A 72089-nucleotide genomic window follows, 5' to 3' on the forward strand; every position below is an offset into this window, starting at 1 on the left:
CTGATCTTCCACCAGCCAACAAGAAACCTCCACTCCGCACACCTCGCCTTTGCCCAGACCAGACAGCATGTATCCGCTGCTTCGGAGGATGCTCCTTCTCCCACCTCGCCATCAGACCCTGGAACATCCTCCCCCTCCACCTTCGTACTGCACCCTCACTAACCCACTTCAGGAAGGGACTCAAGACTTGGCTCTTCCACTGAGACCTGCAGCACAGCGCCTGGATACCCCCAGGGTGATTAGCCTTGCTATACAAATACTACTTGATTGATTTGATGTCTGTATCAGATGAGTAGGTGTATGTGTGCTGTGTTAGAATGTTAGGTGTGCTTGTCTATGTGCTTGATCACATTAACAACCATTTGTGCACCTTGCAATACAAACGTATTTTCTTCATGGAATAAGTGTTTGGTCCTACTCAGCAGAACCCATTTTATCACCCTTAGCCTAACAAAAGACTATGTTGAAACTTGCAAGGGTTCAAACTTTCGCCAGGTAGTTACTTGCAATCAGTGGGTGCATAACTCACTGTGCTATTATACCGGATTGTAGCTTTTAACCTGTAGGTTCCACAAGGGTTTCTGCAGCAAGCGTTTTAACCCACACAGCTATCTTACATAAAATAAAAAATAGGAACCTTCAAGTTTCATACAGTGCTCTGCAATAGACCCTCTACCGTACTTTGGGATGAATCAAACCTATGACCAGAAGTTACAAACCCAGGTCTTCAGCAAGTTGTCTTACCAGTAGTATACCCTGAAGGTTGCCTATGCATAGGTCGTTGCACCATGTACCTTCGCCACTATGGTTTCTTAAAATGCAGCTGGTTCATGACTAATTAATCATGACCAGCTTCACTGTCACGTTTCCATACTGCCAGTTTCTTTGGCGGTAGAGTTAATAAAACATCTTTTGTAGATGGTCACGGGCTCCGCCCCACTTAAATCCTTCTATTTCCGCTGCCACACAACTATTGCTAATTTGTGGGTTCACTAAGTATTTTGTTTTCATTTCTAGCACTGTCTATGGGAATATGCTGAGAGCTCATAAGAGGTGTGTGTCCCACCATGTCATATATAACTCTTTTAGCCAGTCACAATTTGTTATCCATCACCACTTTCCATTACAAGATGTTGAACAAGACACTTAATCAAACTACATGTCCTGGAAAACAAAATGTTGCTGACTCAAATGCCTGATCTAGATTAATTTGTCCGGCGTGCAGTGATTACTTGACAAAGGGAAAGCAGAGATGAAAAAGAACCTGCTAAAGTAAGATGAAGAAGTAGGGAGTGTCTGGTGGTGGTTGAAAGATGCATGAGGTGGAATCAAGACCAGCTCTGGACTAGAGAATGATAAGGAGCCCTGGCAAAAATGCTGAAACCAGTCCATCTCCCACAAGGCCGTCTCTAGGGCGGTGCGATTGGTGTCACTGCATCGAGCGCTGACTTAAGGAGGGCGCATGTTTTCGAGTACAATATGGTTTTTAAAGCACCTGCTGTTGCGTTCTTTGCCTCCAGCAATTTTCAGGCAACCATAAAAATTTCAAGATAACTCTGGTGATTGATGGACCTGCTGCAGAGATTGGAGTTTTGTCTAGTGGAAGTTTTGACTCATTATAAAGCATTGCTGGAGGTTAAAATGCCTCCTGCAAAGCATGTTTACTATGCAGATCACAAAATGCATACAATGTAAATAGGTCAGTGCGTTGCTGCTTCTGTCAGAGAGCCCCTTTTGTTACTTGTATTTTTAAGTTTAAATCCCAATATAGAACAGTGAGCTATTAACTATCATCGGAGAGCTGCACGCAAACTACAAGGTATATATTAGAGAATTATGATTTTTCCCCCAGTCTTTCATTATCCTAATGTTGCAAAAAAGTGTTCACTTGGGTAGAAATCATTTCGTATTAGTAAAACCAACCCCCAACCATGGTGTTACGTTTTAAATTCTGAATTTGTGCTTCTCCAGACCAAGCTCAAACTATACTGTCTACCAAGTAGGTATACTTTATTTAGATATAAAATATCTTTAAAAGATCACCTCAAAATTAAACAGCAAAACATTTTAAAAACAGAATCTTGACATAAAAACAGTAGTTAATGGAAACTTCAACGTACAATAAAAAAAACTTTACCAATCTATCAATGGAAAAGAACTTAGTGTGCAAGGTGCAATGACCAGTTTAACATTTAAAGTGCATTTAGATTCCGGTCTTTGACAAGGACCATAAATACAGACCATGGACCGTAAAGTAACAGCCAATTGTGCAAAGCAAAAGTTCAATAAAAAGATATAAGCAGCAGTTGAGAAATCACAAGATAAAATGGAATAGCTCTTAAAAAAGCATAAAAGCGAACCAGCCCGTAACTAATTCAGAGAGCGGTAAGCATTTCGTAAGAAAATTGTAAAAGCGATGTTTAAATCTGTGTTTTCTGGCATTAATGCTGCAATGATTGCTTGTCTGCAAGATCGGATTCCCAGCCTGTTCCACTCAGTTTTCAGTTTACGTCTACGTTGTGACAAAAAAGATGGACAGAGACAAACTATATGCTCCATGGTTTCGGGAGACATGCCGCACCCCCTGCAAATTACGTCCTCTGTCAGACGGCGCCAGACGGGAAGATCTTTTAGAAATTGCCATTCACCCAGTCTAGCGGCCATAAATCTGATTTTTAGATGCAAGGAGTAAGTGCAGGATAAGTAAGAGGCGGGGGCTAACCGACCATATGAAGACATTGTTGCCCAGGCGTGTCTGCGTTTGGCAAATTGGGCTTTATCAATGATCAAGGACCTCATTCGAATACAGTTCTTAATGTTATTTTTAAATGCAGCTTTACTAGGGTTGAGGTCCCATAATGCACCGGCAGACATTTCTCGGATCGAATCCTTAAAAAGGTGGCTGTATGAGCCGCGTGGATTTGTCTGGGAAATATCCAACCAAGTTAAGGACTCCAATGATCCTGGCTTTGTCTGTCTCAGTTTGTGGCACAGGTTTAGATACAGACCAGTGACTGAAGTTTCATAGTTTAATAGACCGAATTCTAGTCTGATCTGAGCAGCAGAAGCTGATTTGGGCAAGTGGAGGATTTTTTTGTAAAGTTTCGTCACGTGTTGGTTAAAAGAGGAATTTAGTTTCCCCCTAAAAATCTCAGCACCATAAGTCAAAGTGGGCCCAATTTTTGCTCTCATGACTTCCAGTAATGGGGACAAGCTTGGGCCAGACAAATTTCTTGAGAGCTTACAGAAGCTTACCTGTAGGTTCATGGCTTTTACTGAGATAACCTTACGCTGTTGGTTAAAATTGCCCCTGGAGTCAAAAGTGACCCCAAGATATTTGTAAGTATTTCCTGTTCTAAGGCTAGAGTTGTTAAACTGCCAACCACCCCTGTCTACCAGTATGGACGACATTTGACTCCTACACCTTGTAGTCCTCTGTCTGATGTAACATTTCCTATACACTGAATTACACACTTATGATTCATTGTCCTTGTGTAATGTGTATGTGATGTAAACTGCTCTGACATTATACAGTGAAATAGTGATGCTGTAAAACAAAATAAATGCATGCAAAGTGAGTGGTTATGGAGACTTGAGGGGCGCTGTTAAAGGGTGGTAGTGATGGAATCTGTGAAAAAGAGTTCATTGGGGGGCGCAAACAAACATTGTCGCATGGGTGCCACCAGCACCAAGGCTGGCCCTGATCTCCCTCCTCACCTCTTTACCCAATATTTTTCTTTCCCTCCATCCATCCTTTCTCTTCTCTCCCTCTCTGGTCGTTCTGTATCTTTCTGCCTTCCCTCTACCTCCCTCTCTGTCACTTAAAACCATGCCTGTTGCAATAACAGGAAATGGGGTGGGGGGAGGGGGTGGAGCCTGGTAGAATAAAAAGGCCTATCCGGCCTTGACCAAGACAATGCAGCCTTACTATTCGGCACCCTTAGTATTCAGTAGCAGGCTATTAAATAAAACCTTGGAGCGGGCACTTATTATTTTACAAATTAAGCAACACACACGTTTCTGTCCACGGGGCTCCCACGTGGTAGCGTGCTACCCTGCCCATCCTCAAACCGCATCACAGCTTCGATGCGGGTAAGAAGCGAATTACAATACAATATATACATTCAACTACCCGTATTCTGAGGTGACTGCCCCAACCTGAGTTAGACGCCCTTGCACTTGTATAATTAGTCCGCAGTTCCCTGCTGGTTGGTCAGGCACGTGCTACTGAGCTCGTGCAGCCGGGCCCAATGCTTAGTTGAAGCGCGCATGCATGCTATAATGCTAGCCGATAAAGTAGTGGACACCCGCACGTTTGCACCTGTTCCCTGGAGGGGCGGGGGCTCTCTGAAGCTGGGCAGCGGAGACCGCGCCCAATGCACTTGTTCGCCTCCCACTGATTGGTCCGCTGGCGGCTTCATGCAAATGAGCTTTATTTGCACCTGATCCGCGGGGAATGTCCAGCTGTAGTAGCGCGAGCCGGAGGCAGAGCGTGGCACGCGCCGCTCACTGCAGCGTGGGGGGTACTCCTGACCCGGAGGAGAGGACCACCCCTAGAACTTGAGATACGAAAAAGCAGGCAGAGAGATAACCTCCAATCCAATGGGCAGAGCGACAGTCGGAGAACGTGACACCCAGGAGACTTGAGAAGTAGAGGTCCTGGGGGAAAATCAGCACCCGGAAGACCCTAGAAAACATAATTGCCGGGGCAACTCCATCCGCTAGGGCACATGAACAAACGCATCATCCGGGAGGCCAGTGAAATCTCAGCACCTGGGCAATCACTGCCAGATAGGGGAAAAAAGCAACTAGGGGGGCTGTCCGTGCCCATGAGAGGGAAGAATAAAGCAACCACTCAAGAGAGAAGTACCTAAGAGGACCCAGTGGAAACCTATCGGGCACTAGTGCCATAGCAAGGTAGAGCACGGCCGCACCTAGAGAAAGGAGGGGCAGAGGCTTTCTTGAAAGCAGCAGCACCCCATGGAGCTATAACACGCACATACATCCAAGGGGCAAAAGGGCACCGCATCCCTGGCGCTTCACGGGGCAGCAGCACTTAAGTCCTTCCAGCCCAGGGCGCCAAGACCCAACTGTGGGCCCAGCAGTAGTGGCAATATTAGCAGCAGCCCCTCTGGCAGCGGCAGCAAGAGAGCACGAAATAGGAAAGCAGCAGCATACAGGGAGCACCTACTATAAACTGGAAGATATAACCTGGCGTAATCACACTATTGCAATTCACAACCCCAGGAGAGAGGCTGGAAGTCTGTCCCCTCAGCACGGGGCTTCACCAAAGCCACTCACAACCAAGACCCGGTACCTAAGGAGGCGGAAGCACCCAGAACCCAAGGAACAACCTGGCTCAGCATCGCCAGCAACGGGTAGGCCCACTGGCACCATGCCCAGGTCCTTCCTGGTGAAGAAGGCCTCCAGCCACAAGATCCCCAACTACGGGCAACTGGAGACCCGGAGAGGTAAGGCAGTGTGGATGGGGAGTCTGAATGCATGCCGGGGTAGGCTGCTGTCGTAGGGGTAGAGTTACAGATGTCTCCTGTCATGGGAGTTCCTTGTTTTGGGGTTTTCAGCCCTGGGCTTTCCGATTACAAATCGGTGTTATCTTCTATTTAGTCTCATTGGAGCAAACCAAGACTACAACTCCCAGAATGCACGGTTGTTTGCTGCAACTCTGGAATGACTTTAAGCGTTCTTTGTGCCATGAATCCTCTGGTATCTCCTTCTTGGGTACTTTTCTCTTAGTATGCCATGGTGCCTGGAAAGTTATTTTGCTGCGATGTGTTACTCTGCGGATGAGCCTCGCACCTGTAAATTGCCATGCGTCATCAGTGTGACATTAGTCCATTTATGGCTTTTTTAGGCAACCGCACGGAGGGGCAGATTTATGAGCCCCTTGCGCCACTTTTTGCGTCACTTTTCCCATGTTAAAAGTGACGCAAAAGTGGCGCAAGGGGCTCATAAATCTTCCCCGAGCGTTTTGGGTAGTGGCGTAAAACAAAATGAATTCCCCTTCCCCCACAGAATGTGATGAGGGGCCCTGAGCCTGCCACAACTCAGATATTCATTTTCGTGGGCTGAATTTGGAGCCCTCTGAAGGGTTGGCCCCCCCTGCGTCACAGAGGTTTGCATTACGTTCCTGCTTATGGGGCTTGCAGGGACATGCCTACCGCGGACAAAACTACAGCACTGTCGGTGGTCACCTTCTTTTCACTTGTTCTCATCCTCCTGACAAACCGCACACCTCCACAGATTTCAGTGAGGTCACCTATTTCTCAAAGCTATATCACGCTCCAAAAACAGTTAATTCTCCATTCAATTATGCGGCAAGTAAATGCAAATTATATAGGATAATGCGACATATTCTGTGGTAGAATTAATTCATTCTTTTGTAAACTTCCCAAACTGTCTAGGCGAAGGTTTTACCTCACTAGTACCAGTTTAAACCCACGTTTGGCATAGCAAAGCAGTGCTAAGGGCACACCCCACTCTTAATACACTCCCTCCCTGAACTAACAGATGCGACCATCTATGGCCTTCAAGTGCACAGTAAAGTGTCAAAGACATCTAGTTGTCAGGGAGATGGAAACACAAAATCTAACCCACTGCTTATAAATGCCAGTGCCATAATACCAACTTGGACAAACTCACAACGGAACCAAAGGCCGCTAGTTGGTAAAGTAATGCCGGTCAACAGTGCACACTCCCCTCCCTCATCCACCCTAACAGAACTAGGGTAAAATGTTAGAACATCTGGCAGCCCAAGGCACATGAGACAGCACTCAAAACACATCTGTATCAGAGGAAGGCCTCCTATCTGCACAACCCACCATAACTAGCTGGGCAGCGGCCAGCAGTACACCCTCTAAAAGTCAGCCACGCGGCTATGTCCTTTGGCCATTGACTCTGACACACTTGCCAGTCTCCAGTTTTGGTCACACAGTGGTTTGTTTTCTTTGAAGCCATACTCAAAAACATCACCGAACAGATGCTTCATTGCAAAGACCAGATCCAACCAATCACTGCCACCATTACGGTACTCCATGATAAACCTAGGGACTGTGGGGAAGGGCACCCCAAAACCGCGGAGAGCGGTGTGAGGCCACACAAATGGCAGAACCCCACAATACAAATGCTGATGCCCTCGCATGCCTTTTCTTTCTGCATCATGCACACAACAACCATGATGCACGGTTTGGTCTTTCCATTTTCAGGCCCCTTCTAATATGTCACTTGAAATTAATGTTGTGTATTAGACAAAAGGAAGAAGACCTTCAGTGCATAGTGTACACGTTTCAAGTGATAGAAAGAAATGGGACATTGTGCAGACAGTTTTTTTTTCTTCTTCTTCAAATTGAGTTGGCAGCTCTACAGCAGGCACATTAACCCACCAAGTGTTTTACTAGGTGCATTGTAAATTAATTGTGCCATTCTTGCTTATTTTATTCCCCGTCTTGAAGGCTGCATGTGTCATTGACATTGACACCAGCAAAAGTTGTGATCTGCTGCGAGGCGACAGGGCGTTGTGTTTACAGGACATTTGACTGCTGGCCATCGGAGTGAGGGCACCTTATCTCTGGTCCAGGAAAAACATGGCAGTGACGGAGGAAAAAAAGGCCTCACTGCAAGTTCCCTTGTTGTGGGGGTTAATTGTTACTTGTTTATCAAAAAAAACCTCCCACTTAAGGATGGTGGTTCCTCTGAAAGTACTGAGATCCCTGCTGGGCCGGACATTATGTCAGCACTCTGTCAGCTTGGCAAACCTAATGTCCTCCATCACCGGACTGATGGACAGCCCCCTGCCAAGCTCTTAATTCAGGCACTTAGTATTGTGACATTTACATAGCACTTCATATCTCATTTGGGGGTGCCAAGGCGCTTTTTCAGGTGAGTGGCCCACTATGCCTCGGGAGTGCCTGGCTAGAAGAGTGCTGTATTTTTTGTAATCCTAAATGGGAAGCATTTTGGTGTCCTGCATAAGTGGCTGGAGAGGTGCAGCTGTTTTGGGGTGCTGCACATAGCAGTATGGAGGAGGAGGAAGCGTGAGAGAGGCGCACAAACTCTTTTGTAATGAGCTGGAGGGGTATAGTCCACTCTGCAGCCCAGATGTTGCGTTTCATGGTTTCTATTGTACTAGAGGCAATGATTTACCTGGGTGGTCTGTAGCCTGTCAGTGGCATTGGAAGAGAAAAGTGAATACGCTGGATTTTGACTTGTTGGTTTTAAGTTCTCTTTAGCTGTGTTACTTATCTTGAGTGTGCGGTATGGCAGCACAAGGCCTCTTGGAGAGCTGGGGCTGTTTGGGGCTGAGAGAGGAAAGACATGAATAGAATAATTACAAATAAAGCCTGTCCAGTGGAGACTGCCTGTGAAATAAAATGGTGAGCTGTATTTTATTTACTGGTTGTGTGTAGTCATTTAAGGTATGTTCAGAACGTACATGAAGGCATTGTTAGCTCATGAATTATTTTAAAGTTAGAAGAAGTGCCAATACCCAACACTTTAAAAACAAGTTAGGCTGTTGTCCATTTTACTTTTAACTTTCCATTATTTAGATTCTATCTTTTTTTTCTTCCTTGCTGTGTTTTTTGCCTTATTGGCTATTTAACTTGACCCTTAAGCCACCCCCCCCGTATACCCCGAAATCCATTTGCTCAAAGTATAGTCTTCTGTGCCCTCTGTCTAGGGCTTGACTGTCCCTGGGCTGCAGGGATGGGCCAGCTGTTTGTTTGCTGTGTGGGTGACTCCTGCCTGAAGTGCAGCCTCCCTTGAACATTATCTGTTTGTTCGGTACACTGACCATGAACACATGTTTGAGATCCACTCTACACCATTGTGTGCAATCCTCGGTGCTGATGCTGAAGTGGGTAATGTGTTACTTGGGCTGGGGTCATTTCAGAGGAACACAGAGGTTACTCGACAAGCAGCTGCCCTTGAAAGACCAGTAGGGTGTGGCTGAGAGGTTGTTCATGGGATGTGCATTGGCTGACAGGAAAAATGAGGGACCCCTCCAAAAAGCGGGTTTCTCTGCAAGATCAATGGGCCCATGTTAGTGGCATGACTAGAGGGATACGACTGACTCTATTCTATCCCGCCAGCCTTTTGGATGTCAATCCTTTTCTGGGAAATGCCCCTATTTCTACTGGTCAGCGTTTTACCAATAATTACTATAAGGTAGAAGTGACCCTTTCCCAGACACTAGACACATAGACCCCAGCAAAAACTCTGCAGATGGAGTAAGTGTGTTTTTATTTTGTTATACACTTTACACAGGGGTGTCCAATGCAAATGCTGCTCTGGAAGAGCCAGAGCGATGGCACATTTACTGGATTTGCATTGACCAAATTATTCCACTTAAGTATGGTTAAATGTCGGCTTTGTTCGTGTAGCATCCTGAAAATTTCCATTTAACCTCTGGAAGAGGGTATTTTATTCCTTATAATACAGGGTACCACTATTACCCTGTCCCCCCCCCCCCCCAACCCCCCAAAAAATCAAGAAATTCTTGAATTTCTTGCTCCCTGTGAATGAGTATGTAATACACAATCTGTACTTCACTTCGAGCATACCAATATACAGCTAATAATTTGTTGGAACAAAGTACTATCTTCAGTGTAATGTAAGTCACTTTCAAAGATCAGCATAGTTCATCTAATGTGTTCACCAGGAAAGAGACTTTTCCTTTAATGAAATTAAGTACAGCCATGCAAAAAGAATAATATGCTGCCATATATTTCTCCTTTCTACCAAAGATGGTGCATTTCAGGAAAGCCAGTTCTCTTTTTCACTGAGCAGCTACATCGTTTTCTTATTACAGGTGAGTACTGATGTCACATCTAAACTTGAATAGGAAAGCTTTTTTTTTATACCTGGATTTCAGACTCCCATGTAATCTATTCAAAATAAGTCTGTCCCAAGCCGCAAATTGGTTTCCACCTTTGCAGCCAATCATAAAGAAAGACTTAAGGCTTTGGTATCCTGTTGTGGGCAACTAGATTCCTTTATCCTACTATCTTTTCCCTCCCACACAGTTATTCCACTCGTAAATATTTTGTACAAGCAGGTTAACTGTTGGAAGGATAATCAATCATGACCTAAAGTTGTAATGTTGAACAGCGTCAGAGGAATGCAGATGCTTTTTGGTTCTCACCTGAAACCGTGTGCATGCGCTGTTGTCTGCAGTGATCTTTCAAATTAATTTTAAAAAAACCTCTAAGTAGGCGCTGTTAGCCTGGCATTTTTTTTACCATTGGATGGGTTCATTGTCGCTCTTGTTTTCTTTCACTTCATTGGTGAGCGTGTCGTTGCCCCTGTTGGCTTCACGTCGTCCCTGTGTTTTCATTTTCTTCCTTGGAGCAAGGCTCAAGTACTGATTGATTTCTTGATTAGTGTTCTTCCGCACTGCTTGCCCTTGAATTGTGGCCCTTTTTAAAAAAAACAAAAACATTTTTTGTTCTTTTAGTTGAGTGTGTATTGTTTGTTTGTATGCTCCTTTTCTTCACGCTGCTATGCCACTCTGTCTGTTTTTTTTAGCTGCTTTTATGCCTCTTGGTTTTCACCATTTCGTCTAGGGCCACCGCTCCCTTCGCTCGTTGTTTGCTTTCCAGATTTTTCAAAACTTCTCATTCCAGTAAGCCGCTTTCTCTGGCCAGTCTTGTCCAAGCCATATAACCGACCATGCTTTTTAAATTTGAAAAAAGTTACATGTTGCAGAATTCACTAAGGGTGCGTTTGTTTATGACCTATGACTCATCCTTGTTTTGGTCACATTCTGTGTAACGGTGCCTTCCTTTCCAATTTTGGAAAGCCAACGTAAGTTTAATGATTTGTAAATTGTACCAACCGGTGATATCAGTGCTTGCATAAATGCATCTGTATGCACACTGTTAGCTGGTGATAGGTTTTCATCTCAATAACACACCAAACCATACTCCTACCATGATATACTATACAATAAGACCTTAACATACCGTTCCTTACTATACAATAACAGCTCATAACATACTATATTATACAATAACAAATCATACTATACAATAACATACCATACATTATAATGACAGTCTAAATTATATCATACCATATTATATAATAAAAGGCCATACCATACCCTTCTGTACAACGATAGGCTGTACAGTATCATACTATCCAATCAAGTCACCCTTGTCTCATTTTACATCTGGCCACCTCTGAACCCCCAAGTCACCCTCACTTCCCTTTGTCTGTACCCACCCCTGAGCACAAAAGTCACCCTTGCCTCCCTTTGCCTCTACCCACACCATAACCCTTAAGTCACCCTCCTCTCACTTTGCCTCTACTCACCCTATAACCCTTGTCACCTTCACCTCCCTTTTTAGGTCTCGCCTGGCGAACGCAGCGCGAAGCGCTGCTATCACCAGCGAGATCTATTGTAGCTGACTTGCCTCGGAAGGGGGACAGGAGATGGGCACGCGCAGGCTCTCGGCGGATTTGAGTTGGTGTACGCGCTTACAGCCACGCGGCGTGCACATCTCCTGTCCCCCTTCCCTCGCAAGCCAGCAAGCAGTTTCACTTTCGTCCTCACCAGCCTCATGTAATTTTTTTTTTAAATGCGTCTGGCAGGACCGTAGCAGGTGTATTGTGTGACCTTGTACAGATGTGAATCTGCTGTTTTACTGTGTTTAATGTCCGAAAAAAAACACATTTCACTAGCGGGCAGAACATTTTTCTTAATTCACTCTGACTTCTGAGTTTTCCATTACATTTGGCGTTAGGCTGCCTCTGACACCCTCAGGCAACACACTCACCTCTAGCAGAGAGCCCTCAAAGTAATAACGCGTCTGATTGTTGAGCGGCGACAGCTGCCGCTCTCTCTCTCTGCCCAGCCCTCTCTCGTAACACGATGGGATCTGGGACGCACGACAGATATTGTTCTCGGGCTCTACTAAAATTGTCGATTTACCCTGAGGATTTCCTCTGTTGTCAAAGTCTCACGCGCGTTCCTACTCTTTCATAAATAATGCAGCCAAACGCGAGGTCCGCACAGGTGCATCCTGGGATGAATGCCTTATGCAAATGACGGTCAACAGGGTGGGGTTAGGTCCCTTTTGATTGGACAGATTATAAAAATGGAAATATTCCGGTGAAAGCTCACTGGCCTTTAGTGGATGGAGAGTGGTTCGGAACGGCTTGCAGGGCTGGGGCACAGTGAGTTTCATGGTAGGTGGATGCCTCTGACAGGCTGCAGGCTTATACATCTTGAAGACCAGTAGGGAGCCGTGCTAATGTCATGGGAGCCTGCCTCCTAAAAAGACAATTGGGCTGGGGCAGAGCAAGTCATGCGGCAAACTCTCTAAATGACAGCGTGGCTGGGGTAGAGCTGCTGAAAGGACAGCTGGGCTGGGACAGTGGCCAGTGCCTCTGCAGGGTGGCCAGTCTTTACTTATTTATTTGTTTATTTATTTGAAGAGTTTTATATAGCGCTGGCTAGACCCGTAGGTATCAGAGCGCTTTACGTGAGGATCGTTGCGTTACAAGTTACAAATCATTGCATTACAAGTTACAGGGATCAGGGTGAGCCACGTGCCAGGCTAGTGCCCGATAAAGGCAGGGGGACAGGCAGCCACATGTCAGGTTTACCTGTATGCCAGACTCTTATTGAAAGGACAAGTGTGGGTGGGGTAAAGTCAGTCATATGGCAGGGTCCCCTCGGAAGGGCTTCGGAGGAGCTGACTGGTACCTCTACAAGGCCGATAGGGGTGGATTCGTGCCAGGCACATTTCAGGGGAATGGCTTCCCGCAAAGACAACACGGTGGGCGGGTTGGAGGGGAGACCGGAAAGGCGTCCTTATGAAACCTGTTTCTAAACCCGCACACAGCCTCAGCTGTGGGCGCCACGAAGCAAAGCGCCCCGCCTCTCAGCACAAAACACGCAAGTTGAGTTCACACTAGTAACAGGCATTGCTAATGCATCGGCTTCGCCTATGTGATGAATAACGAGCGGGTCGGAGTCCGAGACGAAGAAAAGAGCTGATTTTGGTGCGTATGGATGAAAGGCTGAGTCAAGCCTGCTCAGACCAAGATGACCGTTGTTAACAGTCCAGTATCTGTAGAGGGCAGATTTACAGACAAGTAGTCCAAACATTGAGCCCATGCATTATTAGTGTGCAACGCTCCGCCCCTCCAAACCTTCAAGTGTCCCGGTCCATGCGTGAGAAAACCGCAAAGAAACAGTTCCCTGTTCAAATAAAACAGCAGCTATAAGAAAGCGTACGGTATGGATGTTCTATAACAAAACGTACGGCATGGGTGTTCTATAACATAGCGCCGTACGGTATGGATGTTCTATAACAAAGCGTACGGTATGGATGTTCTATAACATAGCGTACGGTATGGATGTTCCATAACATAGCGTACGTATGGATGTTCTATACAGTATGGATGTTCCATAACATAGCGTATGGTATGGATGTTCTATAACATAGCGTACTGTATGGATGTTCCATAACATAGCGTGTGGTGTATGGATGTTCCATAACATAGCGTACGCTATGGATGTTCTATAACATAGCGTACAGTATGGATGTTCTAAAACATAGCGTATGGTATGGATGTTCCATAACATAGCGTACGGTATGGATGTTCTATAACATAGCGTACGGTATGGATGTTCCATAACATAGCGTACGGTATGGATGCTCTCTACGGATTGGTGCTTGTTGTAACTGTTAAGAGTCTGTGTTTGGACTCCTGACTCTACTCTGACGCATTGCCTGATCCTGAGCAGATGCACATATCACCCTAGACATAAGGCTTCTGTGGTTGGTTAGGATCATACCACTGCCGCCTGCGTTATGCAGTGATACCAGCTGGGCTGATTAATCTCTCTGTGTTTCAGAAGTGTACATTTTTCCCCATCTGAATAATTGGATTTTTCCTGCACTCTACCCTCAGCCACACCCCGATAAGTGCACCTTCCTCATGAAGGCGCTGCTTCCAGGGATGGTCCAGGAATACACGGCTCCTACAACACCCACCTTCTGGACATTAGATAAACTCATAAACAAGTCACCTTTTTTTGGATTGAAGAAACCGTGTCCCGCCCCACTCTAGGGAGCTCATGAACAGTCCAGCTGTTCTTGAGAAAAATATTTTTGACAAACTTCCAAAAATTGGAAACGATGACCTGCATCAGCCAGCGCGAGTATAGTAACAAACCTGGTCATTTCATAAAGCGTGCGCGACATATTTACTGTCTGTTGGCGCTAGAGGCACTTTATTTATCCACTACGGATGGAAAGCAGAGCTGGGATGGCAGTGACAGCATGTTACACAAGCATTGGCAATGCATTGGTTTTGCCAATCTGATCAGTAAAGACCTGTTTTTATCAATCATCCTCCGGGACGAAAGAAGGAGCTCCATGAAGAGGATGTGGCGCAGTGGCCACAGCTGCTGACTGCGAGCTGGGGATCTGGTTCGAGTCTCTGTGCGCAACATCCTGTGATTCTATGCAAATCACTTAATCTCTCTGGGTGGGAAATTGCGCGAAGCGCTGCTATCGCCAGCGAGATCTATTGTTGCTGACTTGCCTCGGAAGGGGGACAGGAGATGGGCACGCGCAGGCTCTCGGCGGATTTGAGTTGGTGTACGCGCTTACAGCCACGCGGCATGCACATCTCCTGTCCCCCTTCCCTCGCAAGCCAGCAAGCAGTTTCACTTTCGTCCTCACCAGCCTCATGTAATTTTTTTTTAAATGCGCTCCAAGCGCGTTGCGCTTTAAATGTACAACATGCAACACCAGCCTCATGTAGTTTTTTTTAAAAATGCGCTCCAAGCGCATCGCGCTTTAAATGTACAACATGCAACACCAGCCTCATGTAATTTTTTTTTTAAATGCGCTCCAAGCACGTCGCGCTTTAAATGTACAACATGCAATTTTGTTTTTTTTTTAAATGCACACGTGCGCTCCAAGCGCGGCGCGCTTTAAACGTACAGCATGCCCCACTTACCAGCTCTTGTTGCATAAGCTAAGGCTGTATCGGGGTGTGCAGCTCCGGGAAGAGAAGTACCTGACTGAGGAGAACATGTCAGTGCTGTCTCTCGAGGCTCCGAGTAGCAAACACTAATGGGATTCCTCGAGCACTTTGCCAGTGCCCTTAAGAGCTGTGGTGACGTCACGTGCACTACCTCCAGGGGAAGGATACCGGTGTCCCTGGATGTGTGCGGGCGCGCGCTCCGCGAAGGCCGGATCCGTTCAGTGCGTGCACAGAGGGCCGCGCGCGCCCCCGGTGCTTGTTCTTTTCCCACGGAAGGGCTCTCCTTGGTGCAGGGCAGGCTCCGCCCCCACAGCCCATTCCTCCTCCCCCGATGAGGAGCAGCGACGACCAGAGAAACTTGCAATGATGAGCAGGGAATGTGCAGGCTGCTGCGGGTGCAGGAGCGGGCTGAACTTTCCTGGCTCCGGGAGGCACTTCACGGCTGGGGACGTCTAGGGGCAGCCGGAGCCTCGACCCGCAGACAGACCCTACCCGCGGGCACCGCAGCTGCTCTACTCCAAGATCTGGCACCACCCAGGCTGTTCTCCTACCCCTTGAGCCTCCCTCCCTTCCTGGGATCTCCCTCCTTGGGGTCACCCACCTGGAAGCCCCAGGGCTCTCCCCGGCGGCACTGAGGCTGCTCTAGAGAGAGCCGCGGTGTACTGCGGATTGCGCTGCTCGGGCTCCCCGCGTCTGCTGCCCGAGTTGTCTGCTGGAGGATGGCGGTGAAGGGAGAATGTTCGGGCACCGGGATGCTGCTGGTGACGGCCAACGTGGGCACGCTATTCGATGATGTGAGTACTCCGATTCTCACCTTGTTTTTACCCCGCACGAGACCTTGAGCTGAACGGTGCTGTGCCATGACAACTACCGCTCCATTGTGCTGTGCTTACCCCGACGAGTCCGGGGTCAGGTCAGCAGGGTGAGAGCGACAGCTGCACTCGGGCCCTCTCACGCTGGGGGTGGGGGCGGGGGTGACATAGGGTGTGCATGTGGAGGAAGAGAGACAGTAAAAAGAAACTGCAGTTTATATATAGAGGTGTCCGTGTACAGGGAATAAATACACTGCATGTTGAAAGTGTATACCTAGGCTGAGTGTAAATTCAAACAAGCATTTGCAATGCATTAGGTCTCGCATTTACGCGAGTTTGAGCTATTGACATTGCAAATAACAATGCCTATTGGCATTGTCATTTACAATGCCAATAGCTTTAACTCGTGTAACTGCGAGACCTATTGCATTGCAAATGCTTGTTCTCTTTCCGCCTGTGAGCCCTCAAGTCACCCTTATCTCCCTTTACTTCTACCCCACCCTGAGCCCCCAAGTCACCCTCACCTCTGCCTCACCCTGAGCCCTCAAGTCACCCTCTCTTCACCTCACCTCCCTTTACCTTTACCCACCCCTGAACCCTAAAGTCACACTCCCCTGTCTTTACCCTTCTCTGAACCCATAAGCCACTCTCACTTCCTTTTACCTCTACCTATCCCTGAACCCTCAAGTTACCCTCACCTCCCTTTACCCACCACTGAACCCTCAATTCATACTCACCTACCTTTACCTCTATTCACCACTGAACCCTCAAGGTACCTCACCTCCATTTACCTATACCGACCCCTTAGTCCTTAAGTCACCCACATCTCTCTTTACCTCTACCTACCCATGAACCCTCAAGTTGCCATCACCTCCCTTCAATTCCCCCTCAGCTTCCTTTGCCTCTACCCACCCCTAAACCCTAAAATTCACTTTTATTAACTTACACAGTATGTTATTTCAAAAACAAAAAAAACACCTGCATGGTACTTACTTGTTTGGTAAAGGCTGTTCCCACGCCGGCAGGACACAAATGTTTTGGGGGCAGTGTTGGTTGTTTTATATCCTTCAGTTGATTTGACCGATACGTCTCTGCTTTGACAGTTTGTCCCCACCCTCCCACACTTTAGGTCTCACCTGAAACATCACATGCTCTGTCGCTTTCGAAGCATTTTGTTCATTTAAGGGTATTAGAGCCCAACCATTAGTTAGCTTCATCATCACTCTGATTTCCTTGCTTCTCTTCTGTCAGCTAATGCCACCTGTACTTCTTCGTATCTTTGTCCCTACCATGGAGCATGGCTTAAGCACTGCTTCCTTTGTGCAGTGTCCTTGCACTGCTTCCCTTTTTTTTAAAGGTACTTTTTTTAACCTTTTACTTTCATGCCTTCCTACACACATTGTTGCTTGCCCATTCCCCTACCATCCTCCTGCGTTGTTGCTTGTCTGGTCCACACCTACCCCATTGTTGCTTTCTCCCTCCACACACCACCATCTCCCTCTTCGTTGCTGGCCTCCTCCTCTTCTGCCTGGGGAAATAGTACCCAAAAGTAACACCAACAGGTGTCAAGATGCTACAAAGATGCAATCAGCACTCCACTCCCTGTTCTGCATGGCCTTTTTGGTGCTGTCTTCATCCCTGGCGAAAACGGTGAACTTCAGCTCGGACATACGATAATTAAGCACTTTTTTGTGACTCCCATACTAAGAAAACTGCTCACAGCCCCTCACTGTCAGCGCTGGCTGCATTATAGCACTTTTTTCTAACTTTCAGCCATGCTGCCTAGCATCCACGCTGCTGTACAACATGGCTAAAATAAATTGACGAAAAATAATAGCTCTCCAATAGGAGAGATCTATTGACTTTGTCTGTCTGTGCTTATTCAACTATATAAAGAAATGAATCCAGATCAGAGCAACATTCGTTCATTGCTTCACACTCTCCTGCAGGTCAAGCTCATCTGGCTCATGCTTTACTGAGAGATGGAACACATTCTGTGATGGCTACCCTGAGAGCACAGTCTCCCTGTGGGGTTCAGCCTCCCCAGGCAGCGTAAATGAGGACGTGAGACTAGTCTCGTGTTAAGATGTTTTAATGTTAGAACTTGACAAGACTTTGTTTTAACGATTGGGGCAGTCCTTCAGGGAGTCCTGGGTCGCTGGGCTCCTGGCCTTTTCTCCCTGCTCGTCGGTCTGTTAACTCCTCCCCCGCATTGCCTGGTTACGTCACCGGTGTGGGAAGGAGGCTCAGCACATGAAATCAAAAGAAAAGAGAAACCTCTCAGGTTCGTGGAACTATGTCTCAGTCTTGGGGCAGGGCGAGTGAGGGACACCGTAGTTAGGAAAAAGTGTGCTTGTTAAAGACAAATCCTTCCACCAAACAGTAGTGCACAATGCTGATAAGCGTGGATGAACCGTCCACTGTTTACCACGAGGTGTCCCCCGCTTTAGTCCACACCCGCTTCCCTGGTCCCAGGATACGGCTCCGTACCTGTTGGAGCCAGGAACCCCCGGGTCCCTGGCAGGGCGCAGCGCGGTCCTCGCCTCCTGGTGTAGTCACGGCGTCTTCTTCGGCTCTCCGGTCTCGTCTCTCGCTCTCCTTGCCTCGATCTCCGACTTCCTCTTCCGTCTCTTCTCCTTGCTTCTCCGGAACTCCCAGTGCTTCCGCATCCGCGTCCTTTCTCCGGACGTCCAGCCTATCCAGCGCATCGACGTCACAGGGGTCGTGTCCCTCTGCCTCCGGGGAAGCCCATTCCTGAAAGGGCCATCGCTCTACGTTGTCTTCCGGTGATGACAGTGTGGAACCAACGCGGCTCTCCGGGTACTGTGGGGCACAAGAGGGAGGCGAGACAGGTAAGTCCGGGGTCGGGCGGACCAAGGAGGCACTCCCCCCCCCCCCCCCCCCCCATGCATAGTCCCGGTCGGGGACAATTGGAACCCGGTAGAGGAAGTCCGCGTTGGAAGATCCTTTCCGATGGAGAACGTCGAACACAAACGGCTGGAGAGAGAGAAACCACCGCATGACTCGCGGATTGTTGGACTTGTTACGACTCATCCAGACTAGAGGGGCGTGGTTGGTGTACAAAGTAAACCGACGTCCTTCCAAATAATACCGTAACTTCTCCACAGCCCATTTTACAGCGAGGCATTCATTCTCAATAACGGGATAATGACGTTCCCTCGGAAACAGCTTCCTACTGAGAAACAGAATGGGTTTTTCCACGTCACCCTCCGTAATTTGTGAAAGAACGGCCCCTATGCCCGAGTCAGAGGCGTCCGTCTGAAGGATGAAGGGACGCTCAAAGTCCGGAGAGATAAGCACTGGGTGGTTTGTAATGGCCCGTTTCAGCCGGGAGACAGCCTCCAGGACCTGGGGTGTTGGGTGACGCAGATTCCGTTCAGACACTGAGTTCCTTAACAGTTCGGTTAGAGGGGCCGCGATCTCTGAATATTGGGATATGAAGCGTCTGTAGTACCCCAAGAGACCCAAAAAAGCTCTGACACTTTTTTTTGTGGTTGGAACTGGGGTCTCCCTGATGGCCTTAACTTTTTCGGTTTGGGGTTTGATGCAGCCCTTTCCGAGCAGATAACCCAAATATCGTACCTGGTGAAAAGCCGCAAAGGACTTTCCCGCGTTAATGTGTAGTCCCGCTGTCCTTAGTTCCTGAAGTACTTGTCGGCAATGATCTAGATGGGATGGCCATGATGAACTGAAGATCACAAAATCATCTAGGTATGCCGAGGAGTAGTCTGTATGTGATCGGAGAACGATGTTCATTAACCTTTGAAAGGTGGCTGGGGCACCGTGTAAGCCAAAGGGTAAGACTGTGAATTCGAATAAACCGTCAGGGGTGGAAAAAGCGGTTTTTTTCTGATCGGACTCCCTGAGGGGCACTTGCCAATACCCTTTCGTTAAATCCAGGGTGGTTATGTATTTAGCCTTCACCAATCTTTCTATTAACTCGTCCACCCGAGGTAGAGGATAGGCCTCTAGAGAGGAGATGGCGTTGATTTTTCTGAAGTCAATACAGAACCTGATGGTTCCATCGGGTTTAGGGACTAGGACTATGGGAGAGGACCATTCGCTTTGGGAGGGTCGTATCACCCCCATTTGTAACATCTCCTGAATCTCTGAAGACACCGCCAGTCGACGGGCCGCAGGGATACGGTATGGTCTTTGTCTTATGGGTTCTCCCGGTCGAGTGTCTATACGATGTTCCACCAGGCTGGTTTTGCCAGGACTGTCTGAAAAGAGATCATGAAAGGAAGAAAGGAGATCCAGAAGGTCCTGCGTTTCCTGAACAGATAATTCGGGATTCACTGTCAGGGCCTCTAAGGTACAGGGGGAGCGTGGTTCGATTTGTGATAAATGGATGCTTTTGGGAGGGGGACCTAACCATTTTTTAAGTAGGTTGATGTGATAGGTCTGAGTTGTGCGGTCACTCATTTGTAATCTATAGGTGGTGTTTCCGATGGTTTCGATGATCCTATAAGGACCTTTCCAACCCCTTTTCCCTTTGTTCAGGGTTGAGGGGAGCGAAACCAAAACCCAGTCGTTTACTTGAAGGGTACGTAACTTAGTGCCTTTGTCATACTGTTTCTTTTGTTGTACCTGAGCTTTCTCGAGATTCCGGTGTGCTAATTCTCTTAGTTTACCCAAGGTGGATCGTAGATGCCGTGCGTACTCCAGGAGACTCTGGGTATTATCCTCTTCTGCTTCCCATGTTTCTTTTGTCATTTCTAGCAGCGTACGCGGTTGCCTGCCGTAGTGGAGTTCGAACGATGAACAGCCTAGGCTACTTTGTACCTGCCCTCTAATGACAAAGAGCGCCAGAGGCAGTAGGCGTGCCCAGGACTTCCCTTCGCTCTCCAGCATCTTTTTGAGGGTCAACTTTAGAGTGCCGTTGATAGAGATCAGGGTACCTAAAATAAACCCACTTCCACGGATAGAGTAATCTCACAGTTATACGCACATACATTCATCATACGCTAGGGCCCATTTCACTAACATACGCTCAAATACTCTACCAGCAATAAACCTGTGGGAAGAAAACTCCAAACCACCCTGCATCTATATCTAAGACGATAGGACCTGATTATAGTGGTTGTCCTTAAACATACTCTATACAATCTATACAATAATGATCAAAATGTACACAATAATTGACAAGAAAGGAAATTCAACACCATATTTAAAAGTTATATTGCTTTATCTAAAATTAGTCAAAGTAAATCAGAATAAATCATTTCTCATAGTTACCTATTCTAACTAAGTGTCAGAACGGGTCAGGACAAGTCTCTCGGTAAAGTCTCTCAAGACGAAGTCCTTCAACATCGATCCTCAGCAACGCAAGTTCACGCAGCAAAGGTAAAATGGCAAGTGGCAAAGCCCTCCCTAAGCTAACAATTCTTATAGTGAAAATTACAATGGAAACACACATAAAGTTGACAGAATAAATTGTATCACTGAGCAGAGCGAGAAGGAAGGGATGTAACATTGCTACATCTGAAAATCTTCGCTCAGGAAAAGTCACAAGACGTGAACTACGGAACAGGAACCAAGAAACTATTAAAGTATCCAACTTGTTCAACTTCCCTCGGCAGCCGAGCCACAGTTCTTTATCCATTTCTGAAGCTCCTTTGTTTGCCAAGGACGTTCCATTTCTTTGGAGATCCTCCAAACTGCTGATGTCCTCATGGAAAATTACAACGAGGACCATGGTCAGTTGTCTTCGACCTTTTTCCAGCAGGGGTCTCCCTTGCCACATCACAGAATATGCCACAGCCAGGCTTCGAAATATTGTCAGCTCGGTTAAGGCCTTCATAGGCCACAATAGACCATCTTAATTAAAGAGACAAAATAAACGTTACTACAGCATAATGATTAAACAGTGTTAACCCCACTAATACCCTTATGTGTATGTATTTATCTAGCTTTGCGACATAAAAAGCATTAATTCAGACAGCGTTTTGTGCTTAAAATAAATAGCACACAGCAACGTTTAAACATGAAAACTTGCACGTTATTATTAAACAGAAACAGCACAAATAAGCTAACCCTCGTATAACTTTCTCTTGTGTTAGAACAAACGGATTGATTAATAGAATCACACTTGCACAAGACAAATAATTAATTGTTATTTATTAATAAATTAATAAAACGCATAGACATGCCAGAGCTTCAAAAGCCCATGAATTTTCTAAAAGAAAACTCTGCTCCAGCAATCCCCCCCTTTGGTGATTTTATCACCAAATAAACCCAAAAAAAAAAATTAGTGAAAATGTAGTCCCATTTTAGGAGAAATCAGAAATGTCTTTTCCCCTTACACAACATTAAACACCAGTCACTCTTTCATCATCTCTCTTTGTCGCTAAATAAACACTCTCCCTCAATTCTTCTAGTTCAATTTCTTGAGGTTCTCTTTTCAACTTCTTATTTTTCTTTTCCTTATTCAATTTCTTTCTCCCTCCCCTGTTTTTACAACACACACACACCAATCTTATTATTAATAAAGCCACAATTATACAAGACAAGGGAAACAATATTCTACCTATAATAGTACTACCCATTTTCGCAATAAAATCCTTAACAGCTATCATTTTATTAGCTATTTTAGTCCACAAACTCCCAGCTTCAAGTGGTACTAATTCTTCATGCAAATCAGTAATATTTTTGATATAGACCTTCAGGTCTTTACTTTCGTCAGGAATGTAAGTACAACAATGTTGAACTTTCAAAATTCCACAGACTCCACCCTCCTTGGCCAATAAAATATCAAGGGCAAGTCGATTTTGCATTGACATGGCACGTACGGCACTTAATTCCGTATTCACCAAAAGAAACCCTCCTGCGGTATTTGTCGATAAGCGATCAACCACTGTGGACAGTTTCCGAATTCCATAAGCATTTAAAGAAATTCCCACTGCTGGAATCAAAACCCCAAAAATATCACCCACAATTTCAGACCAAGTTTCTCTCTTAAAACGTGTTAATAGGTTAATATCTTCTACATCTCTTATTTTATCTGTATGAAAAATCTTAGGAAAAACCAGGCCCACATAACACGTGCCATACCAATGGTCAGGCAACTTGTAATAAGCCTTGTTCCCACAAACATAGTACACTCCTGGAAAAATCGTATCTTCTCCACCTCTGAAACCCCAACCTGTCGCATTGAAGTATGTATCATGGCACTCACTAGTTCCCACAAAATATGTATCATATTGGGATTTCCTTCTGATAATGCAAAGTTTACCCTTCTGCGGCGCATCTAGAGCTAAAGTTGGACTAGCCCCATTCTTCAACTCTTTTCCCATCTCAATGTCCCAAATTGTTTCACTCTCTTCATATTTTCCCCCTTTCTCATGCATGTTCACTCTCCTTTCTTCTACCATATCCAGGAAAGCTCTCTCCTCTTCTTTCAAACTGCAAGTTAAATTATTCTTAAAAATGTAATCTAATGTTAATCCTTTTTCTTCAATAAAAATCTCACCAAAAGTGTTAGCTTCTTTAGCTGGATTCAGCTCTTTGTTCATTGGCAAGTGCCCAAAAATACTATCTCTGTTAGACATCTTATAATCTATTTTCCCTAACAAATAAAAAACACTACTTAAAATACTACAGGAAATACCATATGTAGCTGGTAAATGGTGATAAGTAACACCCTCTGAAACGGATGCAGGTAACTGAATGCAGACATAGCAATCCCTTACTTTCATTGTCTTCACATATTCATATAACAGTTTAGAAAAAACATTACTAGAAAAATTATTAATCGACCTATCTTTGTGTATGTAATTACTACTTCTAATTGGAACTACTTTTTGTGAATTCTTCTCTACATTTGTCACATTTTCTATATTCATTGCAAACTCTACTCTAAAAGTAACTAATAAAATTAAAACACCCCATAGAAGCATTAATATTCCAGTACAACAGCAGCACATTCTACACCACCTCTTAAAGAAGGCACATCTATTTCTATTATCCTCTATGTTAGCCATTTTAGTTTAGCCTCTACTACTCCACTACTGTTTGAACTTCTTCAATTCTTCAGCAATTCTTCAGCTTTCAGTTTATCCAAATGATCTCTTCGTTCACTTGATCCAAGTGAATCCTTCTTTCACTCAGTTTGGATATTTGTCATTCTTCACTTCAATCTCTTCAACATCAAATTGTATCAGATCTCCAACATCAGAATCCTCAGTACTCGACTCTTCTCCAATGTCAGTCAAGAGTACTTTCAGAATTTCACCAGTATCTTCCTTAACCACTTCTCTCAAGACCACTTCCGGATTATCTCGAGTCACTGTTTCTTCTTTTCCTTCTTCAGACAGTGTCACATAAGACCATTCCGGTGATCTGTACTTTTGGTTGAGTCTTTTAACTCTTTTTATTTCTACTGGTTCTTTTGATCTCTTTGATTCTTCTCCTTCAGCCTTTGAAGTTTGACTTGATATTTCATTTACTTGTTCAGCTTTCGATGAATTTGCTCTTATTACTCTGTATCTCACCCTTTTAACTCGATTGTTAGGCCAACGATCTCCTTTCACAACCTTTTTCGGCCTTAATTCCTTAACACTCTTTCCTCCAATCGAAGTTCTCTTTCTCAGAACTCGACCCTCTGTTTGTTCATTTTCATCATCCGATTCTATTTCAATTGCCTTTTGCTTTCGTTTCTTAGCAGTTTTCTTTTCTTCCACAGATTCTTTCACCACTATTTGAGACTTCCCTACTTCTGTCCCTCCTCGGGTCTCCGACACGCAATCTTCTTGCTGTCTACTTGTCCCTTCACCTAGCTCCTCATCAATGTTCCCTACACCTCCTCTGGGGTCTTCCGCAATCTGTCTCTCTCTATCTTCTTCTTCTGACCCTGTTTCTTCAAGAATAATCTCAAGTGGTTCTTCAATCTCCTCCTCTTCTGATTCAGGAGTAGTCTCTGTGTGATTTCTTTTTTCTTTTCTTTTCTTTTCCCTCCACTGCTACTTGAAACTTCAGGCTCTTTAACAGAATCTGATCTTCTCTCTGATACTCGCAGTGATTCTCTTGAAGCTCTCTCTGCTTCTTTTCTCACTGATTCCGTATCTTCAGGATCTTCACCATCACTGGAATCTGACTCTTCAAAATACTCTTTACCAGTTCCTTCTTTTGGGTTTGGAACTCTCAGAGTATGACTTGCATGTACCCAGTGCTTCACTCCAGCACACTTTACTGCAGTCGTTGTAGTCAGAATAACTTGTCTTGGCCTTCCCCACCTTGGAATCAAGCAATTTCTTCTTCTGTGCACCTTAATCCTCACCCAGTCTCCTGGACTTAGATCATGGGCTTGCTTCTTCTCAAGTGTGGTAGCTTCTTCTCCAACCTGGTGAAACACAGAATGAACTGCGTCAGCCAGGCCTTTACAGTAATCCAAAATCATGTCATCAGTTATTGTCACCAACTTATTGACAGGCACGAATGCATGGCGCATAGCACGTCCCATGACTATTTCATGCGGGCTCAAACCAGTAGTTCTATCTGGAGTAGATCTCATAGTCATCAGAACTAGAGGTAACACATCTGGCCATTTCATGCCAGTGGCTAAACACATCTTTCCAATTCTATTCTTGATTGTGCCATTGATCTGCTCAACCACACCAGAAGCCTCTGGTCGGTATGCACAATGTAGCTTCTGCTGTATTTTCAATGCTTCACAAATCAAACCTATGAGTTCATTTTGAAAGTGTCTACCTCTATCAGATTCAACTGTAACTGGAAACCCGTACCTAGGAATCAACTCCCTCAACAGTAATTTTGCAACTGTTAATCCATCATTTCTTCTAGTCGGGTAAGCTTCCACCCACCTTGAAAACAAACACACTACCACCAAAACATACCTCAGTCTGTTCACTTGGGGCATTTCAATGAAATCAATTTGCATTCTTGTAAAAGGACCTCCTTCTCTGCCAATTGTCCCCAGACTCACCACTGTCTTTTTCCCAGTGTTAAATTGCTGACAAATTAAACACCTTTGACAGATGCTCTCTGCAATTGCCTGAATTTTGCATTGTACCAGGTCTGTTTAAACGACCTTACCATCGCATCCCTCCCCAGATGTCCCTGGCCATGATACATCCTTGCCATTGACGACAAAATTGAGTTTGGCATTACTGGTCTGCCATCTCTGTAGACCCAAACATGGTCTGTTTCTCTTGGAGCACATCCTGCCTTAACCCAATCTTGTTTCTCTTCTTCTCCTGCTTCATCTTGTAACTGTTTCACTTCATCCCATGTTTCTAGGACATTAGTAAACATCACAGAAAGGAAAGACATTTCCCCTTCTCTTTCCTTATTAATCGATTGATTTGTCTTGGCACAATATTGTGCCACATCATTGGCGTAACGGTTACCAACCGTTATAAAATCATCCCCTGGACCATGGGCAGCACATTTTACAACTGCTAACTCCTTAGGCAGCTGTATCGCCTCAAGCAATTTTCCAATCAATTCAGCATTCTTTATCGGAGTCCCACCCGATGTCAAGAAACCTCTTTGTAGCCACAGTTGGCCAAAATCATGCACCACTCCAAATCCATACTGACTATCAGTCAACACAGTTGTTCTCAAATCTTTCCCAATCTCACAAGCTTTTGTCAATGCCACTAATTCAGCAACTTGCGCAGATTTCACTCCTTTCAATGGTGATGCTTCCATGACCTCTGAAACTTTGCACACTGCATATGCTGCACATAGCACACCATCATCATTCCTCAAGCATGATCCATCCACAAACAACACATGGTCATTCTCAGGTAAGGGAATATCCCTTATGTCTGGTCTCGGTTTTGTACAATACTCAAGCACATCCAAACAATCATGGTCATCTTCCATCTTTATACCCACATTTTCAATATCCGGCAAGAGTGTCGCTGGATTCACATTCACACATCTCTCAAGAGTCACATTTGATGCACCCAGTATCACTTTTTCGTACTTAGTCAACCGACTATGTGACATGTACTGAGTTCTGCTTCTTGTCAAAAGAATTGCCACATTGTGAGGTACGAATACCCTTACAGGATATCCCATTATGATCCCCTCACTCTGTTCCAGGCTTTTGCATGTTGCAGCCACAGATTTTAGACAACCTGGTAAACCCACAGCTACAGGGTCAAGTGTCGATGAGAAGTATGCAATAGGCCTTCTCAATTGTCCATGTTTCTGGATTAACACTGAAAGTGCACATCCATTTCTCTCACTGCAGTACAACTCGAATTCTTTCTCATAGTCAGGCATACCCAAAGCTGGAGCCTCACACATCTTACTTTTGAGCTCTTCAAATGCTGCCAATTGTTCTGCATCCAGATCCAATGGATCTGTCATTTCACTTTTTGTCAATTTAATCAATGGCTTTGCTATCAGGGAAAAATTAATTATCCACTGACGACAATATCCCACCATACCCAGGAACATTCTCACTTCCCTCTGGGTTTTTGGAGCTTTCATTTCTCTGATTATTCTGATCCTGTCAGTAGTCACTTTTCTCAGACCTTTTTCAATATTGTGTCCAAGATAATGAACCTCTTTCTTGCAAAACTGCAATTTGGCTGGAGATACCTTTAACCCTCCATCTGCCAGATGATTCAGTAAAGCTATGGTATCCACTTCACAAGCCTCACGTGTCTTTGATGCCACAAGTAGGTCATCAATATACTGCACTAACACTGAATTTTCAGGCATGATCAAACTCTCCAACGATTTCTTCAATAACTGATTGAATATTGAAGGACTCTCCGTATACCCCTGTGGGATTCGACACCATGCTAAGATACGCTGGCCAAACCTAAATGCAAAAATCGTCTGGCTGTCATGATGCAATGGAATTGAAAAGAACGCATGACACAAATCAATCACTGTATACCACTCAGCATCATGTGGAATTTGATACAGATTCACTGATGGATTTGGCACAATAGGACAACATGCCACCACAATTTGATTAACTTTTCTCAGATCTTGCACGATCCTAAATTTGCCATTGGGCTTTTTCAGTCCCATTATCGGTGAATTACACAGACTACTCAGTAATTCTCTCAGAACTCCTTGCTGAATCATTTTCTCAATTATAGGAGTTATCCCTTCAATTATTTCTGGTGTCATTTTGTACTGAGGAATGTTAGGATATGTAATTCCCTCTTTCACTGCAATTTTCACTGGATCTACATTATTCATCAATCCCACATCCTCTCCTGTAAAATCCCAAACTGCTCTTTTCACTGTGTCTCTCAGCTCTTGAGGCAAATCCTCCGGATTGAACACAACAAATGCACCAATTAACTCACGTTCTCTATTTTCTAGAGTCATTCGGTACAAAGCATCTTCATCTGGTGTCTCAAAGGCTATTCCATCCGGTGTACAAAAAATTGTGCAGTTCATTTTACACAATAAGTCCCTACCTAACAGGTTCACTGGACTCGTGTCACAGACAATAAATCTGTGCATGTCTGAAAATTTCCCTATCTGTACTCTTACTGGTTCAGTAAGACGTGTTCTGATTTGTGTATTGGCTACACCAACTACTTGGATTGCTTCATCCGAGAGAGGAAGATTTCTAACATCTGTTGACCTGACAGTTGATCTTGTCGCACCTGTGTCTACCAAAAAAGTAACACTCTCCTCATTTATTTTCCCATCCACAAATGGTCCTGCCTGGTCTATTTCTAGAGTTGCACCAAGTATGCACTCTTCCTCCTCTCTTCGGCACCGTCAATAATCACCCTCAGACTCACTCCCTTCACTCTTTAACAAGTACTGTTGTACTTTGTTAGAACGTCTTGGTTTGTTTACCTGCTCATCATTGAAGAATCCCGAATCCTGATTGTACTTTTGTACCCCTCTATTCTGCGGCAAGGGTGGCTTTGGCTCCTGACTCTGCTGTCTCACAACTTTCTGTTGCTGTTGCTGCTGGTTATTCCCTTCATTCTGCACCTGTTGATTTAAGGATTTACCCTCATTATTCACTAATGGTGGATTAGGACATTCCGATCTCCAATGTCCCAGTTGGCCACAGTTGTGACACGGGAACTTTTTTTTCGCTTCCTCCAGACTTCCTTTCCCTTTTCCTGCATATCTCGGTCTATTCCCTGCATTATTTCCTGGATTATTTGCTTGTTCCACCAACTGTGCTTCCTGTCTTTCTGCAACTTTCACTTGTGCCCACATTGCTTTCTCTTTCAGCTTTCTTTGTTTTGCTTCAATTTCATCACTGAAGTATTTTGCATGTCTCAGAATCTCATCTACTTTCTTACTCTGCCAATCCACTGTGTGCTCACGAATTCTCTCACCAATTTCAGGTCTTAAACCATATACAAATCTGTATACAAAATGACTCAAATCCTTGTCACCCAGGTGTTCATCTCCACTGAATTGTTTAAAAGCCAGTATTAGCCTTTCGTAAAAAGCATGAACTGATTCTTTTGCTTCCTGTTGTGTTCGATCTATCTTAACCCAGTCTGTCTCTTTTGGAGGAACTTTACTCTTCAGGTATACCATCACCTGATCATACTTCCTCATTACTTCTGGATCTGGTGCCCCTGTTCTTGAATCTCTTGGATATTCCTCAGTAGGCCAACTCACAACTATTTTACACTCAGTCCACAAGTCTGCTGGAACAATTATATCAAACAGACTATTCAGGTCAACCCACAGCACTTTTGACAATTTCACAAACCTATCCACCTGCCTATACCACTCGACGGGCTTTTCTCTCAATCGAGGGAAATCATTCGTAAATGATAAAATATCCTGTCTGGTCCATGGAACATGTACATATCCTCCTCCAGGTATTTCTCTCATGGGATAATGCTCCACTGGTTTCTCCTTTTCTCTCACTGGAAATGCTGAATAAGTTGTTCTATCTTCAGATTCCTCTCTTTTCTTATACCACCTATCCTTCCACTTTTCTACATCACCCCATCTTCGCAATAATGCCACCATTTCTTTAATCTGTCCTGTTCTACCAGAAGTATTCAAATTTTCTATGTCTTTCTCTGTGAAATCCATCCTGTAAGTTTTCTGCAAAACCTTTACTTTATCAATGTCAACTCCTTGCTCATTTGCTATCGCTCTTAGTCTATCATGAGTATTTCTTGCTCTCCATGTTATGCTTTTACACATAAACATTAATTCACCATCATGATGACTCTTCAGAATTTCTGTTGGAACTGTTCCTGTCACAAGCTCTTCTAATTCTATACGTAACTTAACCACATCAATAACTTGTGAATCCTTATCCTTTTTCTGAAGAACCTTCATCCAATCATTCAAATCATCAACTGTTATTTCAGCAGTTTTTCTCACTGGAACCACTTTTTTCTGCGGTTCTAAAATTGGCATCCCTGAACAACTGGGTTCACTAACATCCAATAGTTCACTACATGTGTCATGTCTTGTTCGTCTCAGGTCACTTCTTTCTGCTCTTTTATCTGAATCTCCTGAAGGACCAACTGAATTTGTCAGATTATTCCCAACATATGGAATCACTAGTCCATTCTCACCTGTTCTCTGTTTGTCAAACACAGGCATAACCGGACCTATAGTCACAGGCACCGTAACAGCTTCCAGATTCTTCGTTAACTCCCTAATTTTCTCAGTCAGTTCTGTTGTCGTTTTTGCTAATTTTCTGGCATTTTCCTCACTACTTCGATTCTCTCTCTCTCCCTGAAAGAACCACTACTTCTTGATTCAGGTGTCATTTTTTCTTTCTCAATAATACAGACTGTATCTCTTATCGGAGAAACAACTGGTGTACTCTCATCTGGTTCTGGTCTATATGGAGGTGGTCTCGTGTAAATCATGTCATTTAAGACCTCATCATCATACTCATTAACTCCAACTGCTCCCTCTTCAATTGTTCTCATAGGATATAATCCCTCTGACATATTAACATCTCGCCATCTTTTCATCCGATCATGATGTGTCTCACGATCATGTCTCCTCCCAAACATATTCCTGTAATACCCTCCAGACCTTTGCTTTTCTCGCTCATGAACTTCCTCTTCCCATTCCACTAAAGCCTCGAACTGTGTAGGTCTCGGCTTCGGGTCCAGACGTACCATCTTTTCCCGTAAATTTCTCAACACGGCCAAATTAAATGAACCATGTTCTGGAAATGCTAGAACACCATATTCTTTAGTATACCTAACCCAATTCTGCAACCATATACAGGTATGTAATCCATATTTCGCAACCATGAAGGATGCAGGTGTTTTCGCTGGAGGTAGCAACACACCCTCTCTCGTTTTAACCTCTTTATCCTTGGTAAACCACCTTTTAACTTTCCCAAAGAACGTTTTTTTCTTTTTCTCCTCTTGATAATACATTTTAGCGCTTACTAAACTCTCTACTCTTTCCGTATTATAAATATACAATACGAGGTTAGGTTGAAAAACTCGATTCCCACTAACGCACCAATCCTGGAGCGTTTACGTCACTAAACAGCTCTTCCAATCCCTGCGCGACTCACACTAACGCACCAATCCTAGCGCGAACCCTATTCTGATCCACTATCCAATCAGAGCGCGGACCTTCTGACGTCAACAGTCGCTGCAGTCTCTGTCTCCTGTCTCTGTCACTCGTCTACCCCTCCTTTACAAAAACTCTCAGTAGACTTCGTGTCAAAATTTCTACAAAATCTATTAGTTACAACATAAAAACATCTCCATTGTCTGCTTCGCTAACCACAGGATAGTAAAAAGAGACTATTTCTCAAGAGTCAACAAACTTTCATACATCTCATAACTGTTTCCTCTAGGACTTATCCAAAGAGTCTTACAATCAATTAATGTATATACATTCACGCACATTCATACAAGAAAAATATAGTACATGCACACAGAATCCTGCTTCCCGAGAACAGCGCACAATCTGTCCTATTACAGAATTATAACATACATCAACTAAGCAGCTTACCTCTGCCCAGTTCCTCAAACAAGCTCAGAGAATACCTATTACTCCTCCCGCAATAAGCTTTAACGGCAATCCTTACGGATCCCTGGGACTTAAGACCAGAGTTTCACAGATAACCTTCACTACGATACACACTCCTTATATACCAGAAATGTTTTCTAATAGTAACATACAATAATGTCACTGATTCCGAACCCAGACAATGTGAACGCACAACTTCAATTGTCACACGTTATTCCTTACAATCCCGTCTTTCCCGAGAGCAGCATATACTTCCCTCTGCCCTACTACGGAACTGCTACAACAGCTTCCAAATTCCAGAAGCACTACATTTAACTCAACATGACGACTCCAACATATAGTATTAGTACATATACCAACATCAACCAAAATAAATCAATAAGCTAATATACAAGCAATCTTATCTTATCAGATCAAGACAACCATCTATAACCATCCTCTGCTACCAGAGAAATTGATAGAGATCAGGGTACCTAAAATAAACCCACTTCCACGGATAGAGTAATCTCACAGTTATACGCACATACATTCATCATACGCTAGGGCCCATTTCACTAACATACGCTCAAATACTCTACCAGCAATAAACCTGTGGGAAGAAAACTCCAAACCACCCTGCATCTATATCTAAGACGATAGGACCTGATTATAGTGGTTGTCCTTAAACATACTCTATACAATCTATACAATAATGATCAAAATGTACACAATAATTGACAAGAAAGGAAATTCAACACCATATTTAAAAGTTATATTGCTTTATCTAAAATTAGTCAAAGTAAATCAGAATAAATCATTTCTCATAGTTACCTATTCTAACTAAGTGTCAGAACGGGTCAGGACAAGTCTCTCGGTAAAGTCTCTCAAGACGAAGTCCTTCAACATCGATCCTCAGCAACGCAAGTTCACGCAGCAAAGGTAAAATGGCAAGTGGCAAAGCCCTCCCTAAGCTAACAATTCTTATAGTGAAAATTACAATGGAAACACACATAAAGTTGACAGAATAAATTGTATCACTGAGCAGAGCGAGAAGGAAGGGATGTAACATTGCTACATCTGAAAATCTTCGCTCAGGAAAAGTCACAAGACGTGAACTACGGAACAGGAACCAAGAAACTATTAAAGTATCCAACTTGTTCAACTTACCTCGGCAGCCGAGCCACAGTTCTTTATCCATTTCTGAAGCTCCTTTGTTTGTCAAGGACGTTCCATTTCTTTGGAGATCCTCCAAACTGCTGATGTCCTCATGGAAAATTACAACGAGGACCATGGTCAGTTGTCTTTGACCTTTTTCCAGCAGGGGTCTCCCTTGCCACATCACAGAATATGCCACAGCCAGGCTTCGAAATATTGTCAGCTCGGTTAAGGCCTTCATAGGCCACAATAGACCATCTTAATTAAAGAGACAAAATAAACGTTACTACAGCATAATGATTAAACAGTGTTAACCCCACTAATACCCTTATGTGTATGTATTTATCTAGCTTTGCGACATAAAAAGCATTAATTCAGACAGCGTTTTGTGCTTAAAATAAATAGCACACAGCAACGTTTAAACATGAAAACTTGCACGTTATTATTAAACAGAAACAGCACAAATAAGCTAACCCTCGTATAACTTTCTCTTGTGTTAGAACAAACGGATTGATTAATAGAATCACACTTGCACAAGACAAATAATTAATTGTTATTTATTAATAAATTAATAAAACGCATAGACATGCCAGAGCTTCAAAAGCCCATGAATTTTCTAAAAGAAAACTCTGCTCCAGCACCGTTGTACCTCTCAACCAACCCGTCCGTTTGTGGATGGTAAACGGAGGTTTTCAAGTGTTTTATGTTCATGAGTTTGCATACCTGCCCCATGAGTGAGGAGACAAAGGGAGTACCCTGATCGGTAAGGATTTGTAAAGGAAAGCCCACCCGGGAGAAATATTCCAGGAGTTTGTCTGCTATGGCTGTGGAGGTAGTGCTTCGGAGGGGAAAGGCTTCGGGGAACCTCGTGCAATAGTCTACCAGGACCAATACATGTCGAAATTCCTGTGATGTGCGGGGTAAGGGGCCTATGATATACATGTCTACCCTTTCAAAGGGTTGCCCCACGATGGGTAGAGGCTGAAGGGGGGCTCGTGGGGGTTGGTAAGGATTCTTGAGCTGACAGACTGGACAGCTCTGGCAATAGGATTTAATTTCCGCATATATACCGGGCCAAAAAAAGTGTCGTATGTTTTCTGTGGTTTTCTGGGCTCCCATGTGGCCTGCCAAGAGATGACTATGCGCAAAGAACAGGACCTGTTCTCTGAAAGGCTTAGGGACCAAGAGTTGTGAGGGACCATGGGCTTGAGAGACGCGGTATAAGAGAACCTTCCTGATGGAAAAGCAGGGATACTCTCCCTGCCGCTGTGCAGGGGTTTTTCTTGCCTCCTGCCAGGCGTGAAGGAGCGTAGGATCATTAACTTGGGCCAAATGGAAATTCCGGTTAATAGCCCATGGCTCCTGGGCCAATAGACCGGGAATCGCATTGACCGGGGTTTCTGTGGTCTTCCCGAAGAGGGACAGAAAGTCCGGGTTATCCGTACCCAAGATGAGATCCTCAGGAAGAGTGTCTAACAATCCTACGGTGACATAGTTGGAACCTGTTGTCCCGGGACATGAAAGTGGGATAAAACCGTACGTCCCCGTGAATGCACCTAATAGCCACCTGGCCACCCGGGACCCTTTGGTTGGGGGAAACAAAACAGCTTTTAATCATGGATTGTCTACACCCCGAATCTAACAAGGCGGCCACGTTGAATGTATTTACCCGGAGACTTACATAGTAGGCCGCTCCCATTTCGGTGGAGTATAACATGTTGCGGGGTCCGTAGCTAACGTCCATCGGTTCTTCTGCTTTCCTTCGTGGACAAACCCGGGCGATATGCCCCCACTCGCCACATTCGAAACACTGCGGTTGTCGAGGGACATGGGGTTCTGGTCGAACAGCCCTGACTTTTTCCGGTTCCTTGATGGGGCGTAGAGGTCTGCGAGGTAAAGTTAAGGGACGTAACCCTTTTTCGGGTTCCCATGTTATAGGACGAGGCTGGGCTCTGACATATGATGTGGCCATTTCCACGGCCCTGTCTATGGTGAGTCCGGCATGTTGACGTCGCCAACGCTGGGTGGCAAAAGGCAAAGCTTCCACAAATTGCTCCAATACGACGGCGTTCATAATTTCTGTTTTTGTATAATCTTTTGGCCGTAGCCATTTCTCGGCAGCCATCTTCAGCTTTAGATATAGAGTTTTCGGGGTGTCGCCGGAAGCGCCTTTTTCGCGACGGAATCGTAGTCTATACGCTTCGGCGTCCATTCCTAAGTGTTCAAGTATTGTCGCCTTGATGTCGTCATACGGGACGTTGCCCCCTTCGTTGGCCAACTGTTTAGCCGCTTGGGCTTCTCCGGACAGCAGGGGCGCCAGGAAGAAAGGCCACTTCTCTTTGGGCCATCCCGCCGCTTTAGCAGCACGTTCAAAGTTAACAAGAAAAGCATCAGGATCCTCACCGGGGACATACTTTTGTAAGGATACTGTAGGAAAGGCACTGGAGGGCCGGATAGTGGCCTGTCCTACTGGTCCAGAGGGCAACTCGTCAACAACACGGGACAGCGCATCCAGTTGCGCTTTCATCTGGTCCTTAAACGTGTCTCTGTCAGCCTGAGCACTGGTCAGCTGCCGTTCTACAGCCCATTCCAATTTACGCTGCCCCTCTACCAAATGCTGAATGAGCGCCTCCATCAGGTGTCGTAGTCCTGCGCTCTTATGCCCGCATTCTCCACCAAGTTGTGGGGTTCAGCCTCCCCAGGCAGCGTAAATGAGGACGTGAGACTAGTCTCGGGTTAAGATGTTTTAATGTTAGAACTTGACAAGACTTTGTTTTAACGGTTGGGGCAGTCCTTCAGGGAGTCCTGGGTCGCTGGGCTCCTGGCCTTTTCTCCCTGCTCGTCGGTCTGTTAACTCCTCCCCCGCGTTGCCTGGTTACGTCACCGGTGTGGGAAGGAGGCTCAGCACATGAAATCAAAAGAAAAGAGAAACCTCTCAGGTTCGTGGAACTATGTCTCAGTCTTGGGGCAGGGCGAGTGAGGGACACCGTAGTTAGGAAAAAGTGTGCTTGTTAGAGACAAATCCTTCCACCAAACAGTAGTGCACAATGCTGATAAGCGTGGATGAACCGTCCACTGTTTACCACGAGGTGTCCCCCACTTTAGTCCACACCCGCTTCCCTGGTCCCAGGATACGGCTCCGTACCTGTTGGAGCCAGGAACCCCCGGGTCCCTGGCAGGGCGCAGCGCGGTCCTCGCCTCCTGGTGTAGTCACGGCGTCTTCTTCGGCTCTCTGGTCTCGTCTCTCGCTCTCCTTGCCTCGATCTCCGACTTCCTCGTCCGTCTCTTCTCCTTGCTTCTCCGGAACTCCCAGTGCTTCCGCATCCGCGTCCTTTCTCCGGACGTCCAGCCTATCCAGCGCATTGACGTCACAGGGGGCGTGTCCCTCCACCTCCGGGGAAGCCCATTCCTGAAAGGGCCATCGCTCTACGTTGTCTTCCGGTGATGACAGTGTGGAACCAACGCGGCTCTCCGGGTACTGTGGGGCACAAGAGGGAGGCGAGACAGGTAAGTCCGGGGTCGGGCGGACCAAGAAGGGAGGCACCTCCTGACACTCCCTGAATATTATACATAACCTACACAAGTGGCTACATGTCCTAACTCATTTGCAAGAAAAAATCCAAAAAGAAGAATTTTTTTATTTTAGTTTTGTAAATGGGCATGCAGTATCTGTATGTGCACGTTATAAATTAAAAGAAGCATCTACACTGGGTGTAAATCCTGCACCATAAATGTGTGATTTATTTATATACCTGCACACTGTTCTTGTATGTCTGTGCTCAACCGTTTTGCTATCAAGTAGGAACAAATTGTTGATTATATGTGTATAAAATATGATCCCATAACTAAGATCTTGAACTCATGCTGTTGAAACCCTTAAAGCATGACCACAGCAAAATAATGTTGTTCTAATCATGTTTGTCGAATCTGCGGTTGATGCTCTCCCAACAGCACTTCTAGGGTTTTGTTTGTACATTTCTGTACCAATGCTGGAAAAGTCTTCTCTGGATGTTGAAATTCACAGTTGTTCCTAGCTGGTTGCCTGCTCTAGAATCACAATATGGATTCGATCTTTCATTTATTTTTGTTTGCTTGCGTTCTTTTAAATTAGTGCACAAAAAACCACTATGTGCTCCGTCCCTGCGGGTCCTTCCATTTACAGGTCACATTTGTAGGTCTTGCCTACACAGCACATGTGCTGCAAGATGTATTGTTTACAATTAAGTGGGCTTACAACCTGCCCACAGCATACCATTAGTTGTTTTCATTGTCACTATCGTTTGCAATCTTTTGATTTCTTAGTTCCGTAGACTTTCCTTACTCTCTTGTGTTTGCTCCTCCCTGGAGCTTGGACCAATTATGTGTTCTTCCTCATCTTCTTCCTTTTCATCCATTTGAAATGCACTATTTCTTTTTATTTTATAAGTGTTCCGGTATTAATTCTGGACGTGCAATGTACTTTTCTACTTTTAACCCCTTGCATGCCCGCCCCTTTCCCCGCCCAGTGCCGCGCCTTCCATTAGCGGGCGGAGTTCATGACGAGCTGGACTCGTCATGGGCACAGCGCCACCGCAGCCCATGACGAGTCCAGCTCGTCATGGGCACTGAAGGGGTTAACATGGGCATACAGCTTCTTATTTATGTTTCTTTCACCCTATCTACTTTCCCTATTGACACTTTAGTTGCTTACATCCACAACTGTACTACTCTACGCCACTCTACTCTATGCCACTCTGCGCCACTTTACACCACTCCACTCTACACCATTCTACTCTAAGCCCCTTCACTCTGTCACTTCAGTCACAGTTTTTTCCAAAATGGTATTGTTTGGAGTAGTTGTCTGACCATCATCAATATAAAAGAAAAAAAGTTGGGTAAATGCAAAAATATTTTTGGGGCTTGCACACTGCCATAGTAATTCCAGGCACTCAAGGTAACTACTTTCTGCGGATGTGCTCCTTGTGACAGGGCAGAATGCAGTTACTCACAGTGAAGGTAGCCATGGATGACGTGGGTGGATTTATGGCCATGTGTTTATATGCTATAATAGGTGGAAGAATGTAAATGACACCATAACAAACCAATTGATGAAGAGGGCTGGCGGCAAACCCCTAGAAGTAACAATGAAATGTAGTAAAATCATAAGATCTTGGCTAATAGCAGACCTAAAAACAGAAAGACCAGCATTAGAATGATGGAGCAGAAGGTCTACACCATCCATTATTGATGCTAAACCTCTTTGTTGTCATCAGTGGAGCTCTCAACCTTCAACTGCTCTAAAATCTTGTGTTGACTGCTGAATCCAGCATGTTGCTTCAGTTTCATTGACATTCCTGGTGAGAAAGCAAGAGTTAACAATTTTCTAGGGTTAACAGGTGTCAATGCAGTTGTTTCACCATTATTTGAATAGTTGTGTGCAAAGCGATTGGCTTCAATATAAATCCTCCTATTTTTCTCTTAGGTGTTGCTGATGACTTGGCTGTCTCCAGTGTCCCTATCCTCCCCTCTGTATGCCAGAATGAGGCAGCACCCCCTGTCTGCTGCGGAAATCCATGGGACAGAAGCTCGGTCATCACACTGATCACGCTAGACGCAGACAACAAAGAGGGCCTCAGTTACAGCACCAGAGCCATAGATATCAGTCTGAATGACTCTTTGCATCATAGGGCTCTGGTCACACCTCTCAAAGACACCCTGAACAATCTCCACTTCCCATCTTCACCAAACACAAATAAAAGGCCAGAGCTTGAGCAATGTAAGGAAGTATCCAACAGACTCCCCGGCGTGCAGAATACCTCTGCCTCGGAGGTACCGGCAAGGTTTGACTGCTTTGACTGCCATAGGTCCTACCACACATTTTCTGGCCTTGCCAAGCACAGACAGCTTCACTGTGAGCTTTCGTCCAGGAAGAACTTCAATTGCAAGTACTGCGAGAAGGAATACGTGAGCTTGGGTGCCCTCAAGATGCACATCCGCACCCACACTCTACCCTGCGTCTGTAGGATTTGCAGCAAGGCCTTCTCCCGCCCCTGGCTGCTACAAGGGCACATCCGAACACACACAGGTAAGGCGGAATTGACATTGACTGATGCAGATATGAAATCCTATGTGCTACATGACTCAGTACTAGAATAACTCTTACTATTTCTTACTGTACTGCCAGAATGGGCATTTCACATTGGTCTTTGCCATCTTATGCTGTTGTGCTGTTTGGCGGAGGGTTGCTGGACAGATTACAGTACCATAGGACAAAGCCTTTTGAGTTAACCAATCAAAAATTAGCAATGAAGTAAACTTTTCCTCTTAAAAAGCCAGTCAAGTGTCTGGTCCTGAAACCATTTGTGTTTGTAAGTGGAAAGAAAACCTTCCCCTTGAAACCGCTCTGAGCTTGCAGGAGATTCTTCCAGGGTATTAACTGACCGCCTGGATCCTCTGAGCCACTTTTCCTAGCTACGATCAGGCTGATTGTCAGCCTCGCCTTCTTGGTTCAAAAACTGTTTCTTACCCTGCGCATGTGCTTATCTAGAACAGGTGTTTCCAACTAGTCAATCGTGAGCTACCAGCAGCTCCCATACACCTTCAGAGTAGCTCGCAGCCTTGAGTTCATTTTTAAATAAGCACAGGGCCACAGTTTCCTTTTATAGTTAAGAGACGGCTATATTTATTTTACATTATTATCATTAAGCTGCAGATAGCAGCTCCTGATAATGAGCAGTGCTCAGTTAGATTTATGGCTGGGGCACAGAGGGGAAGACCTAATGCACTAAGTTATTTAACTCTTAAATAAAACTTGTAAACTCAATATTGAATTGTGAGAACAAGATTATGTTACTGAATGCTTTTAAATGGGTAACATTTAAAAGAAAAGTTACCTTGATTAAGTTAATCCTTCATTTCCCCCCCCCCCCACTCTAAAGTGCCACATTTCCAAACAGAAGATAGGCAGTAGGCACCGTACCATATGTATAACTGAAAATAGTAATAGCATTTGTTTAAAAATGGGTGAAATTTAAAGTGCAGAAAAATGTTCCATATTCAGAACATTTTTGCAGAACATTTTTCTGCAATTTAAATTCCCCCTCCATTTAAAATTGGTTCCATGTTTGTGTTATACATGTAATGGTGCCACATATGGCAAAACGTAATGTCCTGTGCCACAAGTACATATGACACAGGCGCGCAGGCACCCATAAACATATTCACACATGTACATACATAGCAAAATACCATACTCTCACTGACACACATAGCAGCCCTGTCATAGTGCCCCCCAGTCAAAGCATTTTTTTTTTAAACCAAAGTATCTGGCTCTATGGGCATGAGGCTTAAGGTCAATGAAACTGGGTGTGGGCTGTCTGGTAACAATGTGAGTTGTTTAGCCTTCAGTTGCTCACAATGGTTTTCACTGGTCAGAAGTAGCTCTCACTACAGAAAAGGTTGGAGTTCAGAAATAAGTTTATTAAGGGAAATATAGGTCTCAATACAGAATACAATATAACATAGTCACATGAATCAAATGTTTGAACATAAAAGCAAAATAGATGCATATATATTTGAAGTTGGCCTAGCTAGAAGAGAAGGATTAATGAAAATATATAAATCAGTGTAAATGCAGGAAGATTACAAGTCACATAATCCACAAAAAATGATGATGCAAAATTCAAAATGATCTTGTATATAAAAATACAGTGAAAGGAAAGTCATGGAGGTTTGGAAACTTCTTGTTGTACGGGAGTTAGGATGGAGGAACGTTTAGCACTAGCTTCAATGAACATGGTGATAGGTAACCATAAATACAGGCGTTCGTTGCCATGGGGATAGGGTACACAAGAGTTGTATCTAATCTATGAATATAACAAATAGCATACCAACAAGCTTGATAAGATAATCTGGTACAGTCTTTCCAGTTTTTGGTTATCTGCTGAAAGGCAACTGCCAACAATAAGCCTAATATTTTTGTATTAGACTTGCATTCTGTCCAAACCGCAGATGAACTTCCCAAAAATACGTTAGAAACAGAGAAAGGATATTTGGAATGAAAGGTTAAATTGATTTGAGCCCCTACCTTTTCCCAAAAACCGCAGACAAGTGGGCACGTAAAAAGTAGATGATGCAGCTCTGCATATGAGGAGGAGCATGACCAGCAATCATCTGGAACATCAGCATGTCCTTTATGTATAGTGACTGGGGATAATAAAAGCCTTTTATATATAAAAAAAGAGTGTCTGTGTAGTATTGGCAGCTCTCGAAGATTTTTTGATTTTACTCCATATTTTATTCCATGTATTTATGGACCAATTGATACCTAAATCCTGTTCCCAAGAGAGTTCCAACTTAGTTTTGTCTTGTGTAATACATGAAATTTGTAAATAATTATAAATGACAGAAGCCTTTTGGTTGACTTGTAGGACAGAATGCAATTTATCAATTAAGGGGGGTGTAGGATCAGTGGAAAGATTTGGAGGTATGCATCGGGTATAAGCAGTCAGAATAGCTTGCTTTAAGAGTGTATATTTAAATTGGAAGGACGGTGGTAAGTCAAAAAGTCTTTTAGCATGTGCAAAAGACATAATCTGATCCTGTATATATATAATTGATGTATCCAAATCAGACCTTTTTGCCTCCAGGATTTCCAATAAAAGGGCTTGCCACATATCAATATCATGTTATTATGCCATATTGTGGAATTGGAGAAAGAAATCCAATTTATAGGATCCACTGGGGAAGCGGGTTTCAGAATTTTTGATGTGTATCTTATTATGGGGGTTGAAAGGTGTTGTGGCTTGCGAGAAAACGAGAGGTATTCTTGAACTGAGAAGGGGAAAGAAAAGAGAGTTCAAGTTTAGCCCATAAAGGATAGCCTTCGGATGAATTGGAGAGCCATCTTGATGCTTGACGGAGCAAAAAAGATTTTTGATATATAGGAAAATTAACACCCCCTTCTGACTTTGGACGAATCAATTTTGATAAGGGCATGCGCAACTTTTTGTTGCTCCATAAAAAAGAGGATAACAAAGAGTTTATTTTCTTGAAGAATTTTAAGAGAATGGATAATGGGATATTGGAAATTGTATAAAGAACTATAGGGGACAGCATCATGTTTATGGTATCGAGACGACCCCACCAGGATAAATATAAAGGGTGCCATTTAGCAGTTAAAGAGGTTATTCTCTGTACACAATTATCCATACACCGTGAAATTGTATTTGAGATGTAGACCCAAATATTTAATATATTGAGGGCACCATGCAACATTTCAGAGTGTAAAGTCCTCTTTAAAAGTATATTTCGTTAAGGGTAATATCTCACATTTATCTTTGTTTAATTTATACCCGGATACGGCTGCAAAGGAGTCTACTTCATGTAGGAATGCAGGAAGAGAGGACTGGGGTTGCGAAATAAATAGTAATATATCATCAGCGTATGCTGCCAATTTGATGTGAGTGTCTTTGAAATTAAAACCATGAATGTCCATATTTTGATGAATTCGGGATGAAAAGGGTTCAGAATAGAGAAGGGAGATTGAGGAAATTATTTTAGGTCCAAAGCCAAACCATTTGAGAGTCTGAAAAAGGTACGCCCATTCCACTCTATCAAACGCCTCTCTGCGTTCAATGCTATGGCTGCCAAGGAATGCAAGACATGAGAGGATTTAGATAAGATTTCAAAGAATAAACGAGTGTTGTCTGTGATAAGATGACCTTTAACAAAGCCTGACTGTTCCACTCCCAATAAGTCGGGTAAATGGGACTCCAAGCGTAAGGCCAGATATTTTGAAAACATTTTGTAATCAACATTGACTAAAGATATGGGTCGAAAATCTTTACAGTATCTTCAGTCTTTACCTTCCTTGGGGATAAGAAAAATGAGAGCTTCTGAAAAAGAGCCTGAGGATTTACCGGAGTTCAAAAAAGAGTTTAATAGATTATATAATTTGGGAATTAATAAAGAGGTGAAATGTGTGAAACTTAACAGTAGAACCATCTGGGCCAGGGGCTTAATCTATTTTTAAGTGCCTGTAGTGCAGTAGAGAGTTCCATTTGCATGAGGTCAGATTCTAAAATAGACAAATCTGATTGGGTAAAAGGTGGTTGTTGGATATCAGACAAAAACTGAGAAATGTGCTGCTCTGTAGGAGGGGCTTCTGATGTGTATAGGGTTTTGTAAAAGTGAAGAAATTCATTTAAGATTTCATCGTCCTTCTATTTCAATGATTGCTGTTTGTCCATAATAGATTCTATAATGAGTTTGTTATGTTTAACCTTCAAATAATTAGCTAGTACTTTACCAGCTTTATTCTGTCCCCCCCCCCCATAAAACTTCGCACTAGACTGTAATAAATAAGTGGAAGCATTGTTTGTCGATTCCTTATTAAACTGAAATTTAACGTTAATAAGATCCGATAAACAATCTTTTGATTTTGAGGAATGAAAAGAATGCTCCAGTTTCTTTATCTTGGCTAGGAGGGATGTGGGGAGTGCTTGTGACTTTTTACGCTTTTTGGAGACATAGCCAATAATATCTCTAGCTGTTGCTTTAAAAGCGTCCCACACCACATGAAAGGGTAAATCATCAGTCTGATTAAACAAAAAATATTCATAAAAGAGGAAGTGAATACGGAGTCCAAAAGAAGAGCGTTGTTAAAGTACCATTTACGGGGGGTGTGGGGTTTCTGTAAAATATCTAACCGCATGGTAATAGGAGCATGATCAGAAATTAGAATGGATCCATTATCTGCTGCTATTAATGATTGGGATACATTATGTGAAATGAAAAAGTAATCCAATCTTGATTGAGTGTGGTGAACTGGAGAATAATAAGTGTATTCTTTGGTAGTTGGGTTGCAAAGTCTCCAAGCATCAATAAGCTTATATTGTTTAATAATCTGTATAAAGAGCTGATGGGCTTTATGAGGGACAAAAAAACCATTGAATTACGATCTAAAAAGGGTTAAACTTGATTAGTCATCTGTGAGAATGAAATTGTCATCAATACAATTTGCGAGTTGCTGAGCTAAGGATATCCAGAAGGAGGGATCACCAACAGTAGGCGTGTATATATTTAATAAAGAAACTGGAGCATTATCAATGAAAAGTTTAGTAAACAACCATCTACCGCTTACATCAGAACATTGTGACAATAGTTTAACAGAAAGTGATTTACGACATATGGTTAGGACCCCATTTCGCTTACCATCTCCTGGTGAGTAGAAAACCTCTCCAACCCAACCTCTTTAATTTAATTGATTCCTCTGCTGTTAAATGGGATTCCTGCAAACAAGCTTTATCTGCACCCAGTTTGGCTAAGTGAGTCAGAACTCTTTGCCTTTTAATAGGAGAATGCAAACCTCTGACATTCCAAGAGACAAGATTTAAAGACATGGGCTAAATGAGAGCGTGAATATGAGACACCAATCAGTATAAGAAAACAAACAATAAGAAATATGCCAAGAAACAGACCAACTATCTTCAACATAGAACACATTTGTGAGAAAGGGATAAGGACAAAAATGAAGAAGTGTTTACATGTGACAGATGTAGTGTAAGGTAAGAAAAAACATTATGTGTAGGACTGTAAAAAGAATAATAAGGTAAGAATAAATAAGGGAAATCTAAGTGGAAGAATAGAGCAAGATATAGAAAGAAGAGTAGGCAGAATTAGATAGTATGCGGAAGTAAGTTAGACATAAAAGACAGAAAAAAGGTGAAAAAGAAGTGAATTGCTGGTAGAAATAGTAAAGGGAAAAAAAACTGTACCTAGAAAGAGTCCAAAACATAAAGAGGGTGAGGGGGGGGAAGAGGCCACATGGAACGATGACACGTACAGACTCCACGAGGTGAGGCGGGGAGACTTTAGGACTAGCGACCACAAGACAAAAATTTAGACAATACGGAGAAAACACCTGCAGGGATAGAAAAAATTGGTTAGAGCAATTAAGGTATTGTTAAATTAAGCGCAATTAGCTTAACTTTGTAAAGTTTAAAATTACGAAATTACAGAATCTAACATTCAGTTGCAGTAAGTAAAACAAGCTAGTTTCTAAACTTGTAAATGATCTATGAACTTCACAAGAAACTCAAAAGGCTACATATATAAGGCTGCATCCAGGAGTTACTATGAAAGAAAAGTCATCAGGGGCGTGATTTAGAAATAGCCATCTTTTCCGGACAGTGTGAGTACAGAAAACCTTTGAGTTTAATCGAATCTTCATAAGTGATAGTGTTATTGTTGAAGGCCACTTTGAACAAGCATGGATGGAATAAGCCAAATCGTGCACCAATAGAATGTAAAGCTGGTCTCATGGCCAAAAATTCCTTTCGTCTGTCTGCTGTAGGCTTTGCATAGTCCTGCGAGGAAAAAAAGTTGATTTCCTGATGACGAAATCCGCTTCAAGGACCTAACTGCGGCCAATACCTTGAGAAGATCCGTATATTCAAGAAAATAGAGTATGACTCCTTGGTTTACGCAAGGTAGATGGTGACGAATGGAGAGGACTTAGTCTGTGAGCACGTTGAATGTTCAAGACAGTGGTTTCTGGCAGGTTGAGCACTGTCGGCAAGAATGATTTAAAACAGGCTATAAGGTCGGAGCCTTCTGAAACATCTGGCAAACCATATATACGAAGGTTGTTCCGCCTGTTCCTATTCAAGATTTTTAATCTGCTTCTGAAAAGATGCAACCTGAGATAGGACTGCAACCTGAGCGCAAGCTGAGCTCAGGGAATCCACACTTTGTTCAACCGCAGTGATTCACACTTCCATTTTTGTCCAACCGTCTGTTGAAACTTGTATTTTGGAGTTTGTCTCCTCTACAAATGGGCGAAGTGCACGTATTTCCTCCAGAAGAAGATCCATTGAGACTGACGTAGGCTGTTTTGGTGGAGAAGGAGGATCTTTTTTCAACTGTTTGGTTGACACCTTGGTGGCTGCAGAAGAAGAAGTAGAGGCACTTTTAGGAGAGGAGTTCAAAGATTCTTCCATTTTGGCAAGGCGTGTGTAAAGGTGTGAGCGAGCAACAAATGAGCGATTTGCAGACACCACCAACGACCTTACTGTTTTCAGTCTGCCCATAAACGGGACGAATAGGATCAATATATCCTCAAATGTGAATTGAGCAAGTGGAACCGTTAGCACAAGTGACAGCAGGTACCCCGAACTCCAGGAATTAAACTGGCACTAGTAGGGATGCATTGCATAGTCCTAACCTGTAGAGATTATTTTAAGGAATTCCATACATTTGCAGAAATAATATCAATGACGAAGTGTGAAGGAAAAAATTGCTAGCTCAAACACAAGAGTCCCTATGAAGCTCACTGGTGCTTGGCAGAGACACTAGATGTCAAAAGAGCAACAGTACGGCATGTAGTTGGTAATCTGCATGCCATTAGTATCGCTGCAGAAGATTAGAAGAGCGAATAATGCCGCAACTAATAGAGCCTGCTTGGATTTCATGGTAGCGGTAGAGAGCATGAAATAAACTTCAATTCAATCAAAGCAAACAGTTATCCTTTGAATTTGCAGGTTTTCATGTAAAAACCTTCACTGGAGAACATGTGATGCAACAAAATGGCCGCTAGCATCAACATCCGAGAGCGAGAAAGGCACCGATTGATTTCCTGAAGTGAGAAGAAATAGGCCATTATAAAGATGCTCAGTGATTGTAATATTGCCTCCAGGCTACTTACAGCGCTAAAAGAAGCGTTCGAAGCGTAGAAAAACAAAGTTGAATGTCCACAAGGGGAAAGACACTCCCCTCAGATCGTGGGCATTTTCAAAATGGCGGGCGCCGCATTGCTCCGGGAGAGAAGTACGACGAGAAAGCGGGTCTCTCCCATGTTGAAAAGCACTCCATTGTCTACTTCCTGAGTTCCGACGGCCGCCTGGTCATTATCACCACTCTCCTCGCTGGTGAAACATTGCAAATTCTCTTGCCTTCACTGCTGACACCGGGTGTGTCACGGGAACGCCGCCATCTTCCTTGAGTGATAGCCACGCCCCCCAAGGCTGGAGACTCCTGATCTAGAGCCTTCCTCTCTTACGAGAGAGTCACAATTTCTTCTCCACCACCTCCGTGGTACAAAAGCACTGTGTTGGTTGACTCTTCAAAGAACCCCAGTTACCCACCTTTTCCATGTGCATTGTCTGTCTATTGAACCCTTGTTACACTACAAGTGCTCACCTTCCAGTTGGCTAAAATAATAGCGGGTCATGATCTACCCTCTTTTATCAATCTTTACCTGTCTCTAACAAAAAGTATCACTTATCTCAAAATAAACCCAACCACTAATTCATGCAATAAGACTACAGAAGGCAAATCCAGCTGAAACTGCAGACCTCTTGTGCCAATCCTGTTGATCTCCACCACCTGATATGAGGAAACTAACCCACTCTGTACCTTCAGGAAGCACCGAAAAGGCAACATTGGTGCATCAAAAGATTGTTTTTCTCCTCCCCTCTTCTTTGGGATTTACAACTCTACATGCTCTGTGTGAAGTGTCCTATCAGCGGTTTTGTTGCAGGCTTGCTATACACATGATTTAAGTGAAGAAATCTATCCAGAGGTCATGTGGGAAAGCAGTTCTATCTCTGACCTACGTGTTTTTTGATGTCATTGATTGTAGAATTAGAATTTTGCTTTATTTATTTATGTATTTATTTTTCATTGGTCCTTCCCTTGTTGACCATTTTTTGCAGCCTGAAACCAATCCGATATGTTGCCACTGATGTCATGCGACCGTGACCTTACAGCCTGTAATGAATAAAATGTTGAAGTATTTTTTTGAAAGTATTCCTGAAACAAGGTCACACGTCACTGTCCCAAGCAAGGAACCGTGTATGAAAACATGTTTTTACCATCACCGTAACAGCACACTTAAACTCACCCAACCCAGCCCCTCACTGTTGTCAATGCCTAACATAGTCCATGGAAATGACGTGCAAGAAGTCAGGCATACAACTCAAAATTTGGGTGAGCACATTTTGCACTAACTGGAATTTCCATGAGCCCCAGAGACCGCACTGCTCATATGAATTTACCGTTGTCCTACTTCCTTTAGATTAAAGCCCTAAAGAAAAATTGGCTCTTGGGGTAGGAAATCCTTTATTTGGGGGAACTTGGGCAGTCACAGCTGGTAGATGAGTGTCCTGTGTGGGTTTTGTCATTTACCACTGTTGCCCTCCAATGCGAATAGCAAAGTTACTCCCTTTTTAACACCCTCAGGGTGGCAAGGGTGTACAGTTGTGGCGTATTAGCTCCTTCTGGGCCAGAGACATGACCTCAAAGGTTAAAATAGCTCCTAGGTGCTAGTTTCTATTACCAATGGCTCTAAGGCCAATGTTCTCCTATGTGGCTTGGTTTAGCAAAGCAAAAGGTAAATGTGCAGAAGAAGATTCTGCATAGGATTTGAGAGAAGAATATCCTGATCTGCGGTGACAATTAGCGTAGAGTAGAGTAAATCTATGCACGGGAAAAGGCACAGAAACTTCACGAGCTTTATGAAGGGCAAAATCTAAAACTTTCACCTAACTTTGTATGTGAAAATTAAACTATACACACCCCTGCCTATTGCCCTATACAAAGAATAACTTTAACAATCAACCTTGAGTACAGCAAAACCCTTTCTGAAACTTTCCAACGTAGGAGTGTGCTGGTCCTCTTTCTGATGAGGCGTGCTAACTTTTTTTTCCTGACTTTTTTTTCCATCTACTGCGCCGTCCCAGTAGACTCAGTCCTGTCAAGCATGCAAAGTACCATGGGCAGATGTACAAAATTTAGAGCTGCGATTTCCTTATTGCGATGTTTACCGAATCGAAATCACAAATCCTAATGTATGAAAACTTACCACTCTGAAATAGGTCAATTTTCGACCAAGTAGAAAATCGCTATCTCACGAATATTAATGAGGTGGGTCACAATTTGCAACCCATTAGGAATCGAAGCCATCACAAGGATTGTGGTCTGCTGGAGTCCGCAGACCACCGTGTCTGTGATTGTTTGTAATACAGTAATCTTTAAATAAATAAAGTATTTTTTCCTTAAAGGAAAAAGGGAGGCGTTGGAATTTTTTTTTTACATTTATGTTTTTTAAGAGCACGATCTCTTAAGTATATATTTTTAACATTCTTAAAGGGGAAGGGGCCCTGGGGAGAATCTTTCCAAATTGCAAATTGGTTACCACCACTTTTAAACTGGTGGTAAAGTATTACTGTTTGAAAACAAGAATTTTTCGCAGAGTAATACATACCATACCAATTCAGTATTTGGAAGGGATGCCCTGAACACACCCGTTCAAAAGTCTGAATCGCAAATGCAAATTGCGATTTGGTAACAAGATCCGGAATTGCATTTAGCCTTTTGTAGATTTGAAAAAGCAGTGTAGACAGCAGGATTCGGTGGTGAAAAGCACCAAAGCAAAGGGTTCCCTTTGGTCTGTACTGTGTTTTCAGATTCAGATTCTAGTCGCTGCTTTCCACAGATTGTTTTAATCCTGGCAATATTGTTTTGATTTTTGTACATTTGCTTTTTACTCCAGTAGTGCCCATCTAAGTTTCTGCTCTGTCGATGATAGAGAAGGTATAGTCTATGACCCTTTTCTGGCTCATTGTCATAGTTTAATAGAGTCACAAGCATTGTTAAACCTACTTTAAATTGGATCTATGCCACTTCACCCATTGTGGTCTGTTCATGATTACTGCTGACCGTGAGAGAGATGTTTTTCGCAAGTCAGATGGGTATTCAAACTACTTCGAGTATTCAGTGAAAAATGCAGAGGTACCATTAATTTCAGACCGTCCTTAAAAACGTGACTTTCTTGTTGAATTATAGATCTTGTTTGTTGGCTTTTACTTTAGTGTTTTACTTTCTTTCTTTCTCTTTCTGTTTCTCTGTCCTCCATCTTTGTATCATTCTTTAATCTTTCTGGCATTTTGTTGCATTCCCTTTGGATGCATGTGTATGTGTCTATATAATTTGTTGGCTTTTAATTGTCAAATTACTTCTGTCGCCCGGAAACTAAATGGAAGAATCTGGATGAAGATTATTTCAACGTTCTAAAAACTCACTGGCCGTGTATTGAACAATCAACACTGAAGAAAAATGGAATTACGAATCAGAAATCAATGCAAACTATTTCAAATCGTACAATCCTTTTTTTTAGCCCCTGCCCTCTTGGCTGAACCAAGCAGGATAATTATGCAGCTCCTTCAACCATTAGTTTAATTCAAAAGGTTAAATAGATTAAGACCGGCTTGCTGACAATGCAGTATACTGCCGACTTTTTCCTCAGTAGGTATATTAGGCCAGGGGCTGGGCCGGACTGGCTGTAGCGGACACCAGGCATTTTCCAGGTGTGCCGGAAGGATGGGGGGGGGGGGGGGGGGTTATTAATAGGGACCTGTTTTGCAGCAGTGCTGCAATATCGGTCCCCTGGCCTGTAACAAAAGCGGGAGCTGTGCTTCTCACTAGCACCCCTCCACTCTCTCCTGCTCCTGGGGCTGGTAGAGCACATGGTTAGGGCTGGTTGCTGTTCCCAGTCCCGCCTGATCAGAGGAAGCGCTTTTCAGCTTTAAAGAAGTTGAAGTCACTTCTTTAAGAAGTCTGCTCGACCCACTGAAACCTACTTGCTCAGGAAATAGACCACCACCTGCACTGTGAGTTTCAGAGTGTGCAGCCACACTCCACCATGGGCATTACAAAAATGATGGATGTGTAAATCAGCACAGGGGGCAGCCCCACTAGCCAACAAATTACAACTGAAAAGGCCATCACTGACAGACTGTGGGCCAAGAGCATGGCCTGGCGTGCCAAACAACTGTAAAACGTAGTGGGAAACCATCTCTAGACGTTCAAAGACAGTAAGTGAATCCTTAGCCCGAGCCTGTTAGGGTTTTGTTGGGGAGGTGGGATTGACCTCTTGTTACCAAACTGGATGACATAGTTGATCAGGTGGATTGTCCCCTCTGCGGGAGGGGGGGGGCGCATGGGAGGGGAGGGGGGGCAGGGGTGCTACCAGTGGCCGTATTATACACTGTGCCTCAGGTGCAGAGGGTGTGCGCCTCCAGATGGTGTACTGTCAGTACGCTTTCTGATGGAAGCCCTCTGGTGGGGAGAGAGGGTGTCCCATGAACCCCACCAGTCATCCCCCTACAGGTGGATGAGGACACTCACGGCGTTTGCCTGCAGGGGGATCTCTCTCCCCTCTATAAAGTGCAGACAGGCTGTTGCTTGCACTGTTATTTTACAACTTTAATCAATCTTATCTTGAAGTTCATCAGAGCCAAAGGCCTAGGTTCCCATCCAAACCTGGATGAAGCATACACCTGTCTGCTTGTCTTCTGTCACCAGGAGACATTTCTCACTGAGTCATAAGTGCTGTAATCCACGCAGTGCCTATGAAGTTCACTGTCCAGGAACTGACTAATAGCAAGTCAAGTTTCTTCTATGAGTGACAACATTAGTATGAACATACGGACTGCGTCCTTGAACTAGAATCTTTTTTAAGATCAACTCACTCTAACAAGTCCTTCCAAATATTCCTTATAAACAGCATAAGGTGGTTTGTGGGATCCACAGTTTAATACAAAACTTGACCATAAAAACTTCCTGCATCTGAGAAACCATATCTGCAGTGTGTTTTGTTCCTTCTCTATGAAAATGTTTTCTTTGTTGGAGTAGTTACCAGGAAAGAGAAGGGTCATGATCTGAGTTGTCTAGGAGTCGATCTGGTCCATGAATCAGAGTAATTCACCCCTGTGCCCTAGGACAACACTTTGGTGACTTGTTTTTTTTGTGGAGTTTTATATAGTGCGAACTAGACCTGAAGGTATCAGACCACTTTACATGAGCACCAGTTACGTTACAAACTGACACATTTTGTTAGGCACAGGGAGATTAAGAGATCTGCCCACAATCGCAGATTGTTGAGCGTCCCTGCTGAGAGTCGAACCCGGTTCCCCAGCTCAGAGGTCGACCACCCTAGCCGTTTGGCCACATTCTCTCCCCTATGGGCTTCTGTTTGTACCTAAATCCCTATTCAGTCAAGGATCCGATGCTAAGGATCGGACGGAAAATTGAGATCTATACTCTGCCCATTTGTATTCAATTGAGAAGACTTGTAACTTCTTGAGTGAAGTTGGCACTTTTTTGCCAGTCTTGGAATTGGCTTTATGGATGGCATTAACAAAGGGTCCTACTGTGCGGGAAATGAGATAGAGGGGAAAAACACAGCTTTCTTGTCAGCATATCACATCTCTGGGCGTAACGTTGAAGGGTGCAAAGATAGCACACACATAAACAAAATAGTGGGAAGAAGTGCTAATATAAATTAATTTATTAGCAGCATTAAAAGGGATATCGGTTTTACCATTTGTCAAGACGGAAGTTGCTGTGATGAGCCCACTCGTCAGCCAGGATGCTGATGGGGAAACCACAGGGTCACCAAGAGGACCCTATCTCTGGCCGGGCAAGGTTTGCTGTGGCAAGGAATGAGAGAGCACAAAAATAACATTCCGGAACGATAACTCACTTACATAAAATAGTAATGTGAGGGGGGAAAAAGAACAAAGTGAAGTGACGCACAGTCCGGTGAGGAATTAGGGTGAATGGGAGTCACTGCGAAGTGTTGCAAGGCGCTTCTGATGATGCTTCGTACCTTCCCTTCTTCTCAAAACCCCAAATGGATCTACTCTTCCCAAGGGTCACCTTCCTGTGCTCCATAGTCGCAGTTTTCTTCCTGGTATAAAGAAAAATGTGGACCGGATTTTGTTAGATGTTACTTGTCACCTCCTGCACTTATGTGAATTCAAGTAGATTCGCGCATTTCCCCTAAGGCTGGTTTAATCTGAATCCTGGCTGTTATCTATGTTCAATTTTCGCTGCTTCTTCGCCCTATGATACTGTGCTGGTTTGGGTGATTTAGGATGCGTTGTATGATATGTGTATATATATGTATATGCAAATTGGTTGTAATAGCCATCTGGTGTGTGAATTTGGTCATAGTCTAGCATTCATGGATCTGGTTGTGTATGTCGCTTTTTGTTTTCCAGGTGAGAAGCCCTTTGCCTGTCCTCACTGCACAAGAGCCTTTGCAGATCGCTCCAATCTACGTGCTCACTTGCAGACCCACACGGACATCAAAAAGTACCAGTGCCGGGGCTGCTCCAAGACCTTCTCCCGTGTCTCACTGCTCTGCAAACACCAGGACACTGGTTGTGGCCCGGGGCCACCGCTGACTTCCCTCACTGTGCCCCAAAGCAGCAAGGCCCTGACGCCTGGGGAGATGGCCCAGCGCTGGGACGACCACTACCAATGAATGTATTTTTGGTGATCATGAGCGCTTTTTGTCAAACTTAAAAATTGTTGAATTGCTCTGATGCTCAATTGTTTTCCCTCAGAGCAGCAAAATCAACTGTGAAATACACATGTGCCTCTTCAATACTTGCAAAGGCAACAGGAAGTGTGGAGGAGCACTCTTCCAGCATCCAGAAGGACCAGAAACAAAACTCTTTTCATTAAAGCAAGTTCACTGAGGAGTATGATGCCGGATTATCCACCAAACAGACAATTATTGATTATATCTACTTTGTAAAGAGAACAAAAATCTTTGAAGTGATAGTTGTGCTTTGCCCACTTACTATTCCTTGTATTTAGAGGTGGACTGGACTTTATGAAAACTGGGACATTTCTCGGCAGGCAGCTGCTTCATGAAAGACCCGCCTGGCCAGGAATGATGCGTGTCATATGGCTGATCTTGTCCCAGCCCTTTCAGAGACACCTAGGTATTGGGATATCTTACAATTCCCCTACACACCAGTATGCCTTTGTATCCTGGCTACCAATCCTAGACGGCTAATTGCCTGAGAAGCTTCTAAGCGCTTATTGAAGATGGTCACGGCTGACCAATGGAGCACATTGTGGGGTCATGTGTGCTGATGAGTAAGGCTATAGGGACGCTTGCTTTTCAATTTCCTTCCCTCTCCTCTGAATCTTTAAGATTACAACAGTGCCCAGTTGACCTTCTTTGGTTTGGTGTCACAATACAAGCTGTTTGTCCTTTTCGTGTTTCTCTGCAATGATGAGCCATGCCAAATCCTGCCCCCCAAAACAGTTCAATCTTTCAACACCCTTCCGCTAAAAAAGGCCCTTATAATGGAATACGAATCACAACAAATGTATCTTTTTTGTGAATACGTAAAGACAATAAAATAACTGTGCAAACTACCAACGAAAAGTATTTGCTTTAGTACAGTTTTCAATTGTAACGTTTCATAAAGAAAGTTTTATTGTCGTTCTTGACCAGTCAGCTGCATATGTTAACTCAAAATACATTTTGGCCTTTGCTGAGAAAAAGAAATTCGAGATTTAAAATTGTTCCACAGAAGATTATATATATATACAAATTTCTAGACCACATGGATTATCGCTCTCTCTGTACACCCATCAGGGTAGGTGGTCTCTGTAGAGCATTCTGCAAACCCCAACTAAAAAGAAGAAAAAACGAGCATTAGCATAGCCAATAGGTCTCGCCTTTGGGACCTTATAAGTGTTTAGCCATGCAACACTTGATGTTGTTGCACCAAGGATATTGTGCTGGATAACTAAACACTTATAAGGTCCCAAAGACGAGACCTTTTGGCTATGCCAATGCTTGTTTTGTCTGGTGTTACCTCCTTAGTGAGCCTCGAACGCTGCCATTCTAGGCTTATGTTGGACACACAGCTCGTACAGCTGTTCGTAGTGCGCATATGATGTGTCTGATAATCTTGCACTGCTGTAACTTGTGAATCACCACAATACGTGTGTGAAGGGAACGCTGCAATACTTACTTGTGTCCATGGCGTGTGTGTGATATGTGCGCGAGCCCAGCGTGTTCTGCTGTAACAAGCGATGTACCATTTGTGTGGTCCGTGTACGGGAGGCTGCAATACTTGTCGGTGGTGTGTGCGTGACTCGTTTTCACTGGCAACTAGTGATGTTTTATACTTTGTGTGAGAAGTTGAATTGCTACTGTCCGTGTGGTATGTAGGATGTCTGTTGGGGTGAAGTGTGCACTTCTGTAACACGCTGAGTTGCTATATATGCTGTGTGTGAAGGGAGCTCGCATTGGTAATGTGAGCGAGAGAGAGGCCGAAGCCTGCGCTGTGGAAGCTTGTGATGTACCTGTTGTGAGGGAAGCTTGCATTTCTGCTGTCGGTAATGTCTTCCTGTGTGTTAGAAGAGCTTGCGATGCACAGTTTGCTCTAGCATTTAATGTATATCCTGATCGAATCATGCGTTTCAGTTGGAATGCAAATGTTTTGAGGACACATTTTTGGTTTTTAACCCCTTCAGCGCGGCGCGGATTTCCGCGCCACGCTGAAGGTTCCGTGCGCGGGCGGGGCCATGACGGAACGGTTCCGTCATAAGCACAGCCCAACCGATGTGCATGACGGAACCGTTCCGTCATAAGCGTCGAACGGGTTAATTTGCACTGAATTTCATCATATATCACCAACATGTTTAACCGTTCTATATAATTTACACTATGAGTCATTGGGTATCAAAAGGAGAAAAACACAATAAAATCTGACTACTAATGGTATATAGCTGGGGCAGGGCGCCAGCTCCGCCCAGGGGATGTAATATTAGGCTCCACTGAGGGCACCGCTGTGCAACCTGCGCTGGAAGCGTACCGGTACCCAGCCTTCGCGATCACTGGCCTAGCACCCCGATGCCCCTCACTCCGCAGTGACAGGGGCCGTTCACCTCTGATGCCCTCAGCAGCACGTCTATTGTTGGACCTGACCTAAGTCCAGAGCGCCGTGCTCGTTAATGTTTAGAGAGGTCACTACGAAACTTCCCGTTCCTATGGCAACTCCTCCTGCTCAGATATTAGGTGGGAGATGAGAGGAGCAATGGCGCATGAGTGAGAGCCTCCGCTCTCTTCCCGGGTACCTTCAGTGCCTCTGTGGGGTGCTGCTTGGTTATTTTTGGTCCACGGAATAAAGTGACAGGATTGTGGCCTTCATGTTGCTTGGATACTTGCCTCGATGTGACTAGCGCTTCTTGCTCTTATCAGGGATGTGCACTCTTGTCAGGGACAGTAATCCAGCAGGGACCTTATGCTCCTGTCTCTGGGGGTGACGTGGGCTGTGCAGGAGAAGGAGGAGTGTGGGTACCCGGCGCAGAGCACTGAGTGAGAGGCGCGCTCACAAGTGGGAAGCACCTCAGTGCCTGGCGCAGATGTAGATCAGTGTACCAGTGGTGTCAGGACTGAGCATCTGAGTGGGGAAGCAGATTTGGTAATGGGGTACGCATTGCGCCAGCACAGACCACACGAGAAAGAAGCAGGCTGTACAAGAAGGTGTAACAAGGAATTCAAGGTGTGCAGAGTCCCGCGAGTGGTGCGTGTGAGAGCGAGCACCAGGCCATATGTTTTGAATTATCGCACCTGTGTCTTGGCACGATAATTCAAAACATATGACGCTGTGTGGGTAACCGCAAGCAATAGGACACGCACAAGCGTGCGTATGGTGAGCTTTTTGAAGCCCTTACAATAAGTCTTGCAGAGCAGCGCATGTGCACTGCTGGGCGAGACCTAAAAACAGGACACAAGGGTAACCCACCATAAACCAAAAACATAAAAAAAGACATGGGAAGCAGTGCTTAATTTGTAAAATATGAAGTGCAGGTGCTCAAATCTTTGTCGGAGGCCACACCTATGTCCTCCATTGGCCCCACCCACTTCCTCTATTAGCTCCACCCACTTCCTCAACCGGCACTGCGAAAAGACAGATGAATTTCAGCAAGGGAGCCTTCCTCATAGTAAGGTTTTGATAGGAGTTTCCCCTGCCCTGTGAAAATGTTGCATACAAAACGTAAGCAGTATAGTAAAAAGACCACATCCCTGGACCCAGAGCCGCAGTACACAAATGTTTTCCAATCCACACTTTGCAGTACCTCCAGGATTGGTGCACTAGTTGCAAGCCCAGGGAAAACAAAGACAAGAAAACAAAAATAGCGCTTTACTGGCAAACTCTGTAAAAGTGGTGCTAATGTGTTTGGGTGTGAATAAAATCAATCCGGCCAGTTTGCTACCACCCTGTCATACTTTAGTTAGTTTTCATATTTGTAACCTTTTATTCCAGATGCTGCACTTTGGAATTAAAAAACAACATTTCCAGCAAAAATGTTTTTTTTTTTTTGGCTCCATTTCACAGGGGAGCAAATAAAAGAAAGGAGAGGAAACAGATTGAGAACCTCGTCTTGAAATCACAGTTTTCAGTAAGAGAAGAACCGCTAGACAGAAAGAGAGGGAAAAGGGAAAAGGGGGGGCAGCTGAAACGGCGGAGCAGAAGTGGACATTGTATGTTTTTCTCTGGGCAAGAAAAGACAGAGTCCTGTTGCCTCTCTGCCGCCCGTCCTCCAACGAACGCCAGGAACGCTGAGGCTGAGCTTTCTTTATAGGCAATGGTGATTTCTTGCGTCCTGGGACGCATTTTCAAAATAAAAAAGTAGGGTAACGGAATCTTTAGAATTAACAAAGTAGGGGCGCGCCGTGCCCTGCTGATCCCGCCCACTTCGACCACTGATCTTGAACATAACACGCAAGCCAGCCATAGCCAAGTAAACACTAGAGTAAAGCTGAAATATTGAACAGATCGATTACTGCACCAATAAGAACACCTCAGTTGATTGAAACTTTGCATTAACAAAAATAAGAGGTTAGATAAATAACGGTGACCTGAAAGAAGACATTTACAACTTGGTGCGGATTGGCACGGAAATGGCTTTCAAAATAACCATATTGACTGATGTCACTGTCGCATTACTTTGATACTGTGAGCGGGTCAGAAGGACGACTCAGAACACGGCGTCTAGTGAGGGAGGGTTTTATTCATAAAGGTACGTTTAAGTTCCCTTTCTCCAGGATGTAATGTCTTTTCCCAAAAGGCCTTGTGCTCTTTTCCCCTTCGTTGCGGACGGGCGACGGTCCAGGTCTCGGGAGTAGACGTCAGTAGACTCACGATGACAACCACTCCAACCAGGAGAGAAAAAGAACAGAGGCTGGGGTCAGTAGGACGCTCAGGGATAGGTATTGCACAGGGCCAGGGTAGTGCAGGGGTAACTCCGGTGCTCTTGTGTCAGGCAAACGAAACACTCTACCCGACCGGCGTGAATAGGGAAAGAGGTGCAAGACGCTTTGCTCGGTCTGACTGCGTGACCCTTCCTGGACTGATCCAGTTTTTGGCAACTTGACAAGCCCATCCTAATCGCTGATTCACCCAATGCCGCGGATTTCCACTGCTGGATGCTCCGAACTTTCCCATACTTGATTTCCAGATTTACAAATTGTCCCTGATTGCTGATTACAATAGAGCAACTAATACCCTTCAAGGCGGATTTTTTGTGGGCCTTCGTTCCTCCTGTGTCTTTTATAGACACCTAAAGATACCCCCCTAGATTGATGGACCATATTCATTTGTCCTATACCTTCCTGTATTCAGCTATGAGGCTGTGAATTAATTAACCCCGTACACAGGTATTTTTAAATATTTTGATAACCATAGTCCTGATGATGACCTCAACGCAAGGAGGTTGAAACGTCGTCGACTGGACAGCATTATTTGCGGCTAGCTAAAGGGTCTTTTGTGACCTTAAAGATAAATTGCAAACTGTTCATTGTATATATTCCTCCTCGACCCTGAATTTACTCGATTTATTTTACCGCACCATGTTGTCATCTTAACACTTATGTCACTGCGTCGTTCACTTGTTCACTTCACTGTCAGTGCACATATGTTCGTTATGGTTACTCTAAATTGTACATACCAATTGTGTATTTAATCATAAAATTTGCCTCCTTTTTTCAATTTCTTGGTCTCTCTTGTCTCTCCTTGGTCTTTTGATTAAATTGTGTATCGATTGGTCCCCGGACTTATTTTCCCTGTTGAGACATTGTTTTAGTTACTACATTTACCCGGTCTCAGCTGGGTTAACGGGCTTGCTCCTGTTTTTCTTGTTTTTGCGTCCATACAAGAGCTCAAAGGCTGAACATCCAAGGCTGCTTTGTACTTGGCTTCGGATGACATACAAGGCCAGGGGTAATAGTCTGTCCCACTCGGTTCCCTCCACCTCCAACATCTTCTTGAGTGTGTTCTTCAGTGTACCGGTGTACCGCTCAACCAATCCGTCGGTCTGGGGATGGTACACCGACGTACGGATGTGGCGGAGATCTAGGATGCGACATACCTCCTTCATGAGTCTGGATACGAATGGAGTTCCCTGATCCGTTAGTATTTCTTTTGGGAATCCCACCCGGGAAAATAACTCTAAGAAGCAGTCAGCTATGTTACGGGTGTTGGGGGTCCTTAGGGGAAAAGCCTCGGGGAAGCGGGTGGCGTAATCCACTATCACCAATACGTATAAGTGGCCTTATTTCGTCCGGGGAAGAGGCCCTATAAGGTCCATCCCGACCCTCTCAAAGGGAGTCCCTATCACGGGTAGGGGCTGTAAAGGGACACCAGGTGGCCGGTGTGTATTCCTTTTCTGGCAAATCACGTAGGCCTTACAATGGGTTTTAATGTCTTGGTATATCCCGGGCCAGTAAAAATAACGTAGTATGGTGTGGGTTGTTTTTTCTGTCCCTGTGTGTCCCGCCAGAACGTGTGAATGGGCAAAGAACATTATTTGTTCCCTGAAGGACTTGGGTACCAGTAGCTGGTGAGGGTCAGACGGGGACGCCTGTCTATACAGGAGCCCTGATACAATGAGAAATCTGGGGTACCCCTGGGCATCGGTGTCTGCGGAGCCATGTGCTTGTTCCCAGGCATTGAACAGGGTAGCGTCGTTGGCTTGTGCGAACCTGAAACTACGGTCCGTAAGCCAGGGTTCGGGGGTTAACAGTGCTGACGACGGAGAGGCCAGTCCCACCCTTGTTGGTCTACCCTGTCCTGGCGTGTGTAGTACCCGTTTGAACATATCCAAAAAGTCTGGGTTATCTGTGCCAATAATGAGGTCCTCCGGAAGGTTGTCTAGGACCCCTACTCTTATGTGGGTTTTCCACCCCTTCCCTGGGTGTACGAGTGGGATGACGGCTACTGGGTATGGCTTCACGTCTCCATGAACACACCTGATGTGCACGGTGGCCCCAGGGACTATCTGTTCAAGAGACACCCACATTCCCTGTATCACTGATTGCTTACAACCTGAGTCTAGCAGGGCTTTTAGGGGTTTATCGTTTACCTGCACATTCACATGGAACGCTGTCCCCATCTCCGCTGTATAGAGAATGGACTTGGGTATGTAACCCACTTCCATTGGTTCTTCCGTTGGTCTCTTTTTTTGGCATACGCGGGCTATATGGCCCCACTCCCCGCACTCAAAACACTGGGGACCCTTCAACCCTGGTACTTCGAGCCGTAGCTGTCGTGGCTTGAGCGGTTCCGGGGGTTTTGTTCTTCTTTCGGCTCGGTAGGGAAGACTACGCTGCTTCTCCCCCTCCATCCCGAATCCCTTAGGTTGCGCTCGGGGAAAACGTGGTAGCCATCTCCACCGCTTGTTGTATTGTCAGGTGACTATGCTGCCTCAACCACCTTTGAGTGTGATAGGGTAGGGCTTCGAGATATTGCTCCAGGTAGATTTTTTCCATAATCTCCTCCTTGGAGCTTACGCCGGGAGTCAACCACTTATCGGCCGCCATTTTTAGCCGGAAGAAGAGTGTTTTAGGGTTTTCCCCGGGTCCCCCTTTTTCCTTCCTGAACCGTACCCTATACGCCTCTGCATCCAGGCCCAGATGATCTAAGATGATGCCTTTAATGGTCCCATATGGTGTGTCACCGTTGGCATTAGCCACCTGATATGCGGACTGGGCTTCTCCTACCAGGAGAGGAGCCAGAAAGAAAGGCCATTTTTCCAGGGGCCAACTATATGCACGAGCCACCCTCTCGAAGTTGGTAAGAAAGGCATCGGGGTCTTCACCAGGAATGTATTTCTGTAACGACAGTCCTGAGGGAGTGTGATGGCTAGGACCCCTAGGGTCACGTACTGTAGTGGCTTGGGGATCAGTTATCGCTTTTTGTAGCCCTTCCAGTTGGGCAGCGATCGTGTCTTTGAACACTTCCCGATCTGCACTGGCGGAGGCCATTTGTCGCTGGACTGCCCATTCGAGCTTCTCTTGTCCTTTTATCATGTGCTGAATTAAGGCGTCCATCTTCACTGTACAGATGGGAGGGTCAGTGCCCGCATTCTCCACCACTGTGAGTGGGTCAGAAGGACGACTCAGAACACGGCGTCTAGTGAGGGAGGGTTTTATTCGTAAAGGTACGTTTAAGTTCCCTTTCTCCAGGATGTAATGTCTTTTCCCAAAAGGCCTTGTGCTCTTTTCCCCTTCGTTGCGGACGGGCGACGGTCCAGGTCTCGGGAGTAGACGTCAGTAGACTCACGATGACAGCCACTCCAACCAGGAGAGAAAAAGAACAGAGGCTGGGGTCAGTAGGACGCTCAGGGATAGGTATTGCCCAGGGATGGGGTAGTGCAGGGGTAACTCCGGTGCTCTTGTGTCAGGCAAACAAAACACTCTACCCGACCGGCGTGAATAGGGAAAAAGGTGCAAGTGCAAGGGGGGGGGGGGGGAAGGAAAAGGGTCAAGTGTTCTTGCTATATACACGTGAGGCGGCGAGCGGTTCTTAGACTATCACTCAGCCTTCTCCCGACCCAGCCCGTGAAACGTTCACGTACCTGGGTCAGCCACGCTCCTCCGTGGGCGCGGCGGAACGTGGGTGCGGAGTCCTCCCGTCTCCGGCCTCTCCTCCTTCGACGTAGTCGCTCCTGTCTCCTCGATCTTCGATTCTCCGTTCTCCTGCTCTGCTGCTCTTACTTCTCCGTCTCCCGCTCCGGTGTAGCCACACACCACGCCTCGATCTTCCTGGAGTCTTCTTGGGTAACCGACCTCCTCGTCATCGTAGGGGGCGTGATTACCAGGAAGCACATTCCAGTTAAAGGGGAAGACGTCTGTAGGTGCTTCCTCCGCTGTGGCCGATTTCCAATCGTCTCCCTGTGAATCACAAAAGACACTATCCGTGATCTCTCGCACCTTCCACCAGTCCGCCCCTTGTAGTCTGTCGCCCCTGCTCTCCTCGTGACGGATACCATTTTGATTTTTGTATTGTGCGATGTTATACATGATTGTCAGTTCAGTCGCTTCTGAAGTCTCTAGTCTGGCCCTAGTGCTTGGCAGGGAATCACCGATAACCAGCTCAGCATTTAGAGTTTGCATTTCTCTTTTCAATGTCCTTTTAACGATTCCCATGAGAAAGCTGTTCAGCTGCTGATCGAAATTTGTGTCGGTCACGTGTGCTTGTTCTAAGCAGTGTGGGTAAACATTTGGTAGGGGTTAGCATTATATGGTTACTACTGTGGGGAGGTGGGGTGGGGGGGAATTTTGCTTTGCACAACAATGTACTATTCATACCCAACAGGCTGTGCACTCTGCACTCAGATGTCGACAACAACTAAAACATACCAACAAATATAATACAAGAACAATGAGACCTGAACCCCCGGGAATCACTTTAAAAAATAATATTATATACTGCATCACTATCCATTGCGACAACGCCACACCACACCCGAGAAAGAAAGTGAAACCATTACCATAGGCATCGGGATCCGCTGCGCGCACCAGCCGCCATCTTTGGACAACAAGTCAGCAAGCGGCTGGGTGGGTAGGCTAGGGCAGCAGGGCCTAGTAGTTTTATTTAAACCCGCAGCCTACGCAGCGCAGGTCAGTACAGTACTGCGGCGCCAGCACGACTATATGGTATACCGCAATGGCCGGTGAGCCTTTAGTGAATCTGAATTTCAGGCAGCATTTGCATCCTATTTTTATTCCTAATAAATAATCAGTATTATAGAGCTGCCCCTCTCCCCCCCGCCCCATGCTGGTGATCTTACAATGCAACCGGAATCCAGACCCTCACTCACACACTACCCAAAATAAAAATACAGCGTTTTTACACGCTATTCAGTACTGACGCCTGACGGTATTGGAATGGCAATTAACTTCAATCTTATTCTTACCGTTACTCGTGGTACGGTCCGGCTCAGTGAATAACTTCTTACAAGATTAGGCGGCCCGGTGCACTGCTGCTGCTGTTTGCTCTACCCAGTAGTAGTACCCAACAATGCTACCAGAACCACCAGCAGTAATGTCCTGGTTTAGGTTAGCTCTGCAGTGATACTGGCTGCGGTGGTTATGCAGGGGCGTGGCGCGCGCGAGCGGTCATGTGACTAAAATCTGCGCACGCTGCCGCGCGTACAGCGGCCCCTACCCCCCCCCCCCCCTCCCCCCTATCAGAACAGTTAGAAGTTAGAGAACCAAAATCCAGCCCGCCCCTGGTGCCCCAATAAATCAGTGTGTGTGCCAGACACACAGTACTACTGCCGCCAGTGTGTTTCCTCCTGGTCCCGACTCCCGCGCCCGTTCACCTTCAAAGCACAGCGCACGCACAGTCAACTGTGCAGTGCACGCGTCACGCACGGCCCACTCACTGTGTGAATGTAAGTGACCAAGAAGGGTTGCGGCCGCGGCTGGGCCTCAAGGTCGCCGGGATTGACAGCTGCCATGAAATATATCTATTTCTGCTGCTACCGTCCCTTTATGGTGAAAGCAATTCGCAGTGTTTTGTTTTAGTACCTAAGAACATAAAACAGGGGCTCCTCAACCAGCAGGAACCGCCGTCTATGGACAGGAAGGCTGCGCAGACCAGAGCACTACTTCCGGCCTAGTGGTACTTCCTACACCGTGCAAATCACATGATGTGGTTATGATTTACAGAAATATTATCACATCTTTTTTAATTCCACTGGCGCTTTGGCTTTTATGATCGATTTAATTTCTTTTGAGCAAGCAGGTCAGAGTCAGACACTTTAGACAGACATGGGTTAAAATTAATTAAGCAAAGGCCATGACCTTCCGGCAGCCTCGGAGCATTGCACTGCACACAGTGCCCCACTCGACTCCGGTGGCATGACTGCTGGGGCCTTATTGCTGGGGCCTCAGACTCTGACTCAGTTCTGGTGACCGTCAACACGCGGCAGTAAAAGCAGCATTTTCTTTTATTACTCACTGCGTGGTGGCACTGCCAGGACTGCAGGCCTGCTGCTGCTTCACATCTTGCTAACTGGTGCTGCCCTGATGGTGACTCGTGCGCAAGTGCGTGTGTGTTGGGGATGGGCGTGGTCCACCGTCCCTGGAATCATAGAAGGTTACGCACGGCACGCTGCCGCAGCCCTCTACCCCCCATAGTAGAATCAATTACATCCTAATGTTCGGCCCGCCCACCAGCAACACTGAGACCAAATAGATTCGCGGTGGCAGAGATTGATTTATTATCGGGCTTACGAGCTCGCTCTCTGAACACTGCACAAAACACTCTTCTTCACCGACGGACTTGCTCCGGAGACTCTGTCAGAGTGTGAAATGAACACTGCAGTAAGGCAAATATATTTAATTTACTGTTTGACATGTATAGATTGCAGTGCAGTCGTGCAGTTGTAAATTGTAGACCCGGCCCTGAGAAAAAGGTGCCGGTGCTAAGCACCGGAAAGCTCCGGCCCAAATTAAGCACTGATGGGAAGTGTACCTTAGAAGTGGATTCAATTCTGGTTCATGGCCCGCCCCATGTATCTAACCGGAGCAGGGGCATAATTCAGGCCCCTGGAGTCCTGTGATTCAGAGGGGCCCCCAACTTTCCAAGGACCCCACCAGACCTGCAGGGGGCCCTGTTCAGCCCAAGGCCAATGCATATTTGTACTTGAAGTTGTCTCGCGCACTTCGTTATTTTCGCCTGATTTGTATCCAAGGTAAATGTGTTGCTGATAATTGGTGGCGACCAATAAGGTAGCGCTTTCTGATCAAAAGAGAGTCTAAATGAATGAAAATAGCGCTCCCCCCCCCACCTTGCTCATAGAAATTTATGAGCAAGATCTAACCAATTGGAAACAAATATCTTGAAAAAGCAACAGTTTTAGATGCAAAGCGCAGAACGTTTACGAATATATATTGTTTACACAGTGGCAAGTTTCCTTACCCTTTCTCCCTCTCTGCCACACATACCTTTTTACTTTGCAACACCCTTCCTTAGAGCTTTATAGAACGTTGTTTATTGGTATTCCAGGAGGGCAGCTCCTGGGTCCATGCTGCAGAAGGTGATAAGGGACACATACCTCTCCCATGACAAAAATATACATTGAATTAAAATAATGCTGCCCCCAGGGAGTAGCGTCCCTTAGATGCACTGTTGAGTACCCAATGCTTTTCCGTTTGTTCTGGTTATGTGGCAACAACTTGTACGCAATTTCATTGATTTGGTCATTTATTTTTTAGAAGCTTGTTTATTCCAAAATTTCATCATTCAAGAATATTAGGATATCTAATGTAAATCCCATTTCCACAAGTGCATTGATGCGGTAAATTAATTTTTTTATTATTCATCCCAATGCATTTCGGGCTAATGTGGCCCTTCGTTGGGAGATAAGTTTACGAAGATTTGTAACAGACGTCTATCTGAATAATAAGATTTGATTTACTGCATCAATGCACTTGTGGAAATGTGATTCGCATTAGATATCCTAATATTCTTGAAGGGTGAAATTCTGGAATAAACAAGCTTCTAATAAATAAATGACCCAACCAATGAAATTGCGTGCAAGTTGTTGCCACATGACCAGAACAAACGGAAAAGCATTGGGTACTCAGCAGTGCATCTAAGGGACGCTACCCCCCCCCCCCCGGGGGAGAATTATTTTAATTCAATGTATATTTTTGTCATGGGAGAGGTATGTGTCCCTTATCACCTTCTGCAGCATGGACCCAGGAGCTGCCTTCTTGGAATACCAATAAACAAAGTTCTAAGGAAGGGTGTTGCAAAGTAAAAAGGTATGTGTGGTAGAGAGGGAGAAAGGGTAAGGAAACTTGTCACTGTGTAAACAATATATATTCGTAAACATTCTGCGCTTTGCATCTAAAACTTTTGCTTTTTCAAGATATTTGTTTCCAATTGGTTAGATCTTGCTCACAAATTTCTATCCTTCTTTTCTCCTCAAGTTACGCCTTCAGTTTCCTCTTCACATTGTCATTGAAATTTCCATGTCAGGTTTCATCAGCATTTAGAGGAGTAGTCTTTATACCAATATTCTGCCAGCTAAACTCGAATTAGAATCTAATAAGGGTCCATTATGTTTTCTGACTAAAGTTTAATTCCAAAACAAATAAGTACAGATATGTAGTTATAGAGGAGTTTGCAATTGGATATCTAAATTCCAATAATGCAAATAAAACTCTCCTCCTAATCATCCTCTTTAGTGTGTGTGAAATTGCAAAGTTTTCCCACTAAGACTTTCATTTTTTTTAAACTTCAATGCTTTCTTGAACTTTATGAAAAGTAAAGAAAAAAAATAGTGAAATCTTATAAAACGTTAATTTGAGAAACTCCATAAGAAAATCCAATTCTGTTAGGAAATTCTCTCATATACTGTTTTTATCCAAGAGAATTTTCTTGCAGAAACTATTTTCTGGGAAAGGTCTTCTGGGAGCAAAGTTGGGAAAAGGGCAACATTTCATAGTGGCTGAAGGGAGAATGTTGACTGCTTCGCCCAACTTCTTAATCGAAATGTGAAATTTTAGCTAGTCCTATCTAAAATCTAGAGTGGGGGAAAAGGAGTACAGGAGAGTACCTGCCCATTTAAAGCCCTGACTGGGCAAAATAATGTTTCCTTTGGTGAACCCCCTTTACCTAATACTTACATGAATGAGGTGTGCCCTTCCCCCTCTCCCCCCTTCCCCTCTAGAAAGGCCACTACTACTGCTTTTTTTTTCAGGATCAGTTGTACGTGCATTTACAGGGTAGAAATCTCTACCGTTGAAATGTTTGTGAATGGCTGCAAACCTACAAGTATGTATGTGGTGGTTTACAGCATTTTTCAGGCCTATCCCTCCATCACCCCTAAACTCACAATCGGGGACAATCTAACATTTTTTAAAGATTAAGATAAATCGTGTCTTGGGTACATTAATTCAATGTTTTACGGTTGTGTTGCACCTTAGGTGAAGACAGGAGCAATGCACTTTTTTTTAGAGCAAGAGAAGAAGTGAACCCCTGCCTCCAGGAAAATCGTAAGATTTCCAGAGAGCTCTTTTAATCTGAAAGGGCAGTAGGGTTCGAGCAGGGTCCCTCCTGCTGCAGGCCTTTAGGAGGCACCTGTCTGCCTGGAGTTCTTGCAGTTCCACTCAGGCATGCCCGACTCTGGGGGCTCGCCTCGTCGCCACTGCGCTATGTGACTGCTGTTTTGTAGCAGGCACTCCCCTGACCAACTTCATATTTTGGGTAGCACGCGGTGTCATTCTGTGTGGTATTAATAGGCGTCAGAATCCTAAAGGAAAACGCTTTATAGTAAAAGCTGGGCCTATATCCAAGGGGAGCGTCTAAATGCAACGAATCCACCTGTTGGAGAGGAGGAAAGAATCTCTCTGCTCTAAATAAAGCCGGATGCTTTCCCCGTCTGCAACAGTGGATGGAAAATAACTTATAAATATGCGCGCCATTCCTGTCAGGTGGAAGGGAGCCAGCCGCAGGTCCAGTGTTAATGCAGATGGCGGTGCCAGCCGGGCGTTCTAATCCGGGCACCCAGCTCCGCAGGCAGTTTATACTGGTATGAATGGATGCAATGTTCCTCTCTTCCAGGCCAGCTTGATGCCAGGCCGCACCCCTTTTACGCCCTGCCCACACCCAGCTCCCCCTCCTAATCAGTGAAACTCGTCATCACTGCGGGAGTGGCCATTATGGGGTGCAGTTATTTGATGCAGAACTCATCAATCAACGGGTCGTAGCTTCGTTTGGTGCAACAGGTGCAGTGGCACCGAGGCCCGAGGGCCCCCCTTAATCTTTATTCTTGCTATATTTTATAATTCATAGAGCAGCCTGGGGGACTATTTTGTTCCTTCCACTAGGGCCCAAGACACACGGGCTAAGCTACTGCTCATCAACATATGTCAAAATACGTTCATAGAACAAATATCACAGGGAGGTCAAAGGGCATGTTCTCACCAATGTGCCTGGTATTACCCAGCTAAGGGAGAAAATACTTAACATGCAAACACTGTATAGGGGGGTGTTCTCAGCCAGAAATGTTTTTCCTTATTCGGGAGACCTCCCTTTACAGGTCACATCCAATCCCTCTTCCCCCATTGGCTGATCACTGTAGGACAAGGTTTGGTCCTCCAATGCTGGTGGTTCTTTAACTATGCCGCAACTTGCCAACCTGTGTGTGTGTGTGTGTGTGTGTGTGTGTGTGTACCTGTGTGTATGGAAGTACTGAAGCCAGAAGAAACCATTTTGGATGTCCCGGACTGTGGCATGGCACAAAATGGAGGGATAGCGTCCCCAGACACGGGAGGTGTATTGCCTATTTTGCCTGCATGGCTGTGCCTGGAGGCAGTGGCGTAACACAGGCCCCCGCATTCCCCGCGGTGTGGGGTCCCCTGAGCTTTAGGGGGGCCCCCTCGGCACAGTAGTTGGGCCTGAGATTTAATCCGGAGTGGGGGTCCCTCCATGTACCTTGCAGGGGGGCCCCCTCAACTTTTGTTATGCCACTGGAAGGTGGAGACCCAGACACACTGTGTAGAAATTCCATGAAGACTTTAACCAGGGGCTGCTGATTGGTTCTTCCTGAGCACTGCCATTTGATATGTTGGGGGTAAATGGTAGGTCTCCAGTTTCTGTTTGAGGTGATAAAGTTTCTAGACTAGGCATGCCCTTCTATGTGATTACTGCTTGAGGATGGCCAACGAATGTCCTGTGTAGAAAACTCACTCTTCATTGCGCCCAAATTGTGGGCGCTTCTGTTTGGAGTCAGCCGTAGTGCTACCCTCTGTGAGAAGCCTCACTTTTCCAAAGAGTGTGACTGGGGAGCAGCCTGAAAAGGACACTTGAAAGAGAACCAACCCAAACTGCTTCTGAAGCTTGAGATAGTGCAGCCACATCTCTTGGCTGGAAAATGTATATAAGTGAGATACAAGACACACTACTTTGTTTCAGTCTCAAGTTCTTCTTGACCAAAAAAGTGCCCCACAGAGTACTCGAAGACCTGCTGTGGAACTAGGCCGGATGCCTGCCTGACAGTTTACCGGAGGTGAAGGGACATTACCTGAAATGAACACTTTCTGTTGGAGGAGCTGAGGATCTGCCTAAAGAGTCCAGAAGCCTGCCAGCTGACAGGGCTGGAGTGTTCCTGACCTTGCAGGAGAAGGGACTGTCTAGGAAGAGAGGCCTGTGTGTTCCCAGCAAGCGGGATGGAACACCAGTCAAAGTTGATGGCCCTAGAGAGTATGTATGAATTTATTTATTTCGTGTTTTATGTAGCGCGAACAAGACCCAGGAATGAGTATCGGAGCGCTTCACATATCAATATCATTGTAGTTTTAAACAGTACAATTGAAACCTCTAAATAGTTGTAGTTGTCTCAATAAAAATGTGAAACAAGGAAAAACATTTTATACAATCACTAATACAGTTAGCAAGTACATAGGTTATTAACTTATAATTATTTGTATGCCAGATGACCCATGCTGTGATTGTTTCCCTGGCATTTTTATGCAGTTCGTGAAGTGAGCTGTTCCCATTCGTGGGCGACAAGGCTCGCGGGTGGTGGGGTGGGCGCGAAGGGATTGGGGAGGGGGGCGCAGGTGTCACACGCAGGGCGGATATCGTAATTAAATAAAACTTACCTCGAGGCAGAGTCCCACGTATGCTCCTGCTTTCCTGCCTCCGACAGGAACAGGATACAGGCAACCAGGCTCCCTCCCCAAAGCCAATCACAATGCTGCAATGCAGCATTGTGATTGGTCTGAGCTCCGTGACATGGCGCTCAGCCAGGGGCTGGAGCGATGGGCATGTTCTCCATGCAGGCTGTAATGCAGCCTGCATGGAGACCAAGGAAGTGCACAGGACTGTTTTGGGCAGCCCAAGAGGGCCGACCAAACAGTCATTGAGCACTTTAGGTGTGGGCAAACCACTCTTCCCCTGCCCAAAGAGCAGAGCAGCCCCGCCCAACCGCCCCCCCACCGCAAAGCAGCAGGACACGAAACATAAAATGACAATAACTCTGTTATTGTCATTTTATGTTTCTCGCTGCTTGAAAGCAGTGGTGCGATGCTTCTCCGCCATAGCAGAGGCGCTGCCCCTGGCTGTTCCAACTTTGTGCCAGAACATGTCCACCAGCAGCTGGTCACTGGTTTGATCACCTGGTGTTGCCGCCACCACTGAGGGGCAAAGGACTGCATCACCCTTGCACAGAGTTCTACCTGCCAAAGGCTGCCACTGCCTGAAGATATCACCGGAAGAAGATGCAGTCTGGAGGCGCAACTACCTCTGAGCGCCTGCCCACAGCCAACAGAGAGAACTGATGCTAAGCAGGGTGCTGCTGCGGAGACCCGCCTCCTCATATTTGCCTTGCAATGCCCCTCGTAAAGGCTGCCACCATGACCCAACAAGGAAGAGTTGCACACATGAGAATGTTGAGAGTAACTTGCAGGTAAACTACAAAACTTAGCCTGCACTAGGGAACAAGAGACATGAAGGTGTGCAAGCCAATGTGGCGCGCCTGCTAGAGGCTGTTGTTTGATGCTAAAGGAACAATAAAATATTGAACTGAGCTGTATCCTAAAACAATGAGAATATCTGAGATACAACCAAGTCTAATTCTGCTTAAAGCCATGGAAGAGTGGGAACAATAATAGTGGGAACCTGCGCCCTTGCGGGAAGGACGACGATTACCGGGTTTATAGCATCTCTCTGATAGAATGCAGCATTCTGCTAATTCTTTGTGTCACATCCATTGCTTTGCATTGCATTTAGTCTTGCTGTTAAGTTCTTTAGCCCACTCTGCCACCCCAGTTCAGACATGGCCATATGCAAATCAGTCTGACCCTGTGCCTCATGGGAACAGTCCAGCCCGAACTGCCAAGCCATGCCTTCCCTGGACCGGAAACCAGCTTCCTGGGACCGGTTTCTGGCATTTCAGCCGTCTTCAGCCAGGCTTGCTTGAATCCAGTGGCAAAGTGAGCAAGGGACTGACGTCTGAGCATACCCTGCCAACTTATGGCGAACAAAGCGGTACAAAAGGGGGTGGTGATGGACGGAGCATCAGAACCAATCAAACACTCACACCCAGTCAACAGATCCGGGTTGCCCACAACCTCAACCACCATGGGTGAGGCCCAATAGCCCCTGTCATCCCTGTGGACCCCAACAGGGTCTGGCACAAATGTAAAAAAGCTACAGCCCATGGTAATTACTAAGGCATTGATGTCATTTACGAACAAAAAGATTCTGAAAGAAGTTTGTATGGTTGTTAAAGTTGCTGCTTAAAGAACTAGGAAATGCAGGAAATATCATAACCGAAGGAACACATCCCGACATGGTGGCCACAGGTACCTCTCACGATGGTGACCTGAACCTCAGCATTTTTCCATGAACGCTGGACAGAATGATGCATGGCGCTCTTTGAGTACATGGTGGGTATTAGAAAGACTTCAGTGAAATCTGGGGAATTTTGTCAGGTGTGTCATGACAACGAGTTTAAGGCAGGGATGAGCGAGTATTAGGAGGTGATGTGGGGAGAGCTAAGCAAGGGCCCAGGATTGCAGTGGACGGTGCTACATTAGTCAGTTAAGACATTGCACATCCCCAGGGGGTTTTGCTACCATGCGGGTCTTTTCGTTAATACCTCCCATTGCTATAGTGGGAGATCAGACCGGGACAACTCTGTGTAGCTTGTGCCTTCAACAGACTGTGTGCATGCTGGGGGTTTTCATGTGTTAGCACACTTGCTCAAAGTGCAGGGCCAGGTACCCTGTTATACAATGCCTCTGACCATTAGGGAATGGTACAACATCCCAAGAGGAAAGTGGGAGAGGTGTCTAAGGAAAAATCCCTTTACAAGTTAGGTTGGGGCTTTCTCAGGAGTAGGCTGAATATTCTCAAGGACAGTATCTGTTTTGGTTTTAAGTTCACTGCAGAAGGCAAAGTGTGAGAAGATGGGTGGAGAAATTCAGATGAACTGACTAAATTCCAGAGGCCATGAAGAAGAATATATGAAAAGAGGGAGCAGAAGGGAGGA

The 72089-nt window shown here is 45.0% G+C and overlaps 1 protein-coding gene across 1 annotated transcript; it reads left to right on the forward strand.

Moving 5' to 3' along the window:
* Positions 1-4451: 4451 nt before the first annotated feature.
* On the forward strand, positions 4452-54154 carry SNAI3 (snail family transcriptional repressor 3). The gene is made up of 3 exons (XM_085637868.1): positions 4452-5471; positions 38398-39000; positions 52979-54154. The coding sequence occupies exons 1-3, from the start codon at positions 5396-5398 to the stop codon at positions 53242-53244; spliced, it is 945 nt and encodes a 314-aa protein (XP_085493994.1). The 5' UTR covers positions 4452-5395; the 3' UTR covers positions 53245-54154.
* Positions 54155-72089: the final 17935 nt, after the last annotated feature.

Source organism: Triturus cristatus, chromosome 12 (assembly GCF_964204655.1).
Source record: "Triturus cristatus chromosome 12, aTriCri1.1, whole genome shotgun sequence".
NCBI lineage: Eukaryota > Metazoa > Chordata > Amphibia > Caudata > Salamandridae > Triturus > Triturus cristatus.

What these genes read in the sequence shown, in the direction of transcription:
- SNAI3 (XM_085637868.1), top strand. Translation starts at nt 5,396, where the DNA reads ATGCCCAGGTCCTTCCTGGTGAAGAAGGCCTCCAGCCACAAGATCCCC. An exon ending in GCAACTGGAGACCCGGAGAG is followed by an intron (nt 5,472 to 38,397) that starts GTAAGGCAGTGT and finishes TTTTTCTCTTAG; the next exon opens with GTGTTGCTGATGACTTGGCT. An exon ending in GCACATCCGAACACACACAG is followed by an intron (nt 39,001 to 52,978) that starts GTAAGGCGGAAT and finishes TTTGTTTTCCAG; the next exon opens with GTGAGAAGCCCTTTGCCTGT.